The sequence below is a fragment of the Aegilops tauschii genome, chromosome 5 (assembly GCF_002575655.3).
Source record: "Aegilops tauschii subsp. strangulata cultivar AL8/78 chromosome 5, Aet v6.0, whole genome shotgun sequence".
Taxonomy (NCBI): Eukaryota; Viridiplantae; Streptophyta; class Magnoliopsida; order Poales; family Poaceae; genus Aegilops; species Aegilops tauschii.
Window position 1 is genome coordinate 72439012 of NC_053039.3, and position 72089 is coordinate 72511100.

Consider the following 72089-nt stretch of genomic DNA (forward strand, 5'->3'; position numbering starts at 1 on the left):
GTCGTTTTAACTTTGACAAGTTCAGGGTTTGTATAAGATTGACTTGTCAAAAGTACGGCGAGTCATTCCAGTCAACCTGGGCGGAGTGGCAGACTTAAAGGCAGGATAACCCGGGTTTTTTGGTGAATTCACCTGGCTTCCAAGCCTGGCTGCCAAGCCTATTACAAGGGTAATAAAAACTCTTGTCCGTTGAACAAAGAGCCCCCAAGTAATATTTCATTCCAGGCGTACAAGCCGGATGAATAGGGTAATCACAGCCATGCTCAATGAGCAGGAAGCCCCCAAGTATTTAGTAATCATGGCGTACAAGCCGGATCAAGAGGGTAGTCATAGCTATGCTCAATGAGCAAGAAGCCCCCAAGTGATGATATGAAGTGACAATAAAGACTCATTATTTTTGAAAAATGAAACGACAGAGGCCCTGAATTATCAGGGATGTCGGCTTTATTATATTCATCATAATATATACAGTGTCAAGATATGTACATCACAAGAGCCGGTGGCTCAAGTATAGTAAGGTCGAAGATGATCAATGTTCCACGGCCGGCTGCTACCTCTTAAGCATGCGTTGGTTTTTCTTGAAGAGGAAAGGGTGATGCAGCAAAGTAGCGTAAGTATTTCCCTCAATTTTTGAGAACCAAGGTATCAATCCAGTAGGAGACTACACGCAAATCGCCTAGTACCTGCACAAACAATCAAGAACCTTGCAACCAACACGATAAAGGGGTTGTCAATCCCTTCACGGCCACTTGCAAAAGTGAGATCTGATAAAGATAATAAGATAAATATTTTTGGTATTTTTGTTGTATAGACTGAAAAGTAAAGATTGCAAAATAAACGGCGACAGAAATAGCTAGTTGACGGGAAACTAATATGATGTAAAGTAGACCCGGGGCCATAGGTTTCACTAGTGGCTTCTCTCAAGATAGCATATATTACGGTGGGTGAACAAATTACTGCCGAGCAATTGATAGAAAAGCGCATAGTTATGAGAATATCTAGGCATGATCATGAACATAGGCATCACGTCCGCGTCAAGTAGACCGAAACGATTCTGCATCTACTACTATTACTCCACACATTGACCGCTGTCCAGCATGCATCTAGAGTATTAAGTTCATAAGAACAGAGTAACGCATTAGGCAAGATGACATGATGTAGAGGGATAAAATCAAGCAATATGATATAAACCCCATCTTTTTATCCTCGATGGCAATAATACAATACGTGTCGGTTCCCTTTCTATCACTGGGATCGAGCACCGCAAGATTGAACCCAAAGCTAAGCACTTCTCCCATTGCAAGAAAGATCAATCTAGTAGGCCAAACTAAACCGATAATTCGAAGAGACTTGCAAAGATATCAAATCATGCATATAAGAATTCAGAGAAGAATCAAATATTGTTCATAGATAATCTTGATCATAAACCCACAATTCATCGGATCTCGGCAAACACACTGCAAAACGTATTACATCGAATAGATCTCCAAGAACATCGAGGAGAACTTTGTATTGAGAACCAAAGAGAGAGAAGAAGCCATCTAGCTAATAACTATGGACCCAAATGTCTGTGGTAAACTACTCACACATCATCGGAGAGGCTATGGTGTTGATGTAGAAGCCCTCCGTGATCGAATCCCCCTCCGGCAGATCACTGGAAAAGGCCCCAAGATGGGATCTCACGGGTACAGAAGGTTGCGGTGGTGGAAAAGTGGTTTCGTGGCTCCCCTGGATGTTTTCAGGGTATAAGAGTATATATAGGCGAAAGAAGTAGGTCCGTGGAGCTACGAGGGGCCCACGAGGGTGGGAGGCGCGCCTACCCCCTTGGGCGCGCCCTCCTGCCTCGTGGCCGCCTCCTTGCTTCCTTGACTTCCACTCCAAGTCTCCTGGATTGCGTTTGTTCCAAGAAAGATCCTCGCAAAGGTTTCGTGCCGTTTGGATTCCGTTTGATATTCCTTTTCTGCGAAACACTGAAATAGGCAAAAAAACAACAATTTGCACTGGGCCTTCGGTTAATAGGTTAGTCCCAAAAATAATATAAGAGAGCATATTAAAGCCCATTAAACATCCAAAACAGATAATATAATAGCATGGAACAATAAAAAAATTATAGATACGTTGGAGACATATCAAGCATCCCCAAGCTTAATTCCTGCTCGTCCTCAAGTAGGTAAATGATAAAAACAGAATTTTTGATGTGGAATGCTACCTAACATAATTTTCAATGTAATTTTCTTTATTGTGGCATGAATGTTCAGATCCGAAAGATTCAAGACAAAAGTTTAATATTGACATAAAAATAATAATACTTCAAGCATACTAACTAAGCAATTATGTCTTCTCAAAATAACATGGCCAAAGAAAGCTCATCCCTACAGAATCATATAGTTAGGCTATGCTTCATTTTCGTCACACAAAATGCTCTCATCATGCACAACCCCGATGACAAGCCAAGCAATTGTTTCATACTTTAGTATTCTCAAACTTCTTCAACTTTCACGCAATACACGAGCGTGAGCCATGGACATAGCACTATGGGTGGAATAGAATATGATGATGGAGGTTGTGTGGAGAAGACAAAAAAAGAAAGTCTCACATCGACGCGGCTAATCAACGGGCTATGGAGATGCCCATCAATTGATGTCAATGCGAGGAGTAGGGATTGCCATGCAACGGATGCACTAGAGCTATAGATGTATGAAAGCTCAACAAAAGAAACTAAGTGGGTGTGCATCCAACTTGCTTGCTCACGAAGACCTAGGGCATTTGAGGAAGCCATTGTTGGAATATACAAGCCAAGTTCTATAATGAAAAATTCCCACTAGTATATGAAAGTGACAATATAAGAAACTCTCTATCATGAAGATCATGGTGCTACTTTGAAGCACAAGTGTGGAAAAAAGGATAGTAACATTGTCCCTTCTCTCTTTTTCTCTCACTTTTTTGGGCCTTCTCTTTTTTTGGCCTTTCTCTTTTTTTCCTCACACGGGACAATGCTCTAATAATGATGATCATCACACTTCTATTCATTTACAACTCGATACTAGAACAAAATATGACTCTATATGAGTGCCTCCGGCGGTGTACCGGGATGGGCAATGAATCAAGAGTGACATGTATGAAAAATTATGCATGGTGGCCTTGCCACAAATACGATGTCAACTACATGATCATGCAAGGCAATATGACAATGATGAAGCGTGTCATAATAATGTATGAAAAATTATGCATGGTGGCCTTGCCACAAATACGATGTCAACTACATGATCAAGCAAGGCAATATGACAATGATGAAGCGTGTCATAATAAACGAAACGGTGGAAAGTTGCATGGCAATATATCTCGGAATGGCTATGGAAATGCCATAATAGGTAGGTATGGTGGCTGTTTTGAGGAAGATATAAGGAGGTTTATGTGTGATAGAGCATATCATATCACGGGGTTTGGATGCACCGGTGAAGTTTGCACCAACTCTCAAGGTGAGAAAGGGCAATGCACGGTACCGAAGAGGCTAGCAATGATGGAAGGGTGAGAGTGCGTATAATCCATGGACTCAACAGTAGTCATAAAGAACTCACATACTTATTGCAAAAATCTACAAGTCATCAAAATAAAGCACTACGTGCATGCTCCTAGGGGGATAGATTGGTAGGAAAAGACCATCGCTCGTCCCCGACCGCCACTCATAAGGAGGACAATCAAAGAACACCTCATGCTTCAAATTTGTCACACAACGTTTACCATACGTGCATGCTACGGGACTTGCAAACCTCAACACAAGTATTTCTCAAATTCACAATTACTCAACTAGCATGACTCTAATATTACCATCTTTATATCTCAAAACAATCATCAAGTATCAAACTTCTCATAGTATTCAATGCACTCTATATGGAAGTTTTTATTATACCCATCTTGGATGCCTATCATATTAGGACTAATTTTATAGCCAAAGGAAAGTACCATGATGTTCTAAAAGACTCTCAAAATAATATAAGTGAAGCATGAGAGATCAATAATTTCTATAAAATAAAACCACCACCGTGCTCTAAAAAGATATAAATGAAGCACTAGAGCAAAAATTATCTAGCTCAAAAGATATAAGTCAAGCACATAGAGTATTCTAATAAATTCCGATTCATGTGTGTCTCTCCAAAAGGTGTGTACAGCAAGGATGATTGTGGTAAACTAAAAAGCAAAGACTCAAATCATACAGGACGCCCCAAGCAAAACACATATCATGTGGTGAATAAAAATATAGCCTCAAGTAAAGTTACCGATAGACGAAGACGAAAGAGGGGATGCCTTCCGGGGCATCCCCAAGCTTAGGCTTTTGGTTGTCCTTGAATTTTACCTTGGGGTGCCTTGGGAATCCCCAAGCTTATGCTCTTTCCACTCCTTATTCCGAAATCCATCAAATCTTTACCCAAAAACTTGAAAACTTCACAACACAAAACTTAAACAGAAAATCTCATGAGCTCCGTTAGTGTAAGAAAACAAACCACCACTTTAAGGTACTGTAATGAACTCATTATTTATTTATATTGGTGTTAAAACTACTGTATTCCAACTTCTCTATGGTTCATACCCCCCGATACTAGCCATAGATTCATCAAAATAAGCAAACAACACACAAAAATAGAATCTGTCAAAACAGAACAGTCTGTAGTAATCTATATCAAACGTATACTTCTAGTACTGAAAAAATTCTGAAATAAATTGTTGGACATGAGGAATTTATCTATTGATCATCTGCAAAAAGAATCAACATAAAAGTACTCTCCAGTAAAAAATGGCAGCTAATCTCGTGAGCGCTAAAGTTTCTGTTTTTTACAGCAAGATCGCAAAGACTTCACCCATGTCTTCCGAAAGGTTGTACTTGGAACAAACACTAATTAAAACATAAAAACACATCTAAACAGAGGCTAGATAAATTATTTATTACTAAAAAGGAACAAAAATAAAGGAACAAAAATAAAATTGGGTTGCCTCCCAACAAGCGCTATCGTTTAACGCCCCTAGCTAGGCATTGAGATTTCAATGATGCTCACACGAAGACAAGAATTGAAGCACAAAGAGAGCATCATATAGCACGTGAAAAACACATCTAAGTCTAACATACTTCCTATGCATAGGCATTTTATAGGTAAACAAATTATCAAGGCAAGCAAAAACTAGCATATGCAAGGAAGCGGAAAGAAACAATAGCAATCTCAACATAAAGAGAGGTAGTTTAGTAACATGAAAATTTCTACAACCAAATTTTCCTCTCTCATAATAATTACATGTAGGATCATAAGCAAATTCAACAATATAGCTATCGCAAAATATATTCTTAACACGATCCACATGTATGCAAAGGTGACACTCTTCCAAAATAGTGGGATTAACATAAACTAAAGTCATGACCTCTCCTAACCCACTTTTATAAAAAACTTCATAAGATTGAACATTCTCCAAATATGTGGGATCTAAAGTTGACACTCTTCCAAACCCACTTTCAATATTATTGCAAACATTATTATCAATCTGATATTCATCATGAGGCTTAAATAAATTTTCAAGATCATAAGAAGAATCACCCAATCATGATCGTTGCAACAAGTAGAGGATATAGCAAAACTAGCATCCCCAAGCTTAGGGTTTTGCATATTATTAGCACAACTGACATTAATAGAATTTATGATACCATCATTGCAATCATGCTTTTCATTCAAAGATACCATGAATCACTTCATAAAGTACTTCATCACAATTTCCAGATTCACGGATTTCAAGCAAAACCTCGTAAAGATAATCTAGTGCACACAACTCACTAGCAATTGGTTCATCATAATTGGATCTCTAAAAAGATTAGCAAGGGGATGAGGATCCATATCAATAGATTTTTAGCAAGCGAATATGCAAGCACATAGAAGGCACATGGCAACACAAGCAAACGAAAAAGACGAACAGAAGAGGGGCGAAGAAAAGGCAAAGCTGAAGTGGGGGAGAGGAAAACGAGAGGCAAATGGCAAATAATGTAATGCGAGGGATAAGAGTTTGTGATGGGTACTTAGTATGTCTTGACTTGTGCACATCTCCCCGGCAATGGCGCCAGAAATCCTTCTTGCTACCTCTTGAGCATGCGTTGGTTTTCCCTTGAAGAGGAAAGGGTGATGCAGCAAAGTAGCGTAAGTATTTCCCGCAGTTTTTGAGAACCAAGGTATCAATCCAGTAGGAGACTACACGCAAATCGCCTAGTACCTGCACAAACAATCAAGAACCTTACAACCAACGCGATAAAGGGGTTGTCAATTCCTTCACGGCCACTTGCAAAAGTGAGATCTGATAAAGATAATAAGATAAATATTTTTGGTATTTTTGTTGTATAGATTGAAAAGTAAAGATTGCAAAATAAACGGCGACAGAAATAGCTAGTTGACGGGAAACTAATATGATGTAAAGTAGACCGGGGGCCATAGGTTTCACTAGTGGCTTCTCTCAAGATAGCATATATTACGATGGGTGAACAAATTACTGCCGAGCAATTGATAGAAAAGCACATAGTTATGAGAATATCTAGGCATGATCATGAACATAGGCATCACGTCCGTGTCAAGTAGACCGAAACGATTCTGCATCTACTACTATTACTCCACACATCGACCGCTATCCAGCATGCATCTAGAGTATTAAGTTCATAAGAACAGAGTAACACATTAGGCAAGATGACATGATGTAGAGGGATAAACTCAAGCAATATGATATAAACCCCATCTTGTTATCCTCGATGGCAACAATACAATACGTGCCTTGCTGCCCCTACTATCACTGGGAAAGGACACCGCAAGATTGAACCCAAAGCTAAGCACTTCTCCCAATGCAAGAAAGATCAATCTAGTAGGCCAAACTAAACTGATAATTCGAAGAGACTTGCAAAGATAGCAAATCATGCATATAAGAATTCAGAGAAGAATCAAATATTGTTCATAGATAATCTTGATCATAAACCCACAATTCATCGGATCTCGGCAAACACACCGCAAAAAGTATTACATCGAATAGATCTTCAATAACATCGAGGAGAACTTTGTATTGAGAACCAAAAAGAGAGAAGAAGCCATCTAGCTAATAACTATGGACCCAAAGTGTTGGGGAACGTAGTAGTTTCAAAAAAATTCCTACGAACACGCAAGATCATGGTGATGCATAGCAACGAGAGGGGAGAGTGTGTCCATTTACCCTCGTAGACCGAAAGCGGAAGCGTTAGAACAACGCGGTTGATGTAGTCGTACGTCTTCACGATCCGACCGATCCAAGTACCAAATCGGAGAAATGCGTCTTCATAGGATACCCAAAGGAGACTGTTGGGTACACCTTCTAATCACAGATCCAAAGGCAAAATATTCGTTGCTAAGAATGAAACCAAAGTTGTCATTTGTTAAAGTTTGGAGTTGCGATGCTTATGTGAAAAGGTTGACAAATGACAACTTTGGTTTCTTGCCAAAGGAGACTTTGGTTTCACATAAGCATCCAAGTTTTCACATAAGCATTGCAACTCCAAACTTTAACAAATGACAACTTTGGTTTCTTGCCAAACCACGGTTCATATAGTGTCGTCTTAACGGATTTAGATGGTGCCCTATTTAACGTGAATGCATCTATCTCTAATGCATAACCCCAAAACGATAATGGTAAATCGGTAAGAGACATCATAGATTGCACCATATCTAATAAAGTACGGTTACGATGTTCGGACACACCATTATGCTGTGGTGTTCCAGGTTGCGTGAGTTGCGAAACTATTCCGCATTGTTTCAAATGAAGACCAAACTCGTAACTCAAATATTCTCCTCCACAATCAGATCGTAGAAACTTTATTTTCTTGTTACGATGATTTTCCACTTCACTATGAAATTATTTGAACTTTTCAAATGTTTCAGATTTATGTTTCATCAAGTAGATATACCCATATCTGCTCAAATCATGTGTGAAGGTCAGAAAATAACGATACCTGCTGCGGGCCTCAACACTCATCGGACTGCATACATCAGTATGTATTATTTCCAACAAGTCTGTTGCTCGCTCCATTGTTCCGGAGAACGGAGTCTTAGTCATCTTGCCCATGAGGCATGGTTCGCAAGCATCAACTGATTCATAATCAAGTGATTCCAAAAGCCCATCAGCATGGATTTTCTTCATGCGCTTTACACCAATATGACCTAAACGGCAGTGCCACAAATAAGTTGCACTATCATTATTAACTTTGCGTCTTTTGGCTTCAATATTATGAATATGCGTATCACTGCAATCGAGATCCAACAAACCATTTTCATTGGGTGTATGACCATAGAAGGTTTTATTCATGTAAACAGAACAACAATTATTCTCTAACTTAAATGAATAACCGTATTGCAATAAACATGATCAAATCATATTCATGCTCAACGCAAACACCAAATAACATTTATTTAGGTTCAACACTAATCTCGAAAGTATAGAGAGTGTGCGATGATGATCATATCAATCTTGGAACTACTTCCAACACACATCGTCACTTCACCCTTAACTAGTTTTTGTTCATTCTGCAACTCCTGTTTCGAGTTACTAATTTTTAGCAACCGAACAAGTATCAAATACCCAGGGGCTACTATAAACACTAGTAAGGTACACATCAATAACCTGTATATCAAATATACCCTTGTTCACTTTGCCATCCTTCTTATCCACCAAATATTCAGGGCATTTCCGCTTCGAGTGACCAGTTCCTTTGCAGTAGAAGCACTTAGTCTCGGACTTAGGTCCAGACTTGGGCTTCTTCACTTGAGCAGCAACTTGCTTGCCGTTCTTCTTGAAGTTCCCCTTCTTCCCTTTGCCCCTTTTCTTGAAACTAGTGGTCTTGTCAACCATCAACACTTGATGTTTTTCTTGATTTCTACCTTCGCCGATTTTAGCATCGCGAAGAGCTTGGGAATTGTTTTCGTCATCCCTTGCATATTATAGTTCATCACGAAGTTCTATTAACTTGGTGATAGTGACTAGAGAACTTTGTCAATTACTATCTTATCTGGAAGATTAACTCCCACTTGATTAAAGCAATTGTAGTACCCAGACAATCTGAGCACATGCTCACTGGTTGAGCTATTCTCCTCCATCTTCTAGCTATAGAACTTGTTGGAGACTTCATATCTCTCAACTCGGGTAATTGCTTGAAATATTAACTTCAACTCCTGGAACATCTCATATGGTCCATGACGTTCAAAAGGTCTTTGAAGTCCCGATTCTAAGCCGTTAAGCATGGTGCACTAAACTATCAAGTAGTCATCATATTGAGCTAGCCAAACGTTAATAATGTCTGCATCTGCTCCTGCAATAGGTCTGTCACCTAGCGGTGCATCAAGGACATAATTCTTCTGTGCAGCGATGAGGATAAACCTCAAATCACGGACCCAGTCCGCATCATTGCTACTATCATCTTTCAACTTAGTTTTCTCTAGGAACATATATAAAACATAGGGAAGCAACAACGCGAGCTATTGATCTACAACATTATTTGCAAAATACTATCAGGACTAAGTTCATGATAAATTAAAGTTCAATTAATCATATTACTTAAGAACTCCCACTTAGATAGACATCCCTCTAATCATCTAAGTGATCACGTGATCCAAATCAACTAAACCATGTCGGATCATCACGTGAGATGGAGTAGTTTTCAATGGTGAACATCACTATGTTGATCATATCTACTATATGATTCATGCTCGACCTTTCGGTCTCCGGTGTTCCAAGGCCATATCTGCATATGCTAGGCTCGTCAAGTTTAACCCGAGTATTCCTGCGTGTGCAAAACTGGCTTGCACCCGTTGTAGATGAACGTTGAGCTTATCACACCCGATCATCATGTGGTGTCTCGGCACGACGAACTTTGGCAACGGTGCATACTCAGAGAGAACACTTTTACCTTCAAATTTAGTGAGAGATCATCTTATATTGCTACCGTCAATCAAAGCAGAATAAGATGCATAAAGGATAAACATCACATGCAATCAATATATGTGACATGATATGGCCATCATCATCTTGTGCCTTTGATCTCCATCTCCAAAGCATCGTCATGATCTCCATCGTCACCAGCATGACACCATGATCTCCATCATCTTGATCTATATCAATGTGTCGTCACATGGTCGTCTCGCCAACTATTGCTCTTGCAACTATTGCTATTGCATAGCGATAAAGTAAAGCAATTATTTGGCGCTTGCGTCTTATGCAATAAAGAGACAACCATAAGGCTTCTGCCAGTTGCCGATAACTCCGTTACAAAACATGATCATCTCATACAATAAATATATCATCATGCCTTGACCATATCACATCACAACATGCCCTGCAAAAACAAGTTAGACGTCCTTTACTTTGTTGTTGCAAGTTTTACGTGGCTGCTACGGGCTGAGCAAGAACCGTTCTTACCTACGCATCAAAACCACAACGATATTTTGTCAAGTTAGTGATGTTTTAACCTTCACAAGGACCGGGCGTAGCCACACTTGGTTCAACTAAAGTTGGAGAAACTGACACCCGCCGGCCACCTGTGTGTAAAGCACATCGGTAGAACCAGTCTCGCGTAAGCGTACGCGTAATGTCGGTCCGAGCCACTTCATCCAACAATACCGCCGAACCAAAGTATGACATGCTGGTAAGCAGTATGACTTGTATCGCCCACAACTCACTTGTGTTCTACTCGTGCATATAACATCTACGCATAAACCTGGCTCGGATGCCACTGTTGGGGAACGTAGTAATTTCAAAAAAAATCCTACGAACACGCAAGATCATGGTGATGCATAGCAACGAGAGGGGAGAGTGTGTCAACATACCCTCGTAGACCAAAAGCGGAAGCGTTAGAAAAATGCGGTTGACGTAGTCGTACGTCTTCATGATCCGACCGATCCAAGTACCAAACGCACGGCACCTCCGAGTTCAGCACACGTTCAGCTCGATGATGTCGCACGAACTCCGATCCAGCAGAGCTTCGAGGGAGAGTTCCGTTAGCACGACGGCGTGATGACGATGATGATGATGCTACCGACGCAGGGCTTCGCCTAAGCACCGCTACGATATGACCGAGGTGGATTATGGTGGAGGGGGGCACCGCACACGGCTAAAAGATCAATGATCAATTGTTGTGTCTATGGGGTGCCCCCTGGCCACGTATATAAAGGATGGATGGAGGAGGAGGCCAGCCCTCATAGGGCGCGCCCAAGTGTGGAGTCCTACTAGGACTCCCTAGTCCTAGTAGGATTCCACCTCCCACATGGAATAGGAAAAAGGGAAGGGAGAAGGAGAAGGAAGGAAGGGGGCACCCCCCCTCCCTAGTCCAATTCGGACCTGTCCATGGGGAGGGGTGCGGCCACCCTTTGGGGCCTTTCTCTCCTTTCCCGTATGGCCCATTAAGGCCCAATACGAATTCCCGTAGCTCTCCGGTACTCCGAAAAATACCCGAATCACTTGGAACCTTTCTGATGTCCGAATATAGTCGTCCAATATATCGATCTTTACGTCTCGACCATTTCGAGACTCCTCGTCATGTCCCCGGTCTCATATGGGACTCTGAACTACCTTCGGTACATCAAAACACATAAACTCATAATACAAATCGTCACCGAACGTTAAGCGTGCGGACCCTACGGGTTCGAGAACTATGTAGACATGACCGAGACACGTCTCCGATCAATAACCAATAGCGGAACCTGGATGCTCATATTGGCTCCTACATATTCTACGAAGATCTTTATCGGTCAAACCGCATAACAACATACGTTGTTCCCTTTGTCATCGGTATGTTACTTGCTCGAGATTCGATCGTCGGTATCTCAATACCTAGTTCAATCTCGTTACCGGCAAGTCTCTTTACTCGTTCCGTAATACATCATCCCACAACTAACTCATTAGTTACAATGCTTGCAAGGCTTATAGTGATGTGCATTACCGAGAGGGCCCAGAGATACCTCTCCGACAATCGGAGTGACAAATCCTAATCTCGATCTATGCCAACTCAACAAGTACCATCGGAGACACCTGTAGAGCACCTTTATAATCACCCAGTTACGTTGTGACGTTTGGTAGCACACAAAGTGTTCCTTCGGTATTCAGGAGTTGCATAATCTCATAGTCATAGGAACATGTATAAGTCATGAAGAAAGCAATAGCAATATACTAAACGATCAAATGCTAAGCTAACTGAATGGGTCAAGTCAATCACATCATTCTCTAATGATGTGATCCCGTTAATCAAATGACAACTCATGTCTATGGCTAGGATACTTAACCATCTTTGATTCAACGAGCTAGTCAAGTAGAGGCATAATAGTGACACTCTCTTTGTCTATGTATTCACACATGTACTAAGTTTCCGGTTAATACAATTCTAGCATGAATAATAAACATTTATCATGAAATAAGGAAATAAATAATAACTTTATTATTGCCTCTAGGGCATATTTCCTTCACGAAGGTCTGTGGTAAACTACTCACAAATCATCGGAGAGGCTATGGTGTTGATGTAGAAGCCCTCCATGATCAAATCCCCCTCCGGCAGATCACCGGAAAAGGCCCCAAGATGGGATCTCACGGGTACAAAAGGTTGTGGCGGTGGAAAAGTGGTTTCGTGGCTCCCCTGGATGTTTTCGGGGTATAAGAGTATATATATATATGCGAAAGAAGTAGGTCGGTGGAGCTACGAGGGGCCCACGAGGGTGGGGGCGCGCCTACCCCCCCCCCCCGGCGCGCCCTCCTGCCTCATGGCCGCCTCGTTGCTTCCTTGACTTCCACTCCAAGTCTCCTGGATTGCATTTTTTCCAAGAAAGATCCTCGCGAAGGTTTCGTTCCGTTTGGATTCCGTTTGATATTCCTTTTTTGCGAAACACTAAAATAGGCAAAAAAACAGCAATTTGCACTGGGCCTTCGGTTAATAGGTTAGTCCCAAAAATAATATAAAAGAGCATATTATAGCCCATTAAACATCCAAAACAGATAATATAATAGCATGGAACAATCAAAAATTATAGATACGTTGGAGACGTATCACCGGCGGGTCTCTTCCTCCGGTGTGCGTGAGTCCCTGTGGCCTCGAACATCGATTAGGTAGTATGACCCGTTGTTCAGATTTTTACTGACCACAAAAGGCCCTTGCCATGGTGGGGATAGTTTATGCATATCAGTCTGATCCTGGATAAGCTGGAGCACCAAGTCGCCTTCTTGAAAGGTTCTGGTTTTAAGCCAGCGGCTGTGATAACGACGCAAATCTTGCTGGTAAATCGCCGAACGAGCCGCCGCAAGGTCACGCTCCTCATCCAACAGGTCAAGTGCATCCTGGCATGCTTTTTCATTATCAGCTTCAATATAAGCCGCCACACGGGGTGAATCGTGATGCATGTCAATAGGGAGAACCGCCTCAACTCCGTAAACCATGAAGAAGGGCGTGTAACCCCTAGATCTATTGGGGGTAGTGTTGATACTCCATAACACTAAGGGTAACTCCTCCACCCAACAACCCGGCGTCCTTTGCAAAGGGACCATAAGCCGGGGCTTGATGCCTCGCAAAATCTCGCTCAGCTTGACCATTGGACTGGGGTGAGCCACTGAGGATACATCAAGTCGAATATGCTCTCGTTGACAAAATTCTTTCATAGCACCCTTGGACAGATTAGTACCATTATCAGTTATAATGCTGTGGGGAAAGCCAAAACGGAAAATCACCTTTTTGATGAATTGAACCGCCGTCGCCGCGTCACACTTACTAACCGGCATTGGTACGATCTGATGAGTGCGGGATGGCTGAGACCCGGCGCACCCAATGGGTTGTTGACTCGCCCTCTTCTTGGACACAGGAGCCCAAATCCACAATTGACATAGGCTGCTTGCACGTGTCTTTAAAATTCTGGATAAATCGGGCTTTTAATTCGGCCCATGATCCAATGGACTTGGCTGGCAACCCTTTCAACCAAGTACGAGCCGTTCCATCCAACATCATAGTGAAATATTTAGCACATGCAGCATCGCCAACATCCAACAGCTCCATTGCCATCTCATAACCTTCAACCCAAGCTTCAGGGGGCTGATCTGCTGTGTAGTTAGGCACCTTATGAGGGCCCTTGAAATCCTTGGGAAAGCGTGCGTTACGTAGAGCCGACACTAAACATGGTACACCCAAGGTTCTGGAGGTCACGCCTGTCTCCACCGAAGTTGTCAGATAACCCGGAGAATGTTGATAAGCCACTTGCTGAGCCGCCAGCTCAGCCTCCCAACGTGCTCTGCGCTGATCCACCAAAGCCTGAGCATTAGCACCATTACGCGCCGGGTCATGTCCACGAGGCTGGTTACGGCGCCTGTCACTGCTTGAGATTGCTGGTGAATCGATGTGCCTGCTATAACTCCGACTCGGGCGAGGGGTTGAGTGAATCCTCTCATGACTGTAAGAATATGCCTCCTGTTGGACCAATGCTGTCTGAAGAAGTTCTCTAGCCCTCCGCGTTTCAATCGCAGCTGGAGACTCACCTTCAACTGGGAGAGCCGCCAATCGTGTCGCCGCAGCGATCATATTATCCAACGGGTTAGAATAATGACCCAGCGGCGTCGGCACATACTGCGGCAGGGTAGTATTCAAACGAGGTGGATCTGTCGTGCGCGGCTGAGCCAGTGCTCCAGCCCCAAGCGTTGCCACCACCCGGTTTACCTCCGGCAGGTTACTGGTCCCCGCTCCAGGCATATTGAAGAGGTTTCTCGCATCATAAACCGGGGGCAAATGACTCTGGTGCCTCCTCCTCATGATCTCGTTTGAAGTGTTCTGATCCAATGTGAGCCGGAAGGAATCCGCTTGAATCCGCTGTGCCTGGGCGTCCAAAACAGCCCGCTCCGCAGTCATCCTAGCGTCCTCAGCTGCCAGCTCTTCCTTGGCTTGAGTTATCTCCTCTCACAGCTTAGCCACATCTACCTTAATTATGTTGTTCCGGGTTGTCCGTGGTTACCTCTATCCCCATCAAAGTCGCCAGAGCCTCCAACAGCTCTGTTAAAACTTGAGCCGGCGGGCGCGTTGAGCCGCCAGCACCAGCCGCTGCCGCAGTCGCTGAATCAGAGGTTATAGCCACGGCAACCATTGAACCAAGCACCGACTGTGTACCGGCCATGAAGATTGCCACCCTATTCGGTGGCTCATAGGGGTCCAGAATACTGTCACCATCGGAACAGCCCCCGAGCCGGCCGTCTTGCAGCTGATACATTGAATTAGTCTCGCCTGTGGATGATTCACCATCGGAATAGATGGTCGTCTCACCGCCGGACACAGATCCGTCTTCAGGTTCCGCCCCATGGATGAAACCAACAAAGGCACGCTTCATGGCGGGTTGAATCCGGGCGGGTCGTGCACGCTGAGCCGTCTCGATGATGTCGGTGCAGATGTCTGGCTCAGGGCCCGGTTCACCGATCTTGCCGATGAAGACGTGGATTCCGCCAAAAGGGACCCGACACTCGTACTCGATTGAGCCGGCCTCGGGGGCCCAGCCTGCATCATCGATGTAGAGCTTGCCGCAGTGACTCTTGGTCATCCGGCCCACAGCGTATCCCTTGATCCCTTCAAAGCTGCCCTTTAAGAACTTGAAACCACTGTGCGCTGGCCCCACGGTGGGCGCCAATTGTCATGGAATTGTCACGGTAGATGTCATAGCAGAAGCACTTAGTCGTGGAGCCATCGCAACTAGGTTAGCTTAGAGGGGTTAAACGGGACAAAGGACACAAGGAGTTTATACTGGTTCGGCCCCTTGCGGTGAAGGTAAAGGCCTAATCCAGTTTGAGGTGGTATTGCTTATGTTTCGATTACCAGGGAGCGAATACGCTTGACCTAGCTTTCGATCTGTTGTCTCTTGTCCTAAACCGCCGCCGGGTCGCCCCTTTATATACACAGGTTGATGCCCAGCGGCTCACGGAGTCCCGGCCGACTCATACACAACGTGTCCGGCTCGGTGACTAACTATACATGCCTTATAATATAAGTCATACATATATGACAGTTTACACCTGTTGGGCCTTAAGTCGCCTTTGGGTTTTGGGCCTTCAATAAGCCTGCTTCGTGAACCGCCATCTTCAACATCTTTATGGGCTTTGTCATAACAAACCACCAGCGGTATAACCCGGCCCCTCCTGGGCGGGTCATACCCAATAGTTATATCCCCAACACCTAGAAAATTCAATTAATGAATAAAAAAGGTCAAACGAGCCCTGAATAATTTCAAAGTTTAGCGTGAATCTCTCGTTGTTCCGTGTCATGTGTAGAAGAAAATACGAGGCTATAAGAGGGAGTGATTATCGTTTGGCCCACAAGGGGACACGTTTCCCTATCAAAACCATGAGGGTTCTTGTGACAGGCTCCGGTTTGTAAGAGGTTTGTAATAAAGCTTGGCCCAAATTGGCAATGTTTTTACCACGGCATATATGTGCCATGACGTGACACCATGCCACCTTTGATGACTTTCTGGTGAGTTTTGGATTTATGGGGACTTAAAAACTAAGATTCGAAATGTTTGAGGACGAGCCAGGACACCGGTACGGTTGTAATTCGTTCCCATTCCTGGCATGGGACCTAAACATGCACCCAAGGACACATGTATAATTTTCTAGCCATTTTGGTGAACTGGAGCATGTATTTGTAGTTCAGATTTGAATTATGGACATTAAATGCCTTGGAAACTCAATTAGTGTATAAAAAGGCCAAACGAACCCTGAATAAGTTTAAATTTCGGCACGGATATCATGTCGTTCCATGTTGCCCATGGAAGAAAATACAAGGTGAAAAGAGGCAGTGATTACGTTTCGCCCACAAGGGGAACACGTTTCCCTATCGGAACCACGAGGCTTCTTTGAGAGAAGCTCTGCTTTTTGTAAGAGGTTTGTAATAAAGCTTGGCCCAAACTGGACAATGTTTTTACCACGACATATATGTGCCATGACGTGACACCATGCCACCTTTGATGACTTTCTGGTGAGTTTAGGATTTCGGGGATTTAAAAACCGAGATTCCAAATGTTTGAGGATGAGCCAGGATGCGGGTACGGTTGTAATTTGTTCCCATTCCTGGCATGGGACCTAAACATGCACCCAAGGACACATGTATAAATTTTCTAGCCATTTTAGTGAACTGGAGCATGTATTTGAGGTTCAGATTTGAATTATGGACATTAAATGCCTAGGAAACTCAATTAGTATATAAAAAGGCCAAACGAACCCTGAATAAGTTTAAATTTCAGCATGGATATCCTGTCGTTCCATGTTGTCCGTAGAAGAAAATACAAGGCGAAAAGAGGCAGTGATTATGTTTCGCCCACAAGGGGGACACGTTTCCCTATCGGAACCACGAGGCTTCTTTGAGAGAAGCTCCGGTTTGTAAGAGGCTTGTAATAAAACTTGCGCCACAATGGACAAAAAAAATCCTCGACATATAATTGCCATGTCGTGACACCAGGCCAGGTTTCACGATTTTCGGCTTAGTTTTGGATTTATGGGGATTTAAAAACCGAGATTCTTCTCACGAAATGTTTTCAAATAGCACATGGTTCACTCACGAAAGGCAATATTCAATGAAAACTTCGTGGAAACCATATTTTAAAGTTTCATAAAAATATGAAAAAAAATGTGGGATGTTAAGAAGGTGATGTTTTATTGCGACACAAAATTTCAAGTTGAAAAACATTACGAGATGTGAGCTATGAAAAAGATAAATTCAGCCCTGAAGAGTGACATTACTATTCGGCACTATTCAATGCTGATTTTGTCTTTTTCATAGCTCACATCTCGTAATGTGTTTCAACTTGAAATTTTGTGTGGCAATAAAACATCATCCTCTTAACATCCCACATTTTTTTCAAAAAAAAAATTAAACTTCAACACATTTTTTCTCGTGGTTTTCACCGGTTTCCACCGAATGTTGGTTTCCGTATGATATTCTTCCCCCCTGCTGTGTGCGCGGTCTAAGTCGTGCGTTCTGATTGGCCAGAACCCAAACCCCACGGTTCATACGTGTGCACCGTTGGATGCTCCCATATCGAACGGCAACCCTGAGCCCTTTTGACAACACATGCAGTACATGGGTAAGCACTGTGTGCATGCGTCGTGCTAGCTCACGCTTCCTTCTCTACTAGGTTTTCAAAACAGGCTACCGTTTCTCGCCACTCCTCTCATCGGTTTCCCGCCTCTTCTCCCATCATTTTCCCGCTACCAGTGTCAGTGCTCATTGAAGGCTAGCGGCGACACACCGGCCATGTAAAATATCCCACACAGTTTCTAAAAGCACAAATGTGTGTGATAGGAGGGAGTAGGTCCCATAGGGTGACCAGTGTGAAACGCCTTAATGGCAAGGAGGCAATTCTTATCAGCAAGAGCCGACTTCCCATCCGCTAGCCTAGTCGAATAGAACGCAGAAGTTAAGCATGCTCGGGCTGGAGTAGTCCAAGGATGGGTGACCCGGTGGGAAGTTGCATATCTCAAGCTTCATTTAAATGCCATCACACGGTCATTATAGAGATATATTATATCTCTGTAGTGACCTATCATGGCAATTATATAAACCTTGGGATCCTTGTTTTGCTAATTTGTAGACTATGTTTTTATGGGTTATTTTTTGCTCTAAAAAATTAAAGAATGATTGACTGGAGTTGTCTATTTTAAGATTCATGGAATTGTGCATTGTAAAGGTAAAAACAAAAAGTGACAATTCATTTAGAAAAAAAAGTTTGGGCAATTAAGATATGGAAGATTCTAGAGAACAAAGGAGAAGTGCTTGTGTTTTGAGGTTTGTGCATTATGCTTAAGTTCAACCATGGAGTCTTCTAGATTGTACATGTGGCAGAATCTGGTGGAATGTAGATGATATCCAACGGCCAGTAGTGCTCGGATTTTCCATCTCTGTACCGTCGGATTGGCTTCATCCAACGACCAACTTTCAAAGTTATTCGCACACTATATAGCTGTATAGATGTGTGTGTGTGTGTGTGTGTGTGTGTATATATATATATATATATATGTTGGAGATATGCCCTAGAGGCAATCATGTATGATGATATTTCCTATGTGTTTATAAATAAAGATAGCCCTTGGACATTATCAATGATGTGTATCAGCAAGTACATGACTTGTTTGTGGGACTATGCATTGTATGATGACTGTCCTAAAAGGTCCCTAGTCGAAAGGGCTGTGTGGACGCGCAACCAACTAGACTAGCATATGACACGGTCGATGGCTTGGTCTCACTAGCCATGGAGCATTGGATGCTAACCGGATAATATGGACTTGGAAGGATCTGGTCGGTTTCGACGTAGTCGGATCCGAGTCGAGATAAGGTTCGAGTCGGACAGACCCAACTATGAGACACAGCGATATGTCATCTGTGAGTCTCTAGTACAACATACGTTCTATGTCCTAAGACCTGAGCTGGCACATGTACTCGGGATGGTGAGAGACTTGCTTTGGGCCGACCAAACGCTACTCCATGACTGGGTAGTTACAAAGGTAGGTTTCGGGCTTGTCCAGACCCATGCTGCGAGACATGGTCAAGCAAGATGGGATTTGCCCCTCCAATCAGGAGAGATGTACTCTGGGCCCCTCGTGTGATTCGACCAGGATAAGCATGGCCATGCGACAAGGATTATGAGATAATCCAGTTTATGGTCGGCATCACTAGAACGAGAAAGATGTCGGGCTAGCACAAGGATGACAGACTCGCCTTGAGCCCGACAACATATATCATGTGGCAAAAGGAATGGAAGTATGATGTACACGTTCGCCTAACCAGCTTCATAGTTTGCTTGGTGTTTGGCATGTCTTGCTAGAGGCCACTACCAACTGTGCAGTTCCACTACAAGACATATGTCAACTTGCGACCATCACTATTGGTCGCTGAATGGTCATTGTTTTTCATTTGCGACATATTTGCGACCAAAAACAGAAGGTCAAAAGCTGGCCGTCGTAAACTGAAATTAACGACCTTCTTTGTGATATGTAAAAGGTCGTTGGTTCCACGACCAAAATTTTGGTCACTGGTAGCCTCCCCAGGCCACGTAGGATCCAGCGTGGCAAGCTGACGTGGATAAGAATCAGCCCGGTCCAATTGGGTGTCTATATGGGCCGAGCCCATTAATTTAGCCATTTATTATTTGGCCGAGCCCAATAATACATCCCATTTATTATTTTGTTTTCCTGATAATTTAGGTCAACCACATGGGCCAAGCCCAACAATTGGGCCTTCAATTTGGCTTTGACGTTGCCTTTTGGGCTAGAGTTTCATATTTTACTTTTTTCAAGAGAAGGGTCCACTAGTCTGATGGGTCCCAGTTGTCAGGTTCTAATAAGTGGTGATACGTCTCCAACGTATCTATAATTTTTGATTGCTCCATGCAATATTATCTTCTGTTTTGGACATTATTGGGCTTTATTATTCACTTTTATATTATTTTTGGGACTAACCTATTAACCGGAGGCCCAGCCCAGAATTGTTGTTTTTGCCTATTTCAGAGTTTCGCAGAAAAAGAATATCAAACGGAGTCCAAACGGAATGAAACCTTCGGGAACGTGATTTTCGGAATGAACATGATCCAGGAGACTTGGACTCTACGTCAAGGAAGCTTCCAGGAAGCCACGAGGTAGGGGCCGCGCCTACCCCCCCCCCCCCCAGGCGCGCCCTCCACCCTCGTGGGGCCCACGTTGCTCCACCGACGTACTCCTTCCTCCTATATATACCCACGTACCCCCAAACGATCAGAGACGGAGCCAAAAACCTAATTCCACCGCCGCAACCTTCTGTACCCACGAGATCCCATCTTGGGGCCTGTTCCGGAGCTCCGCCGGAAGGGGCATCAATCACGGAGGGCTTCTACATCAACACCATAGCCTCTCCGATGAAGTGTGAGTAGTTTACCTCAGACCTTCGGGTCCATAGTTATTAGCTAGATGGCTTCTTCTCTCATTTTGGATCTCAATACAATGTTCTCCCCCTCTCTCGTGGAGATCTATTCGATGTAATCTTCTATTGCGGTGTGTTTGTTGAGACCGATGAATTGTGGGTTTATGATCAAGTTTATCTATGAACAATATTTGAATCTTCTGAATTCTTTTATGTATGATTGGTTATCTTTGCAAGTCTCTTCGAATTATCAGTTTGGTTTGGCCTACTAGATTGATCTTTCTTGCAATGGGAGAAGTGCTTAGCTTTGGGTTCAATCTTGCGGTGTCCTTTCCCAGTGACAGTAGGGGCAGCAAGGCACGTATTGTATTGTTGCTATCGAGGATAACAAGATGGGGTTTTTATCATATTGCATGAATTTATCCCTCTACATCATGTCATCTTTCTTAAGGCGTTACTCTGTTCTTATGAACTTAATACTCTAGATGCATGCTGGATAGCGGTCAATGTGTGGAGTAATAGTAGTAGATGCAGGCAGGAGTCGGTCTACTTGTCTCGGACGTGATGCCTATATACATGATCATACCTAGATATTCTCATAACTATGCTCAATTCTGTCAATTGCTCAACAGTAATTTGTTCACCCACCGTAAAATACTTATGCTCTTGAGAGAAGCCACTAGTGAAACCTATGGCCCCCGGGTCTATCTTCCATCATATTAATCTTCCAACACTTAGTTATTTCCGTTGCTTTTTATTTTGCTTTTATTTTACTTTGCATCTTTATCATAAAAATAACAAAAATATTATCTTATCATATCTATCAGATCTCACTCTCGTAAGTGATCGTGTAGGGATTGACAACCCCTTATCGCGTTGGTTGTGAGGATTTATTTGTTTGTGTAGGTGCGAGGGACTCGCGCATAGCCTCCTACTGGATTGATACCTTGGTTCTCCAAAACTGAGGGAAATACTTACGCTACTTTGCTGCATCACCCTTTCCTCTTCAAGGGAAAACCAACGCAGTGCTCAAGAGGTAGCAAGAAGGATTTCTGGCACCGTTGTCGGGGAGGTCTACGCAAAAGTCAACATACCAAGTACCCATCACAAACCCTTATCTCCCGCATTACATTATTTGCCATTTGCCTCTCGTTTTCCTCTCCCCCACTTCACCCTTGTCGTTTTATTCGCTTTCTCTTTTTTGTTCGCCTCTTTTCCGTTTGCTTGTCGTTATGGCTAGTCCTTTATCTTCTCCGTTGTCTCCCGAAAATGAGGTTCTCAATTTTAAACAAAGGGAGGGAGAAAATTTCAAAGACGCTTGGTATAGAATTTGCAATGCTCAAAATAGATCTACCAGGAAGCAATCTACTTCCGTTCTTCTCCACAATTTTTATGTAGGCGCTAATCCTTGGTATAGATATATTCTTGATACCATTACCGGAGGGAATTTCTTGGGTAGCCATACTTTTGATTCTTATAATGCTATGATAGATTTATTTGGCTCACCGCCTCTTTTGGTTAATGGAACTATGTTAACTTTGGAGCATGTAATGGAAAGACTTGAAATTATTGAAAAATAAAGTTGAGACTGTAGAGTTAATCGAAAATTTGGATACAAAGATCCACAACAAAATTACCCAATATGGATCCAAAGTAGGAGTCACTTTGAAAAATATTAAGGAGAAGGAACCCATAGTTAATGAAAGAATAAACCAGGATTCCACTAGAATCGATAAACTTGAGGGTATCATTACCAACTTGCGAACCGCTTTTTCTTCCGTAAAGAATACTCCAAGTCCTCCAGCTAAAATTTCCAAGATTATGTATGTTCCTAAAAATAAGGGTGAATCCTCTAGTAAGGAAACTGCGGATCTCAAATCTATAAGTATTCATCCCAATCTTTTCGCTATCATTAAGGAACCATTTGCTACAAATGAATTTTTCGATCTTGTGCCTAAAAGTTTGATAGTTAATAAAAAGAAAGAAATTCCTAAGGATGATAGATGTCTCATTGAAGAATTGCCTACCAAAGATGGCAATACCTAGATCTATCCTTGCTTTTATGCCTAGCTAGGGGCTTTAAACGATAGCGCTTGTTGGGAGGCAACCCAATTTTATTTTTATTTTTTGCCTTTTGCTTCTGTTTAGGAATAAATATTTGTTCTAGCCTCTGGTTAGATGTGTTTTTATGTTTTAATTAGTGTTTTTTCCAAGTTAAACCTATAGGATCTTCTTGGATGATAGTTATTTGATCTTGCTGTAATTTTCAGAAAATTCTGTTCATGAAAATAATTGTTAAAAATCACCAGAACTTGATAAAATATTGATTCCAATTGCTGCTGACCAATAAACAAATTTTCTAGGTCGTCCTATTTTTGCTTATGTTTTGGAGTTCCATAAGTTTGCGTTAGTTACAGATTACTACAGACTGTTCTGTTTTTGACAGATTCTGTTTTTCGTGTGTTGTTTGCTTATTTTGATGAATCTATGGCTAATAAAATAGTTTATAAACCATAGAGAATTTGTAATACAGTAGGTTTAACACCAATATAAATAAAGAATGAGTTCATTATAGTACCTTGAAGTGGTCTTTTGTTTTCTTTCGCTAACGGAGCTCACGAGATTTTCTGCTGAGTTTTGTGTTGTGAAGTTTTCAAGTTTTGGGTGAAAGATTTGATGGATTATGGAACAAGGAGTGGCAAGAGCCTAAGCTTGGGGATGCCCATGGCACCCTCAAGATAATCTAAGGACACCAAAAAGCCAAAGCTTGGGGATGCCCCGGAAGGCATCCCCTCTTTCGTCTACTTCTATCGGTAACTTTATTTGGAGCTATATTTTTATTCACCACATGATATGTGTTTTGCTTGGAGCGTCTTGCATGATTTGAGTCTTTGCTTTTTAGTTTACCATAATCATCCTTGCTGTACACACCTTTTGAGAGAGACACACATGATTCAGAAATTATTAGAATACTCTATGTGCTTCACTTATATCTTTTGAGTTATATAGTTTTTGCTCTAGTACTTCACTTATATCTTTTAGAGCACGGTGGTGGATTTGTTTTATAGAAACTTTTGATCTCTCATGCTTCACTTAGATTATTTTGAGAGTCTTAAATAGCATGGTAATTTGCTTAAATAATCCTAATATGCTAGGTATTCAAGATTAGTAAAAACTTTCTTATGAGTGTTTTGAATACTAAGAGAAGTTTGATGCTTGATGATTGTTTTGAGACATGGAGGTAGTGATATTAAAGTTGTGCTAGTTGAGTAGTTGTGAATTTGAGAAATACTTGTGTTGAAGTTTGCAAGTCCCGTAGCATGCACGTATTGTAAACGTTATGTAACAAATTTGAAACATGAGGTGTTCTTTGATTGTCCTCCTTATGAGTGGCGGTCGGGGACGAGCAATGGTCTTCTCCTAGCAATCTATCCCCCTAGGAGCATGCGCGTAGTGCTTTGTTTTTGATGACTTGTAGATTTTTGTAATAAGTATGTGAGTTCTTTATGACTAATGTTGAGTCCATGGATTATACGCACTCTCACCTTTTCATCATTGCTAGCCTTTTTGAATACTAAGAGAAGTTTGATGCTTGATGATTGTTTTGAGACATGGAGGTAGTGATATTAAAGTTGTGCTAGTTGAGTAGTTGTGAATTTGAGAAATATTTGTGTTGAAGTTTGCAAGTCCCGTAGCATGCATGTATTGTAAATGTTATGTAACAAATTTGAAACATGAGGTGTTCTTTGATTGTCCTCCTTATGAGTGGCGGTCGGGGACGAGCGATGGTCTTTTCCTACCAATCTATCTGTAACACCCTGAGGATCATGCTACAGTAACTCTCTGTGATTAAGCTAATCATGTTGCTAAACAGGGCATGATCACATTTGGAATCACATTTCTTTTCAAACTCCTAATTCAAACTTCAATTAAAATTAAAGTGGAAAATAAAAGTTTTCAAAAATTTAAACAAAAATGTTCGGTGGGTGCCAAATAATACACTGGTAATTATGGTGGAGAAAACACATTTTTATAAAATACCTAAATACTTTTAAATGAAATAAAACAGAAAAGAAAATAAATAAATAAAAAGAAAATACAACAGAAAACAGAACAGGCAAAGAAAAAAGAAAAAAAGGAGAAGGCCCTCCCCCCCCCCACTGGACCCCTGGCCCGACTGGGCCGACCCCCGGCCCAGCCCACCTCTCCCACTCGCCCCCCTTCCCTGTTCCCCCAACCGGGGTCGGAACAGGGGCAGTCCCCGCCGCACCCCCTCGCCGGCGACGGGGAGGATAAGGGCGCCAGCTCCCCCCGCCTCCTCGGACCCCTCTCCCACTCACCCCCGCTCACCTCTCGGCCCCTGCGCCTCTCTCTTCCCCCCCCCCCCCGAGATCCGCGCCGCTCTCTCCTTCCCCACGCCCGACGCGGTCGCCGCCGTTCCCGTCGTTCACACGGCCACCGTGCCCACCTCGCCGCCCCACGTTGTCTCCAAGGACCGCCGTCGTCCGCTGCTTCGTCTGGTGCAGCCCGTTGGAGATCGGAGCCCCTACAACGAGCACACCGAGCTCGTCCTCAACTTCGGACGCCGGCGACCCCCTTCTTCCCCGGCGCCGACCTGCTGCTCCTAAGCCTCTCACCGGCCTCCGTGTGCCGCGCGGTGAGCCTCTCCCCCCTCCTCCCCTGTCCTTTCTCTCTCGCGCACCCCCTAGCTTCTTCCCCACGCGCGCCCGAACGCCGCGCCGCGGAGCTCGCCGCCGGCGGGTCTCCGGTGACCATTTGGTCATGGGCGTAGGCCCGTTAGCTCGACTGCATCGTGCCGCACCCGCCTAGCTAGTTAGTTCGGCCGCTCGCGCGCTCTAACGCCGCACCCGCCCCAGCCCGAAGCACCTCGCCGCCGGCGAGCTCGTAGCGCTCGCCCCCGCCCGTTCCAGCCACTCCGGCCACCACCGTTGGACGCGCGGCGCCGAGCCGCGTCGAACGCGCCCAGCCACGACCCTGCAGACCCCCTGTGCGCGAAACCCGCGCCCCTCCCGAGCCGCGCCGCCGCGTTTGGCTCGTCGAAGTTGCTCCGGCGCCAGCCGCCGACGTGGCTGGCCTGGGGCCACCCCAGTGCCACTGCCAGTGGGCCCCGTGGGCCCCATTGACTGGGTCAACCCAGTCAACGTGCTGACTGGGCAGGCCCAGCCACTGACATGCGGGCCCCGCCGCAAAATTAAAAAAAGAAATGAAAAATGTTTTTATAATTAAAACTAATTAATTAACTTAATCACTCACTGACAGGTGGGCCCAGTAGTTAATTAACTAAAAATTAATTAGTTTAATCTTCTGTTAGCCCACTGTCTATGACAGATGGGGCCCACTGGTCAGTTTGACCTGGTCAGTCGCTCTGTTGACCTGCTGACGTCAGCATTGCCTCATGCTGACGTCATAATTCATTTTTGCTTAATTCAAATAATTCCAGAAATTCAAATAAACTTTGAAAATTCATATCTTTTAAACCGTAACTCGGATGAAAATGTTTTCTATATGAAAGTTGCTCAGAACGACGAGACGAATCCGAATACGCAGTCCGTTCGTCCACCACACCTCCCTAACCTATCGAACTAGCAACTTTCCCCCTCCGGTCCGTCTGTCCGAAAACGCGAAACATTGGGAATACTTCCCGGATGTTCCCCCCCTTCGCCGGTACCACCTACTGTCGCGTTAGGGCACACCTAGCACCGCTCATTTTCATGTCACGCATCATCATGCTTATGTTTGCATTGTATTTACTGTTTCTTCCCCCCTCTTCTCTCCGGTAGACTACGAGACCGACACTGCTGCTGCCCAGTTCGACTACGGAGTCGACGACTCCTCCTACTTGCCAGAGCAACCAGGCAAGCCCCCCCCTTGATCACCAGATATCGCCTACTCTTCTCTATTCTGCTTGCATTAGAGTAGTGTAGCATGTTACTGCTTTCGATATCCTATCCTGATGCATAGCCTATCCTTGCTACTACTGTTGTTACCTTTACCTGCAATCCTACATGCTTAGTATAGGATGCTAGATTTCCATCAATGGCCCTACATTCTTGTCCGTCTGCTCTGCTATACTATCGGGCCGTGATCACCTGGGCGTGATCACGGGTATATACTTATATACTATATACATGACACATGAGATGACTAAAGTCGGGTCGGCTCGTAGGAGTACCCGCGAGTGGATCTTTGTGGCGGAGCGACAGGGCAGGTTGAGACTGCCTAGGTGAGAGGTGGGCCTGGCCCTGGTCGGCGTTCGCGGTTACTTAACACGCTTAACGAGATCTTGGTATTTGATCTGAGTCTGGCCATTTGGTCTATACGCACTAACCATCTACGTGGGAGTAGTTATGTGTATCCCGACGTCGTGGTATCAGCCGAAGCTCTTTTGACGTCAGCAACTGAGTGGCGCGCGCCGCATTGGACCGTAAGCTCGCGCTTGTATTAAGGGGGCTAGGTCTGCTTCCGGCCGCGTACGCAACGTGCAGGTGTGCATAGGGCGATGGGCCCAGACCCCTGCGCGCATAGGTTTAGACCGGCGTGCTGACCTCTCTGTTGAGCCTAGGTGGGGCTGCGACGTGTTGATCTTACGAGGCCGGGCATGACCCAGAAAAGTGTGTCCGGCCAACTGGGATCGAGCGTGTTGGGTTATGTGGTGCACCCCTGCAGGGAAGTTTATCTATTCGAATAGCCGTGTCCCTCGGTAAAAGGACAACCCGGAGTTGTACCTTGACCTTATGACAACTAGAACTGGATACTGAATAAAATACACCCTTCCAAGTGCCAGATACAACCCGGTGATCGCTCTCTAACAGGGCGACGAGGAGGGGATCGCCGGGTAGGATTATGCTATGCGATGCTACTTGGAGGACTTCAATCTACTCTCTTCTACCTGCTGCAAGATGGAGATGGCCAGAAGTGTAGTCTTCGACAGGACTAGCTATCCCCCTTTTATTCTGGCATTCTGCAGTTCAGTCCACTGATATGCCCCTTTACACATATACCCATGCATATGTAGTATAGCTCCTTGCTTGCGAGTACTTTGGATGAGTACTCACGGTTGCTTCTCTCCCTCTTTCCCCCTTTCCTATCTATCTGGTTGTCGCAACCAGATGTTGGAGTCCAGGAGCCAGACGCCACCGTCGACGACGACACCTACGACACTGGAGGTGCCTACTACTACGTGCAGGCCGCTGACGACGATCAGGAGTAGTTAGGAGGATCCCAGGCAGGAGGCCTGCGCCTCGTTCGATCTGTACCCCAGTTTGTGCTAGCCTTCTTAAGGCAAACTTGTTTAACTTATGTCTGTACTCAGATATTGTTGCTTCCGCCGACTCGTCTGTGATCGAGCACTTGTATTCGAGCCCTCGAGGCCCCTGGCTTGTATTATGATGCTTGTATGACTTTTTTATGTTTTAGAGTTGTGTTGTGATATCTTCCCGTGAGTCCCTGATCTTGGTCGTACACATTTGCGTGCATGATTAGTGTACGGTCAAATCGGGGGCGTCACAAGTTGGTATCAGAGCCGACTGCCTGTAGGAATCCACCCTTCCACACTCCTTGGCCGAAGTCGAGTCTAGACATTACAAAACTTTTACTAACATGGCTGTGTGTCTTACGGGCCCACGTCGCCATTGGGTGGTACTAGGATCTTTTACTCCTCGACCTTTACTCTGGGACTCTGAACTCTCTTCTACTCAGGTTAAACGAATTTACTAACTCTAACACTAGGATCCCGTGACCGTATTCACCCCAAAGTTGGATAAGCCATAGTTGTTTCTTAGAATAGTATTTTGAACAATTCACGCACTGTCATTTGACTCCTTTGAAACGTCTTTGCTTTCAGATGGAACCCTCGAGGCAGGTCGTGCGCCACACGACGGCCATTGGTGCCTCGGGATCACCTGCGGTGCTAGCTGAGATGATGACCTATCTGGGTTATCGCTGGCACCCTGAGTACACCGTCTACGAGGAGTACCAGGACTTTAACCAGGAGCAGTACCGTGCCATCGTCCACCTCTACTCTTGGGAGTACGACTCCACTACTGTGCTGCACACCGCACATGGTGTTGGTGTGACCATCGATATGGCTGTCCACGATGCTGCCTATGCTGCTCTGACACGTCTTCGTGGAGAGTATCAGGAGTTGGACACCTCCCCTTTCAGGCACATTGCTATCGCGTCTGATGTTGGTGCGGAGGGATACTATACTGCTGCCTACTCCACTGTCACCCGAGATCCCTTCTACCATCAGCACCTTGTTCTGCATGCTGATGGGCTGGATCGAGCTAACCGAGCTCTTCGCCATGAGATGTACACCACCCGTCAGCACCTTTACCGTGCTCTGACGCTGCTGCACCCCTTTGTCCGATCTAGACAGGTACCGCGTACTGCGATCTACCCAGCCAGGACCGTGATGCCCCACGGTGTCGGTTGGCCAGAGGTGGGAGGCTACTCTCCCGCACTTGTCCCTCTTCTGCCACCTGAGCGTCGGGCTCTACACCTGAGTATCCGCGGCCCCCAGTCTGCTGACGTCGAGGGCTATCCGTTGCCTCACTACCAGCTGTCGGGCTACGATTACCTCCACAGTACCTCTTGGGACTGATGTAGGCTTGCTTGTAGTATTAGTTGCAGTCGCCGCGAGCCTGTGTGCCGCCTATGATGTTTTAGTCTATGTACTGAACTCTATGCATGACCCCTTTTGTAAGTTATGCCGACTACTATGTAGTAGCTATCGTGCTCCTTTCGTTATGCATGTTTCATCATGAATGATTCTTGTCTTTGCAAATATTTCTCAGTGCTAAACTACCCCTGTTATATATTAGCAGGATAGTTAGACCAGGTGGTCGTGGTCGTGGTGGCGATGCCCCACCACCACCTGAGTACATGGCTGGTATGATCCAACAGTTTGAACTGAACCGCCAGTTCATGGAAAATATGATGGCTCAGTTTCCTCGCCCCAATATGAACCAGCAGCCAGCCCAAGTGACTCTTCAAGATTTCATACGCCTCAACCCAACCATCTACCGCAGCTCAACTCAGCCTCTGGATGCTGATGACTGGCTCCGTGACATCACCTATGAGATGGAGTTTGCCGATGTAGCCCCTGCCAGCTATGTCACCTTTGCTTCCTTCTTCTTGAAGGGACCCGCAGCTCAATGGTGGGACAGCCACAGGCGTACTCTGCCAGCTGGAACAATCATCACGTGGCCAGACTTCCAAGCAGCTTTCCGTGCCCGCTTTATTCCTCAGGGAGTCATGGACCGGAAGAAGTGTGAGTTCCGCAACCTCACCCAAGGCAACAAAACTGTCGAAGCTTATCAGCGGGAGTTTCTGGACTTGTCCCGCTATGCTGAAGAAGACATTGCAACTGATGCACGCAGACAGGAGAAGTTCCGTGATGGCCTTCAAGCTGACATCAAGCTCGCACTTCTAGTGCATGACTTTGCTGATTTCACCACCTTGGTGAACAAGGCCATCAATGTCGAAACAGGTCTGCAGGAATACCAGAGCTCTCACAGACGCAACCGTGACACGGGCTCATCTTCGGGCTCGCCCGCACAGAAGCGTAAGATATGGATCCCGAACAGCATGTACCGTCCAAATGCATCTGCCCCAAGGCAGACCTATGCTGCACCTCGTCTGCCTCCACCACCCTCTAGGCAGTCAAGACTTCCAGCTCCACTAGCCCAAGCTCCTGTTCCCACTCCCAATAATGGTCTGTGCTACAAGTGTGGACAACCAGGTCACCGTGCCAGGGACTGCCATCAGAATCAGAATCAACTTGCCCTCCCAGCAACTGGCCGTGGTAACAATCAGCCCCGCAACAACAATGCTAAGTCTTATGGTCGTGCTCATGCCAACCACGTTGATCTCAACGAAGCTCAAGACCAGCCTGCTACTGTGATGGGTACACTCCTCGTAAATTCAGTACCAGCATCCGTTTTATTTGATACAGGTGCATCGCATTCATTCATGTCAGAAGATTTTGCATACAAGCACGACGTTAAATGTGAGGAGATGAACACCTCTGTATTGGTCAAAACCCCCGTGGGACAGTGTCAAACCTCCTTGGTTGGCATCGATGTCCCCGTGGAAATCGAAGGGCTGGAATTCTATGCCTCTCCCATTATCCTGAAGTCGTCTAACATCGACCTCATTTTGGGTATGGATTGGTTGAAAGCGCATACTGCTTCTATAGTTTGCGCCACTAAGACCGTCCATCTGCTACACCCTTCAGATGAAATAGTTGCTTACCAAGCTCATCTGGTGCAAAATGCCGAGGCAAGGCTCTATGCATTGAATGCATTGAATGCTGCACCACTCGAGGGCATTGAAAACATTCCCGTCGTGCGTGAATTCCTCGACGTCTTCCCTGAAGAACTTCCAGGGATTCCCCCTGCTAGAGCTGTCGAATTCATCATCGACTTGAAACCAGGCACCACTCCTATAGCCAAGCGACCCTACAAAATGCCGCTGCATGAACTCCTTGAGCTTAAGGAGGAAATCGACAAATCTCTTCGCAAAGGATTCATTCGCCCAAGTTGCTCTCCTTGGGGAGCACCTTCTCTCTTTGTCAAGAAGAAGGATGGGACTAACCGATTGGTTCAAGACTACCGTCCTATAAACCAAGCTACCATTCAGAATAAATACCCCCTTCCTCGGATCAATGATCTGTATGATCAACTGGCGGGTTCGTCAGTGTTCTCTAAGCTCGACTTGAGGTTGGGCTACCACCAGATCCGTGTTCGAGAAGAGGATATCCCAAAGACCGCCTTTGTGACTCGCTATGGTTCATACGAGTACACCGTCATGTCTTTCGGTTTAACCAATGCTCCAGCCACCTTCTCTCGTCTGATGAACTATATATTCATGGATTACCTCGACAAGTTCGTCGTGGTTTATCTGGATGATATCCTGGTATTTTCCAAGAACGAAGAAGAACATGCCGAACATCTTCGACTTGTGCTGGAAAAGCTACGAGAGCATCAACTATATGCCAAGTTCTCCAAATGTGAATTCTGGCTACCGGAAGTAACCTATCTTGGTCATGTCATCTCTAAGGATGGTATTGCCGTCAACCCCGAGCGAGTTCAGGCTATTCTTGATTGGACTCCTCCCAAGAACGTTAAGCAAGTCAGAAGTTTTCTCGGTCTCGCCAGCTATTGCCGTCGATTTGTCGAGAACTTCTCTAAGATCGCCAGGCCTCTGACTAACCTGTTGCATAAGGGTGTCAAGTTCCAATGGACAGACAAATGTCAGGAAAGTTTCCAGGCACTCAAAGACAAGTTGACTTCTGCTCCAGTTCTAGCTCCACCTGATACTAAGAAGGACTTTGTCATTTACTGCGACGCTTCCCGTCAAGGATTAGGCTGTGTCCTAATGCAAGACCGCAAAGTGATTGCTTATGCCTCTCGGCAATTGCGCCCTCACGAAGAGAACTACCCAGTTCACGACCTCGAACTTGCTGCTGTCATTCATGCGCTGAAGCAATGGCGACATTACCTTCTCGGTAATCGTTGCGAGATCTTCACTGACCACCAAAGTCTGAAGTATCTGTTTACTCAGCCAGATCTGAACCTCCGTCAGCAGAGATGGATGGAGCTTGTTGCAGACTTTGACTTGGGTATTTCCTATACGCCAGGCAAGGCTAATGTAATGGCTGATGCCTTGAGCCGCAAGTCTTACTGCAACCACCTCCAGGTTCACAAAGTTCAGCCCTCGCTTGTTGAAGAATTCAGGAAGCTGAACCTCCATATTGTTCCTCCGGGTGCACTCGCTCCCCCTCCTAAGGAGTTTGGCAAGGTGAACCTCCACGTTGTTACCCAGGGTTCCCTCAATACCCTAGTTGCTAAACCAGATCTCGTGGATAGCATCAAAAGGCTACAGAAGTATGACTCTGAAGCCCACAAGATTAAGCGCTACCTCGCAGAAGGAAAGCCCTCATTCTTCACCATTGCTAAAGATGGCACCTTATACTTCAAGGGCCGCCTAGTGGTGCCATGTGCAGAGAAAAACCTGGATATGACACAGGAAGTTATGAAAGAAGCTCATGATACGCCTCTATGTATCCACCCTGGTAGTACAAAGATGTACCAAGACATCCGTCAGAGATTCTGGTGGTCTAATATGAAGCAAGCCATTGCTCGTTATGTTGTTGAGTGTGACGTTTGCCGTCGTATCAAAGCAGAACATCAAAGGCCTGCTGGAACTCTGCAACCTGTCTCTATTCCTGAATGGAAATGGGACCATGTTGAGATGGACTTCGTCACTGGATTTCCCAAATCACAGAAAGGTAATGATGCTATTCTTGTCGTCATTGACCGACTTTCCAAAGTTGCACATTTTCTGGCAGTCAAAGAAACGATCACTGCTAGCCAGTTGGCAACGCTCTATATGTCCAGGATTGTTTCACTCCACGGTATTCCATTGGTTATTAGCTCAGACCGTGGCAGCTTATTCACTTCAAGATTCTGGGCAAGTTTCCAGGAAGCTATGGGAACTCATCTGTCATTCAGTACTGCGTTTCATCCTCAATCGCAAGGACAAGTTGAACGCGTCAACCAAGTTCTCGAAGATATGCTTCGAGCTTGTGTTATTTCCTTCGGCAAGAAATGGGAGGAATCTCTCCCGTATGTTGAGTTCTCTTATAATAATAGCTATCAAGCTAGTCTGAAGATGGCCCCTTCGAAGTGTTATATGGACGAAAGTGCCGAACCCCTCTGAACTGGTCAGAAACTGGGAACTTATCCAAGATGCCGAAGAACAAGTCCGCATTATTCGCGAGAATCTCAAGACTGCTCAGTCACGTCAGAAGAGTCAGTATGACCGTCATCATAAGGACATGGTCTATCAACCTGGCGAAAAGGCTTATCTTCGAGTCACACCTATGAAGGGTGCTCACCGCTTCGGAATCAAGGGCAAACTAGCTCCTCGCTATATTGGCCCATTCACTATTCTCGAAAGGCGTGGAAAAGTGGCATACCAACTGGAGCTACCGCCGAACCTTTCTCAGGTTCACGATGTGTTCCATGTGTTACAGCGCCGCCGTTGCTTCAAGGATCCAATCCGAGCTGTGGATCATGAAATGCTCGAATTGCAGCAAGACCTCTCCTATAAGGAGCATCCGGTCCGCATTCTCGACCAAGCTGAACGCCGCACACGTCAGAAGGCGATCAAGTTTCTCAAAGTCCAGTGGTCGCACCATTCTGAAGATGAGGCCACTTGGGAACGAGAGGATCGTCTGCGCGAAGAATACCCCGCACTGTTTCCTTCTACCTCCTAAATCTCGGGACGAGATTTCTTGTAGTGGAGGAGATTTGTAACACCCTGAGGATCATGCTACAGTAACTCCCTGTGATTAAGCTAATCATGTTGCTAAACAGGGCATGATCACATTTGGAATCACATTTCTTTTCAAACTCCTAATTCAAACTTCAATTAAAATTAAAGTGGAAAATAAAAGTTTTCAAAAATTTAAACAAAAATGTTCGGTGGGTGCCAAATAATACACTGGTAATTATGGTGGAGAAAACACATTTTTATAAAAATACCTAAATACTTTTAAATGAAATAAAACAGAAAAGAAAATAAATAAATAAAAAGAAAATACAACAGAAAACAGAACAGGCAAAGAAAAAAGAAAAAAAAGGAGAAGGCCCTCCCCCCCCACTGGACCCCTGGCCCGACTGGCCCGACCCCCGGCCCAGCCCACCTCTCCCACTCGCCCCCCTTCCCTGTTCCCCCGACCGGGGTCGGAACAGGGGCAGTCCCCGCCGCACCCCCTCGCCGGCGACGGGGAGGATAAGGGCGCCAGCTCCCCCCGCCTCCTCGGGCCCCTCTCCCACTCACCCCCGCTCACCTCTCGGCCCCTGTGCCTCTCTCTCCCCCTCCCCCCAGATCCGCGCCGCTCTCTCCTTCCCCACGCCCGACGCGGTCGCCGCCTTTCCCGTCGTTCACACGGCCACCGTGCCCACCTCGCCGCCCCACGTTGTCTCCAAGGACCGCCGTCGTCCGCTGCTTCGTCTGGTGCAGCCCGTTGGAGATCGGAGCCCCTACAACGAGCACACCGAGCTCGTCTTCAACTTCAGACGCCGGCGACCCCCTTCTTCCCCGGCGCCGACCTGCTGCTCCTAAGCCTCTCACCGGCCTCCGTGTGCCGCGCGGTGAGCCTCTCCCCCCTCCTCCCCTGTCCTTTCTCTCTCGCGCGCCCCTAGCTTCTTCCCCACGCGCGCCCGAACGCCGCGCCGCGGAGCTCGCCGCCGGCGGGTCTCCGGTGACCATTTGGTCATGGGCGTAGGCCCGTTAGCTCGACCGCATCGTGCCGCACCCGCCTAGCTAGTTAGTTCGGCCGCTCGCGCGCTCTAACGCCGCACCCGCCCCAGCCCGAAGCACCTCGCCGCCGGCGAGCTCGTAGCGCTCGCCCCCGCCCGTTCCAGCCACTCCGGCCACCACCGTTGGACGCGCGGCGCCGAGCCGCGTCGAACGCGCCCAGCCACGACCCCGCAGACCCCCTGTGCGCGAAACCCGCGCCCCTCCCGAGCCGCGCCGCCGCATTTGGCTCGTCGGAGTTGCTCCGGCGCTGGCCGCCGACGTGGCTGGCCTGGGGCCACCCCAGTGCCACTGCCAGTGGGCCCCGTGGGCCCCGTTGACTGGGTCAACCCAGTCAACGTGCTGACTGGGCAGGCCCAGCCACTGACATGCGGGCCCCGCCGCAAAATTAAAAAAAAAAGAAAAGAAAAATGTTTTTATAATTAAAACTAATTAATTAACTTAATCACTCACTGACAGGTGGGCCCAGTAGTTAATTAACTAAAAATTAATTAGTTTAATCTTCTATTAGCCCACTGTGTATGACAGATGGGGCCCACTGGTCAGTTTGACCTGGTCAGTCGCTCTGTTGACCTGCTGACGTCAGCATTGCCTCATGCTGACGTCATAATTCATTTTTGCTTAATTCAAATAATTCCAGAAATTCAAATAAACTTTGAAAATTCATATCTTTTAAACCGTAACTCGGATGAAAATGTTTTCTATATGAAAGTTGCTCAGAACGACGAGACGAATCCGAATACGCAGTCCGTTCGTCCACCACACCTCCCTAACCTATCGAACTAGCAACTTTCCCCCTCCGGTCCGTCTGTCCGAAAACACGAAACATCGGGAATACTTCCCTGATGTTCCCCCCCTTCGCCGGTACCACCTACTGTCGCGTTAGGGCACACCTAGCACCGCTCATTTTCATGTCACGCATCGTCATGCTTATGTTTGCATTGTATTTACTGTTTCTTCCCCCCTCTTCTCTCCGGTAGACTACGAGACCGACACTGCTGCTGCCCAGTTCGACTACGGAGTCGACGACTCCTCCTACTTGCCAGAGCAACCAGGCAAGCCCCCCCCCCCTTGATCACCAGATATCGCCTACTCTTCTCTATTCTGCTTGCATTAGAGTAGTGTAGCATGTTACTGCTTTTGATATCCTATCCTGATGCATAGCCTATCCTTGCTACTACTGTTGTTACCTTTACCTGCAATCCTACATGCTTAGTATAGGATGCTAAATTTCCATCAGTGGCCCTACATTCTTGTCCGTCTGCTCTGCTATACTATCGGGCCGTGATCACCTGGGCGTGATCACGGGTATATACTTATATACTATATACATGACACATGAGATGACTAAAGTCGGGTCGGCTCGTAGGAGTACCCGCGAGTGGATCTTTGTGGCGGAGCGACAGGGCAGGTTGAGACTGCCTAGGTGAGAGGTGGGCCTGGCCCTGGTCGGCGTTCGCGGTTACTTAACACGCTTAACGAGATCTTGGTATTTGATCTGAGTCTGGCCATTTGGTCTATACGCACTAACCATCTACGTGGGAGTAGTTATGGGTATCCCGACGTCGTGGTATCAGCCGAAGCTCTTTTGACGTCAGCAACTGAGTGGCGCGCGCCGCATTGGACTGTAAGCTCGCGCTTGTATTAAGGGGGCTAGGTCTGCTTCCGGCCGCGTACGCAACGTGCAGGTGTGCATAGGGCGATGGGCCCAGACCCCTGCGCGCATAGGTTTAGACCGGCGTGCTGACCTCTCTGTTGAGCCTAGGTGGGGCTGCGACGTGTTGATCTTACGAGGCCGGGCATGACCCAGAAAAGTGTGTCCGGCCAACTGGGATCGAGCGTGTTGGGTTATGTGGTGCACCCCTGCAGGGAAGTTTATCTATTCGAATAGCCGTGTCCCTCGGTAAAAGGACGACCCGGAGTTGTACCTTGACCTTATGACAACTAGAACTGGATACTGAATAAAATACACCCTTCCAAGTGCCAGATACAACCCGGTGATCGCTCTCTAACAGGGCGACGAGGAGGGGATCGCCGGGTAGGATTATGCTATGCGATGCTACTTGGAGGACTTCAATCTACTCTCTTCTACCTGCTGCAAGATGGAGATGGCCAGAAGCGTAGTCTTCGACAGGACTAGCTATCCCCCTTTTATTCTGGCATTCTGCAGTTCAGTCCACTGATATGCCCCTTTACACATATACCCATGCATATGTAGTATAGCTCCTTGCTTGCGAGTACTTTGGATGAGTACTCACAGTTGCTTCTCTCCCTCTTTCCCCCTTTCCTATCTATCTGGTTGTCGCAACCAGATGTTGGAGTCCAGGAGCCAGACGCCACCGTCGACGACGACACCTACGACACTGGAGGTGCCTACTACTACGTGCAGGCCGCTGACGACGATCAGGAGTAGTTAGGAGGATCCCAGGCAGGAGGCCTGCGCCTCGTTCGATCTGTACCCCAGTTTGTGCTAGCCTTCTTAAGGCAAACTTGTTTAACTTATGTCTGTACTCAGATATTGTTGCTTCCGCCGACTCGTCTGTGATCGAGCACTTGTATTCGAGCCCTCGAGGCCCCTGGCTTGTATTATGATGCTTGTATGACTTTTTTATGTTTTAGAGTTGTGTTGTGATATCTTCCCGTGAGTCACTGATCTTGGTCGTACACATTTGCGTGCATGATTAGTGTACGGTCAAATCGGGGGCGTCACACTATCCCCCTAGGAGCATGCGCGTAGTGCTTGGTTCTTGATGACTTGTAGATTTTTGCAATAAGTATGTGAGTTCTTTATGACTAATGTTGAGTCCATGGATTATACGCACTCTCACCTTTTCATCATTGCTAGCCTTTTTGAATACTAAGAGAAGTTTGATGCTTGATGATTGTTTTGAGACATGGAGGTAGTGATATTAAAGTTGTGCTAGTTGAGTAGTTGTGAATTTGAGAAATACTTGTGTTGAAGTTTGCAAGTCCCGTAGCATGCATGTATTGTAAATGTTATGTAACAAATTTGAAACATGAGGTGTTCTTTGATTGTCCTCCTTATGAGTGGCGGTCGGGGAAGAGCGATGGTCTTTTCCTATCAATCTATCCCCCTAGGAGCATGCGCGTAGTGCTTTGTTTTTGATGACTTGTAGATTTTTGCAATAAGTATGTGAGTTCTTTATGACTAATGTTGAGTCCATGGATTATACGCACTCTCACCTTTTCATCATTGCTAGCCTCTTCGGTACCGTGCATTGCCCTTTCTCACATTGAGAGTTGGTGCAAACTTCGCCGGTGCATCCAAACCCCGTGATATGATACGCTCTTTCACACATAAACCTCATTATATATTCCTCAAAACAGCCACCATACCTACCTATTATGGCATTTCCATAGCCATTCCGAGATATATTGCCATGCAACTTTCCACCATTCCGTTTATCATGACACGTTCATCATTGTCATATTGCTTAGCATGATCATGTAGTTGACATAGTATTTGTGGCAAAACCACCGCTCATAATTCTTTCATACATGTCACTCTTGGTTCATTGCATATCCCGGTACACCGCCGGAGGCATTCATATAGAGTCATACCTTGTTCTAGTATCGAGTTGTAATCTTTGAGTTGTAAATAAATAGAAGTGTGATGATCATCATTTAATAGATAATTGTCCAAAAAAAGAAAGGCCAAATAAAAAAAGCCCAAAAAAGAGAAATAAAAGGGACAATGCTATTATCCTTTTACCACACTTGTGCTTCAAAGTAGCACCATAATCTTCATAATAGAGAGTCTCTCGTTTTGTCACTTTCATATACTAGTGGGAATTTTTCATTATAGAACTTGGCTTGTATATTCCAACAATGGGCCTCCTCAAGTGCCCTAGGTCTTCGTGAGCAAGTAAGTTGGATGCACACCCACTTAATTTCTTTTGTTGAGCTTTCATATATTTATAGCTCTAGTGCATCCGTTGCATGGCAATCCCTATTCCTTGCATTAACATCAATCGATGGGCATCTCCATAGCTCATTGATTAGCCTCGTTGATGTGAGACTTTCTTCTTTTTTGTCTTCTCCACATAACCCCCATCATTATACTCTATTCCACTCATAGTGCTATATCCATGGCTCACGCTCATGTATTATGCGAAGGTTTATAAAGTTTGAAATTACTAAAGTATGAAACAATTGCTTGGCTTGTCATCGGGGTTGTGCATGATGAGAGCATTCTTGTGTGACGAAAATGGAGCATGACCAAACTATATGATTTTGTAGGGATGAACTTTCTTTGGCCATATTTGAGGACATAATTGCTTAGTTAGTATGCTTGAAGTATTATTATTTTTATGTCAATATTGAACTTTTATCTTGAATCTTTCGGATCTGAATATTCATACCACAATTAAGAAGAATTACATTGAAATTATGCCAAGTAGCATTCCACATCAAAAATTCTGTTTTTATCATTTACCTACTCGAGGACGAGCAGGAATTAAGTTTGGGGATGCTTGATACGTCTCCAACGTATCTATAATTTTTTATTGCTCCATGCTATATTATCTTCTGTTTTGGACATTATTGGGCTTTATTATACACTTTTATATTATTTTTGGGACTAACCTATTAACCGGAGGCCCAGCCCAGAATTGTTGTTTTTTGCCTATTTCAGAGTTTCGCAGAAAAAGAATATCAAACGGAGTCCAAACGGAATGAAACCTTCGGGAACGTGATTTTCGGAACGAACATGATCCAGGGGACTTGGACCCTACGTCAAGGAAGCTTCCAGGAAGCCACGAGGTAGGGGCATGCCTACCCCCCAGGCGCGCCCTCCACCCTCGTGGGCCCCATGTTGCTCCACTGACGTACTCCTTCCTCCTATATATACCTACGTACCCCCAAACGATCAGAGACGGAGCCAAAAACCTAATTCCACCGCCGCAACCTTCTGTACCCACGAGATCCCATCTTGGGGCCTGTTCCGGAGCTCCGTCGGAAGGGGCATCGATCACGGAGGGCTTCTACATCAACACCATAGCCTCTCCGATAAAGTGTGAGTAGTTTCCCTCAGACCTTCGGGTCCATAGTTATTAGCTAGATGGCTTCTTCTCTCATTTTGGATCTCAATACAATGTTCTCCCCATCTCTTGTGGAGATCTATTCGATGTAATCTTCTATTGCGGTGTGTTTGTTGAGACCGATGAATTGTGGGTTTATGATCAAATTTATCTATGAACAATATTTGAATCTTCTGAATTCTTTTATGTATGATTGGTTATCTTTGCAAGTCTCTTCAAATTATCAGTTTGGTTTGGCCTACTAGATTGATCTTTCTTGCAATGGGAGAAGTGCTTAGCTTTGGGTTTAATCTTGCGGTGTCTTTTCCCAGTGACAGTAGGGGCAGCAAGGCACGTATTGTATTGTTGGCATCGAGGATAACAAGATGGGGTTTTTATCATATTGCATGAATTTATCCCTCTACATCATGTCATCTTGCTTAAGGCGTTACTCTGTTTTTTATCAACTTAATACTCTAGATGCATGCTGAATAGCGGTCGATGTCTGGAGTAATAGTAGTAGATGCAGGCAGGAGTCGGTCTACTTGTCTCGAACGTGATGCCTATATACATGATCATATCTAGATATTCTATAACTATGCTTAATTCTGTCAATTGCTCAACAGTAATTTGTTCACCCACCGTAAAATACTTATGCTCTTAAGAGAAGCCACTAGTGAAACCTATGGCCCCCGGGTCTATCTTCCATCATATTAATCTTCCAACACTTAGTTATTTCCGTTGCTTTTTATTTTACTTTTATTTTACTTTGCATCTTTATCATAAAATACCAAAAATATTATCTTATCATATCTATCAGATCTCACTCTCGTAAGTGACCGTGTAGGGATTGACAACCCCTTATCGCGTTGGTTGCAAGGATTTATTTGTTTGTGTAGGTGCAAGAGACTCGCACGTAGCCCCCTACTGGATTGATACCTTGGTTCTCAAAAACCGAGGAAAATATTTACGCTACTTTGCTGCATCACCCTTTCCTCTTCAAGGGAAAACCAAGGCAATCCTCAAGAGGTAGCAAATGGTTCCTCAGATTTCAATGATCCAATAAATAAATAACCAATATTTATACAATGCTTCAAACAAAGCATAACTAAATATCATGAAAACATGGTTCAAATCATGAATACAATCAAAAAGAGCCAAACCTGGCACATTGCGATCAAACATGGTTCACATCAGGTTTACAATCAGAAATAGTTCGCATCAGGTAACACAACTATAGAATAAAAAAATAACTAGCTATCGACGTATAACTAGCTCCAATAAGCTAGAAGTCTATGATCCAATGAGCTAGAAGTCTATGATTCTCCCGACTTCTTCGTCTTGGAGCCCACGATGAAACATGAATGAAGTACAACATCTGCAAGTTATCAAACAATATGGTTAGGAGCAAAATAAAGGCAAATCTAAAAGCACATTAACTTGTAGGCAGTCTGTGTGCATAAATAAAGTAAAACAAGCAAAATGAGGCATAGAAATCAGTGGATACAAGTAGTAAATATCAGCAACAAGTAAATACTACTCCAATCACATCAGGTTTACAATCCTATAAATGCGACATTTTTATCATTTAAGCATATAAGGACAAAGTAAACAGCATTTCGATGTTTGAAACAAAGAACCAGAATTTAAATGTTTGAACAGCAAAAAAAATCATTCCAGTAGATAATATCCGGTTTAAATTAACCCCTTTAACACTAATATTATGCAACATCAAAGAAGTATACATACTGATCAGGTTTAATTAGCACATAGAAGCCAAATACTAGTAAATGATGCTTAGTACACAAAGACATGATTCAGATAAGTAGACAAGAAAATGGCTATCAGTGCATAAATAGCACATGATTTGTATGCATAACTCCTGTGTTCAAGAACTTGATTAGCAAGCAGTACCCTAAAGAAGGTAGCAAGCAAACATTTTACTTCTGAAGATAGGAAACCCATATCAGCACCTTCATCGTGACCGCAAGCTTGACTTGGGTATGCATACTGCAAAGACAAAGGGCATTTGATTAGGCGAAGGAAAACAGCAGTTTAAATCAGCTAATTATATTCTGTAGCACATAATTCAAGATCATGCAAATGCACTATAGACACTGAAAACAGAAAAGATACCCACATTGTCATATATAGTTGTGCTAGGGAATTTTAAAAACATAATCAAATGCAAGTAGGAAGAACACCAAGATTGGTTTCTGTACGAAGATAAACTACAACCAAAGGAAGGGTAATAGATGAAGAAAAAATCCTGACATACAAAGGTAAGCTCAGGACACAGAATAAAATGAGTGGAACTTCAGTACAGCCTATAAATTGTCATGTTCACAATATTAAAAGTAAGCTCAGCAATAAGCATAAAAGTTTTGTTTGGCACCACCACATCAGAAGACACCTTTATTCTTCACTATTATCAGAACACGCCTAAATAATGATGTACTTATTTCCTACAGAGCACGAAGCTGAGCTTGTAGCTAGTAAAACGTGGGGCATAAAACAGAAACTAGACACCATGATTGTTCTAGGCATAAAACTGGTTGTAATAAAATTTGAAGTGATAGGCCTATAGAAGTATCAACATCTCTCTCCACAGACATCCCCAAATAATCAGCAGGCAATATGGAGGAGGGGGGGTTTCCCCTGCTTCAATCCTGAATTAGCCATGAATAATCCTGAATTTAAAGTGATCCAGGTATCACAATGCATATGCATCATTTCGTGTCTGGTATTCTCACATTGAAAAGACAAGAAGTAGAAAATGTGGCTCAAGATACAAATCAAAAGGTTGTCAAAAATGACAAGAAAGACCTGGCATCCAACAAACCAGCTAAACCTATAGCTCATGATGAGCTAACTTAAATAAAGACACATAAATCAAAAGAAAAGATCAGCATTACGATTCAGGAAAAGGATGGAAGGCAACAATCAATATAATTTTGCCTTTTCATTTTATTGAAGTTTCATCTTCTGAAATTGTATCCACCCACATTAGTACAGTGTATATAAGCTAGGATTTTGACATTTTGTCGTCCATGATTGAGATGCACCATAAGCCAGGTGAACATGTAGATCTAGACATACCAGCTGAACCATACGTGCAGAAATCGATGGCGAGAAAAGATACTCATTATGATTCAGGACAAAGATGTGAAGCTGCAGTTCCATGTATACATCATGTGAATATCCACTGATTCCAACCAACACGCTAGTGGATCTGAGGGGAGGAGGGAACGAGCATTCGGACGTAACCTGGAGGGCAGTGGAGTCATGGACAAGCTTGGAGCCTTTGTAGATGAAGTAGCCGCCGACGACGGCCGGGGATGCCGCCCTAGTAGACCCGACTCTGCTTTCCCGAGCGTATTCTTACAGCCACTGCACCACCCGAGCCCTGAACCATCAGTAAGACACACAAAATGTCAGATCTGAGCCGTCTCTACTGTGGACAAACACGAGAAGAAGATGGAGGAGTGGAGCAATTTCAACAGAGCAAACGACTGGGAGCTCACCCTAGCCCTCTCCCTCAGCTTGGCAAAGGGCAAGAAAGTTGAGACCAGGCGGTGCAGCGGGCGTTCCGTCGAGCATCTGGGGCGCGCTCTGGTTGACGCTGGACACCTGAACCGGCACTGCGCTCGTCCCGGACCGGCGGCTGCAGGTTGCGGAGCCGTTGTACTCGAAGATCTGCGCGGGGGCGAGGGGAGCGGGCCGTCAGGCGGGCTGGGAAATCAATATCTTCCCCACCATGTTTGCATCAGTGGTTGTGGAGAGGAAGAACACCAGAGGTAGGTAGAAGAAGAAGAAGGTGAGGGGTCTGACCTGCTGCTGCACATCTTGTAGGCTCACCATGGCCATGGCCATGGGAGGAAGAGATGGGCTGCCTAGGGTTCAGGGCGCCGTCGAGGAGGTTGGACGCGGCGGACCTCCACGGTGACCGGAGAGGAGAAGAGGCGGGGCTCCAGCCGACGGCTACCTCGACCGCGGTGGCTCCTCCGCACTCACCGGAGAGGAGACGAGCAGCGGCATCTGGGGCGAGGAAGAAGGCCGGCGCGGGAGCAGCCATCTCTGTCGCCGGATTGGGGATCGCCGGAAGTGTAGGTGGTGGACCTGTCGATCTGGATCGAGGAGAGGGAGGCCGCGTGCTGGATCTTGCCGGAGGGGAGGGAGGGAGGAGCAGAGCGTTGGTATCTTGGAGCACGCTGGATCTTGCCAGGGGGGAGGGAGGAGTGCGAGGGGAGGGGTGGGTGGCGGCGAGGGGAGGGGAGGTGGGAGGGATCGGGGAGCGCTAGGGTTCGCTAGGGTGTGCGAGGGACGAGGGAGGAGTGCGGGCTGTGGCCTGCCTGTGGGTTGTTGGGCTAGGTGGGGTGAGAAGGTGAGGGGGAGCGCTGCCGTTGGATCCGGGTGGATCAGACGGTGCTCGATCCATGATCCGCGTGACATGCTTGTGAACCAATCGAAACAGAGTACATGTGTGCGACGTCCATGACCATATAAGTAGGCCGTAATCGGCTAAAAATAAAGTGCGGATCTCTTTGTCTAAGAGAACCAACTCTTTTGGCGTCGTCTTTCGGCAGTTCCTCTCCGCTGGTGACTTCTTGGTCGTCGGTGATGAGGAGGGTCATCGGATCCCGTCTGTGTGCATCATTTTAGCTTTAGGTTTTAGGGTCCTAGTAGCTTAGGTTTTTGGATCATTCGATGTCCCGACTTCGGGGGCGGGGGCGGCGATACTGAATAAAGAAGCTCTGGATTTTTATCCGGTAAGGCCACCAGCAAGGACCTCGGCACATAGAAGAGCAGGGCATCAAGGAGGTGGTCGTCATCGTCACCTTCCCGGTGACCGAAGACCCGTAGTCATACCCGCTGTTTTGACAACATTTTGAAAGAAATTCAAAAAAAATAAAAAATTGGAAAACCTTCGCATTGTGTCATTATATGTGACCAAGTTACCAGGAAAAATAATAAACTTGTAATATGGCAATTATTTTAAAAAAGTGTTCTCGGAAATGAGCTATCATGCGTGAAGATTCATGGCTTTCAAGCCAGATGATCAATCTTATGGTCACATTCATGGCATAGTTTGTTCAAATGATCTCATATTGTGCACAATGGTGCATCTTGGAATTCCAAACAATGTTGCCTAAGGGAGTTTTCATTTTCTTTGCACGGAAATTTCATTTTCCATTTTTTGAGTGCCTGAATTAGTTTTTTATTCTGAAGGACCTACCATATATTTGTTGCAAAATTGGACCAAATCAATTTTCTAAAATATTAGGCCATATTTAATGCACAATTGACCAAATTGTTGGGTGTCAAAAGCCTTGATCCACCTCTGGTAAAAAGACAAATTTCCATCGATTCAGTAGGAAGCGGGTCAAATTTGAACTACAGCTGCCTCATAGTTTGCTCTTTATTTTTTCCAAAAATCATTTATAGGTACATAAGTATCTATTTAATCAGAGAAACATCAAAAGTTTTCCAAGATTCAACCACTAGCTAGGAACGGTGAAGCCCGCCGTTTTGAGCGCATTTTGAAACGGGCATAAAAAATTCAAAAGAAAATAAAAAATTGGAAAACCTTCGCATTGTGTCATTATATGCGACCAAGTTGCCAAGAAAAATAATAAACTTGTAATACGGCAATTATTTTAAAAAAGTGTTCTCAGAAATGAGCTATCATGCGTGAAGATTCATGGCTTTCAAGCCAAATGATCAATCTTATGGCCACATTCATGGCATAGTTTGTTCAAACTATCTCATATTGTTCACAAGGGTGCATCTTGGAATTCCAAAAATGTTGCATAAGGGAGTTTTCATTTTTTTGCACGGAAATTTCATTTTCCATTTTTTGAGTGCCTGAAATGAGTTTTTTTATGAAGGACCTACCATACATTTGTGGCAAAATTTGACCAAATCAATTTTCTAAAATACTAGGACATATTTAATGCACAATTGACCAAATGGTTGGGTGTCAAAAGGCTTGATCCACCTCTTGTGAAAAAGACAAATTTCCGCCGATTTAGTAGGAAGCGGGTCAAATTTGAACTACAGTTGCCTCATAGTTTGCTCTTTATTTTCCAAAAATCATTTATAGGTGCATAAGTATCTATTTAATCAAAGAAACATCAAAAGTTTTCCAAGATTCGGCCACTAGCTAGGAACAGTCAAGCCCGCCGTTTTGACCGCATTTTGAAACGGGCATAAAAAATTCAAAAGAAAATAAAAAATTGGATAACCTTCGCATTGTGTCATTATATGTGACCGAGTTGCCAGGAAAAATAATAAACTTGTAATACGACAATTATTTTAAAAAAGTGTTCTCAGAAATGAGCTATCATGCGTGAAGATCAGAGGGCCACATTCATGGCATAGTTTGTTCAAATGATCTCATATTGTGCACAAGGGTGCATCTTGGAATTCCAAACAATGTTGCCTAAGGGAGTTTTTATTTTCTTTGCACGGAAATTTCATTTTCCATTTTTGAGTGCATGAAATGAGTTTTTTTGTGAATGACCTACCATATATTTGTTGCAAAATTGGACCAAATCAATTTTCTAAAATACTAGACCATATTTAATGCACAATTGACCAAATGGTTGGGTGTCAAAAGCCTTGATCCACCTCTGGTAAAAAGACAAATTTTCAACGATTCAGTAGGAAGCGGGTCAAATTTGAACTAAGCTGCCTCATAGTTTGCTCTTTATTTTTTCCAAAAATCATTTATAGGTACATAAATATCTATTTGATCAGAGAAATAACAAAAGTTTTCCAAGATTCAACCACTAGCTAGGAACGGTCAAGCCGCCGTTTTGACCGCATTTTGAAGCGGGCATAAAAAATTAAAAAAAATAAAAATTGGAAAACCTTCGCATTGTGTCATTATATGTGACCAAGTTGCGAGGAAAAATAAATAACTTGTAATACGGCAATTACTTTAAAAAAGTGTTCTCAGAAATGAGCTATCATGCGTGATGATTCATGGCTTTCAAGCCAAATGATCAATCTTATGGCCACATTCATGGCATAGTTTGTTCAAATGATCTCATATTGTGCACAAGGCTGCATCTTGGAACCCAAACAATGTGTCCTAGGGAAGTTTTCATTTTCTTTGCACGGAAATTTCATTTTCCATTTTTTTAGTGTGTGAAATGAGTTTTTCTTTATGAAGGACCTACCATATATTTGTTGCAAAATTGGACCGAACCAATTTTCTAAAATACTAGGCCATAATTAATGCACAATTGACCAAATGGTTGGGTGTCAAAAGCCTTGATCCACCTCTGGTGAAAAAGGCAAATTTCCGCCGATTCAATAGGAAGCGAGTCAAATTTGAACTACAGTTGCCTCATAGTTTGCTCTTTATTTTTTCCAAAAATCATTTATAGGTACATAAGAATCTATTTAATTAGAGAAACAACAAAAGTTTTCCAAGATTCAACCACTAGCTAGGAACGGTCAAGCCCGCCATTTTGACCGCATTTTGAAACGGGCATAAAAAATTCAAAAGAAAATAAAAATTGGAAACCTTCGCATTGTGTAATTATATGTGACCAAGTTGCCAGGAAAAATAATAAACTTGTAATACGGCAATTATTTCAAAAAAGTGTTCTCAGAAATGAGCTATCATGCGTGAAGATTCATGGCTTTCAAGCCAAATGATCAATCTTATGGCCACATTCATGGCATAGTTTGTTCAAATGATCTCATATTGTGCACAAGGGTGCATCTTGGAATTCCAAACAATGTTGCCTAAGGGAGTTTTCATTTTCTTTGCACAGAAATTTCATTTTTCATTTTCTGAGTGCCTGAAATGAGTTTTTTTTTGTGAAGGACCTACCATATATTTGTTGCAAAATTGGACCAAATCAATTTTATAAAATACTATGCCATATTTAATGCACAATTGACCAAATGGTTGGGTGTCAAAATCCTTGATCCACCTCTGGTAAAAAGACAAATTCCCGCCGATTTAGTAGGAAGCGGGTCAAATTTGAACTGCAGCTGCCTCATAGTTTGCTCTTTATTTTCTCCAAAAATCATTTATAGGTACATAAGTATCTATTTAATCAGAGAAACATCAAAAGTTTTCCAAGTTTCAACCACTAGCTAGGAACGGTCAAGCCCGCCGTTTTGACCGCATTTTGAAACGGGCATAAAAATTCATGGCATAGTTTGTTAAAATGATCTCATATAGAGCACAAGGGTGCATCTTGCAATGGCTAACAATGTTTCCTAAGGGAGTTTTTATTTTCTTTGGACAAAAAATCAATTTTCCATTTTTTAGTGCCCAAAATGAGGTTTTTTTTGTGAAGAACCTACCATATATTTGTTGCAAAATTGGACCAAATCAAATTTCTAAAATACTAGGCCATATTTAATGTACAATTAACAAATTGGTTGGGTGTAAAAAGTTTTTTATCCACCTCTCGTGAAAAACACAAATTTCCGCATATTCATTTTCCATTTTTCGAGTTTCCACAATGAGTTTTTTTTGTGAAAACCTAACAAATACTTTTTATAAAAAAACCTTCTCCATTTTCAAGAATATTAGACCACATTTTATGAACAAATTTGTGTACACTAGAAAAAAATATAGATATTAAACGGTTTTTAGTTACATCATTAACATTTTTAATAAATATTTTGATGTCTAATATTTTGAACACATGTCTAAATGTTTTAAGACACATTGTACATATTGTTTATATATGTTTAACTTTTTTCAAATACATGATTAACATATTTTCATATATGCGCAACAAAAAACATCTTTTCATACATACGTTTTAATGTCTATATTTGTTTTTACACATTGTACATTTTTGTATACATATAAAACATTGTTTATAGGGATAATTAGATTTATGCCCCTAGTTGTGTCCCACTCGTCTGTTTTACCCCTAATTCACAAAATTCACCGGTTCTGTCCAAGTCACTTTGCTCCTCTTATGCTTTTGCCCTTTGACCGTTTGACCGTCAGTTTGAAAACTTCATAACTAATTCATACTAAATCAGAAAAATGCAAATAAGATATCAAAATGTTCAGAAAAACATCACCTATATGTCAGTGTCATTTGCATTCATGAAAAAAGTGTTGGAAAGTGCACATCTGAGTTTCAGCTCTTTTGATACCACCATGAATAGTAAAATCTAAAAAAATTCAAAAAAAATATGGTGGCAAAGAACGACAAATGTTCTAAGTGCTTGCATAGTTTCATCAGGGAACGACATTCATGGAAGTCATGGCAAAAAATATCTATTTTGGAGTGCTGATTGTTTTTTTGCCGTGGCACCCACAAATGTTATTCCGTGATGAAACTTGGCAGGCACTTAAAACACTTGTCATTCTTTGCCACCAATTTTTTTTGAATTTTTTGAACTTTTTTAGATTTTACTATTCATGGTGGTAGCATAAGAGCTAAAACTGGGATGGGCACTTTCCAACACTTTTTCATGAATGCAAATGACACTCACATATAGGTGATGTTTTTCCGAACATTTTGGTATCTTATTTGCATTTTTATGATTTAGTATGAATTAGTTATGAAGTTTTCAAATTGACGGTCAAACGGTCAAAGGGCAAAAGCATAAAAGGAGCAAAGTGACTTGGACAGAACCGGTGAATTTTGGGAATTAGGGGCAAAACAGACGAGTGGGACACAACTAGGGGCATAAATCTAATTATCCCTTGTTTATATTGGTTAGAAAAATTTTAATACATGATTTTTTTTATTTTTCCCATTTTAGTTGGGCTGAATATATGTTTTTTTGAGTAATATGAGGGCATCCCACATTTCTTCTTGGATGGGCGGAGGCCTACATGGCACACAATTTTTTTTTTAAAAAGAAGGTGGCCTCGTTCCACCGAGGCCCAAGCCCACCTTGAGCGACACCTTAAGTACCAATGCATCCACGTTCACAACCTCATGACCATTTATATTGGTCGTAATCAGGTAGAAATAAGATCGTCGACCACTCTTGTCTGCTTTATGACCATTTGGTGTAAGGCAACTTCAGGGTTTGAGCCCTTCCAAGCGAAATGGTCGTGGATTTACGACTAATTCAGCCGGGGTCACTGAGAGAAGGTCACAAGTTGACATATTTCTTGTAGTGTTCGGAGGTGATCCGAACTGCGACCAAGCCGGCTTGAACCTAAGGGGTCGCGCGCTTAAGGGAAGGAACCTACGAGGCCGGATCCGAGGACACTGGTCGGATGTGATCCGAGCTGTATTTGGATTGTGGCCGAGTAGACTTATGGGCTTTAGGGTCCGTGCGAGGCCCAAGTGTTGAGCCCGCGACATACGCCTATATAAAGTGGAGGTGCCGCACACTCATGGGTGTTGATTGCTTCAGCGCTGTCACTAGGGTTTGCATGTGTTGCAAATAGACACCTCCACTCGCCGCCTGTTGTGTGATCGGACCTAGCAGTCCGCCGCACGACGTTCCTCCTGCACGCGCTGATACCGTTAGAGGCGGTGCACTTGCGCCGCTCCGGCGAGCCTGTACAAGGGATCCGACGACCGGCTGTTCGAGGGAGATCAGACGAGGAGGAGACGAACCACGCGGACGCGCTGCCCCAATTCTTCTCCCACTGCACAGCACTGTGTGTCTAGTGGTAACGAACTGTGATCCATCTCCCATAGCATGTTCCTGGTTGTTCTGCGCATAGGAAAATTTTAATTTGCAGTCGACGCACCCTACGGTAGAACCCAACAATATATATGTGTCCCATGCTAGACCAAATAAAGTTTGACCGCATGCGTGGGACGACCCCCCACCACCGCCGCCGCCTCGAAGTTGGGAAACTGACATCGTACGTATTGAACCAGGCTTGGAGTCGGGTACGGTGTTCGGTTTGTAATGTAGTTGGTGGCCCATCGAAGTTGTGCATTTGGGATTTAAACACATCACACACCACCGTACCCATACATATTTTTGGGTCGCATGAAGTGTATACGAGGTCTTCTGATCGACCACGTCTCCCTTGTGCGGTTTTTGTGATGACACGCATATCTGTGGGCTCCCTGAGTGTATATATACCATCCCTTTGACCGATAATGAGGGGTATGTGTTGGCCATGAATGGATTCCTCCTAGTTCGTGTTAGGACCGGTCGCCGTCACATGTCGCTCAACCAAAGCTCGAGCTCATGCGTTGTCAGGATTCCCTCCCACATACTTGGATTGCCGGGTTCGACCTACATCAATCCCTGTGTATCTCGTCCTTAACTACCTTGCCTTCATGGTTGTTGTCTGTATCGAGAGGTAGGCACCACATCTAAATTGTACATTATTCTATATTGAAAACACACATCACCCCTTCCCAACGTACATCATTTTGGGCCGCATGCAAGAGGTGCTGGTTTTGTGGTCCCTCTCGTGCGATTTTTATGATGGTTCAATCTATTGGCCCAAGCGGTTTATCGACAACAACAACTGACGTTTGACCAAATAATAGATTCATTGGGCCGTCTTATGGTAGGCCATGGTGACATGCATGTATGACCAAAGTATCGATCATTACGTGCATCCGCCCCGCTGACACGAAGTGGGAGGTGGTGGGCCAAGCATCCTAGCTAGGTATGACATTATGTCATTATATATATATCCAAGGGTGCTTTCGGGTTTGGGAGGCAGGTGCCACCAAAGTTATGCATTGTGTATTTAATGTTTTAAACATCCCCAATATTCCTACATATATTTGGCCACTTCTAGGTGGTTCTTGACTTCTGGCCCCACTCATCGATCTTCGACGACGCGCCCAACCGTGGGCCCGCGCGGTCAAAGTTGTGCATTGGAATTTTGAACATCACAGACCACCCTTTTCACTCATATATATTTGGGCCACATGCTGGTGTGGCTGTCTTCTGACCCTCTCTAACGTTATTTTTTGCTGTAAAGACTCTGATGACGCTCAATGGACACGGGTATAATATCTTAACCGTGTGCGATACAAGTGCACTGTGAATCACCACGCCTGCGCAAGCACGAGCAAATTAAGGTGGAGGTACTGGCTCAACCGTGTGCGATGCAAGTGCGCTGAAATCACCACGACCGCGCAAGCGCAAGCAAATTAAGGTGGAGGTACTGGCTCAACCGTGTGCGGTGCAAGTGCGCTGAAATCACCACGACCGCGCAAGCGCGAGCAAAGGGGTGGAGGTACTGGCTCAACCATGTGTGATGCAAGTGCACTGAAATCACCACGACCGCGCAAGCGCGAGCAAAGGGGTGGAGGTACTGGCTCAACCGTGTGATGCAAGTGCGCTGAAATCACCACGACCGCACAAGCGCGAGCAAATGGTGGAGGTACTGGCTCAACCGTGTGCGATGCAAGTGCACTGAAATCACCACGACCGCGCAAGCGCGAGCAAAGGGGGAGGTACTGGCTTAACCATGTGCGATGCAAGTGCGCTGTAAAACCACCACCTGTGCAAGCTAAAGGCGGGTAAGTTTATTTGGAAATTAGGACGAACCTTGTGCGATAGACCAGCTAGCTAGAAATATAAAAACAAACTAACCGCCTTGAGCGTTGCAAAAATTGGCGGTTCCGCGCCACTTTTCCTTATTATCATACACGCATATTGTTATTGGCCCGTGCGCGATCTTGGGCACTCCCGCCCCGCATCAATTCCTTTACCCAAATTTTAGTAGCTGCTGTACTTCAACCATCGCCCACACTCCTCCAGCACCGACCTTATAGTAAAATTGTAGTAGCCGAGGCATTTGAACGGTCGCCCTCCCTCGTCCACCACCATCTCCACCCACCATTACTAAAATTTTCAGTAGCCACGGCGTATCCTCAAACACCAACCCCCTCCCCCCTCGAACCCTAGCTCGCGGCCGCCGCCGCCGCCAACCCCTGCCGGTCTGCCCGTTCCTCCTAGCTTAGATAATAAAGTTCAGGTTACCCAGCAATTCCCATACCATCGCCCCACTCCCCTGAGTTTTTAGATGAGGCCTGCGGTGTCCCTCCCCCCCAGATCAAAATCCCCTGCTCCTAGAATGTCGTAGCCTAAGCTCGACCAGGTATCCCGGGGAGCCCGACGAGCATTCGGCCAAGAAGAGGTTTATCATGGCCTCTCCGGTGGACGTTGGCGAGGTGGCCGCCGTTTGTCCCGACCTGTTGATCCCGGAGCAATACGTTGCTACCTCTTGAGCACTGCGTTGGTTTTCCCTTGAATAGGAAAGGGTGATGCAGCAAAGTAGCGTAAGTATTTCCCTCAGTTTTTGAGAACCAAGGTATCAATCCAGTAGGAGGCCACGCACAAGTCCCTCGCACCTACACAAACAAATAAATCCTCGCAACCAACGCGATAAGGGGTTGTCAATCCCTACACGGTCACTTACGAGAGTGAGATCTGATAGATATGATAAGATAATATTTTTGGTACTTCTATGATAGAGATGCAAAGTAACGAAAGTAAAATAAAAACGGCGCCAGAAATAGCTTGTTGTCGGGAGATAAGGGTTTTTGATGGGTACTTGGTATGTTGACTTTTGCGTAGACTCCCCGGCAATGGCGCCAGAAATCCTTCTTGCTACCTCTTGAGCACTGCGTTGGTTTTCCCTTGAGGAAAGGGTGATGCAGCAAAGTAGCATAAGTATTCCCCTCAGTTTTTGAGAACCAAGGTATCAATCCAGTAGGAGGCCACGCACAAGTCCCTCGCACCTACACAAACAAATAAATCCTCGCAACCAATGCGATAAGGGGTTGTCAATCCTTACACGGTCACTTACGAGAGTGAGATCTGATAGATATGATAAGATAATATTTTTGATATTTTTATGATAGAGATGCAAAGTAAAGAAAGTAAAATAAAAACGGCGCCAGAAATAGCTTGTTGTCTGGAGATTAATATGGTGGAAAATAGACCCGGGGGCCATAGGTTTCACTAGTGGCTTCTCTCAAGAGCATAAGTATTACGGTGGGTGAACAAATTACTGTTGAGCAATTGACAGAATTGAGCATAGTTATGAGAATATCTAGGTATGATCATGTATATAGGCATCACGTCCGAGACAAGTAGACCAACTCCTTCCTGCATCTACTACTATTACTCCACACATCGACCGCTATTCAGCATGCATCTAGAGTATTAAGTTCATAAGAACAGAGTAACGCTTTAAGCAAGATGACATGATGTAGAGGGATAAACTCATGCAATATGATATAAACCCCATCTTGTTATCCTCGAGGGCAACAATACAATACGTGCCTTGCTGCCCCTACTGTCACTGGGAAAGGACACCGCAAGATTGAACCCAAAGGTAAGCACTTCTCCCATTGCAAGAAAGATCAATCTAGTAGGCCAAACCAAACTGATAATTCGAAGAGACTTTCAAAGATAACCAATCATACATAAAAGAATTCAGAGAAGATTCAAATATTGTTCATAGATAAACTTGATCATAAACCCACAATTCATCGGTCTCAACAAACACATCGCAAAAGAAGATTACATCGAATAGATCTCCACAAGAGAGGGGGAGAACATTTTATTGAGATCCAAAAAGAGAGAAGAAGCCATCTAGCTAATAACTATGGACCCGAAGGTCTGAGGTAAACTACTCACACATCATCGGAGAGGCTATGGTGTTGATGTAGAAGCCCTCCGTGATCGATGCCCCCTCCAGCGGAGCTCCGAAACAGGCCCCAAGATGGGATCTCATAGGTACAGAAGGTTGCGGCGGTGGAATTAGGTTTTTTGCTCCGTATCTGGTAGTTTGGGGGTACGTAGTGTTGGGGAACGTAGCAATAATTCAAAATTTTCCTACGTGTCACCAAGATCAATCTATGAGATGCTAGCAACGAGAGAGAGGGGGTGCATCTTCATACTCTTGAAGATCGCTAAGCGGAAGCGTTACAAGAACGCGGTTGATGGAGTCGTACTCGCGGCGATTCAAATCGCGGAAGATCCGATCTAGCGCCGAACGGACGGCGCCTCCGCGTTCAACACACGTACAGCCCGGGGACGTCTCCTCCTTCTTGATCCAGCAAGGAGAGAGGAGAAGTTGAGGGAGAACTCCAGCAGCACGATGGTGTGGTGGTGGTGGAGCTCGTGGTTCTCCAGCAGGGCTTCGCCAAGCACTATGTAGGAGGAGGAGGAGGTGTAGGAGGAGGGAGGGCTGCGCAGGGAAGAGGTGCGGCTGCCCTCCCACCCCTCCACTATATATAGGGGCAAGGGGAGAGGGGGAGGCACCCTAGGGTTTCCCCTAGGGGGCGGCGGCCAAGCAGATTGGATCTCTAGGGAAAATCCTAGGGAGACTTGCCCCCCAAGCCAAGCAGGTGGAGGCTTGCCTCCCAAGCCAGGTGGGGGCGCCCCACCTCCCCAAGTAAAGTGGGAAAGGGTGTGGGGGGCGCACCACCCCTTAGTGGGCTGGTTTGCCCCTTCCCCTTTGGCCCATGAGGCCCTCCAACACTTGCCGGGGCTCCCGAAACACCTTTCGGTCATGCTGGCCATAGCCTGGTACCCCCGGAACACTTCCGGACTCCAATACCCTTCGTCCAATATATCGATCTTCACCTCCGGACCATTCCAGAGCTCCTCGTCATGTCTGGGATCTCATCCGGGACTCCGAACAACCTTCGGTAACCACATACTATTTCCCATAACAACTCTAGCGTCACCGAACCTTAAGTGTGTAGACCCTACGGGTTCGGGAACCATGCAGACATGACCGAGACACCTCTCCGGCCAATAACCAATAGCGGGATCTGGATACCCATATTGGCTCCCACATGTTCCACGATGATCTCATCGGATGAACCACGATGTCGGGGATTCAATCAATCCCGTATTCAATTCCCTTTGTCTATTGGTATGTTACTTGCCCGAGATTCGATCGTCGGTATCCCCATACCTCGTTCAATCTCGTTACCGGCAAGTCTCTTTACTCGTTCCGTAACGCATGATCCTGTGGCTAACTCATTAGTCACATTGAGCTCATTATGATGATGCATTACCGAGTGGGCCCAGAGATACCTCTCCGTCATACGGAGTGACAAATCCCAGTCTCGATTCGTGCCAACCCAACAGACACTTTCGGAGATACCTGTAGTGCACCTTTATAGCCACCCAGTTACGTTGTGACGTTTGGTACACCCAAAGCATTCCTACGGTATCCGGGAGTTGCACAATCTCATGGTCTAAGGAAACGATACTTGACATTAGAAAAGCTCTTAGAACACGAACTACACGATCTTGTGCTATGCTTAGGATTGGGTCTTGTCCATCACATCATTCTCCTAATGATGTGATCCCGTTAGCAATGACATCAATGTCCATGGTCAGGAAACCATAACCATCTATTGATCAACGAGCTAGTCAACTAGAGGCTTACTAGGGACATGTTGTGGTCTATGTATTCACACATGTATTACGGTTTCCAGTTAATACAATTATAGCATGAACAATAGACAATTATCATGAACAACGAAATACAATAATAACCATTTTATTATTGCCTCTAGGGCATATTTCCAACAGTCTCCCACTTGCACTAGAGTCAATAATCTAGTTCACATCACTATGTGATTGTAATGAATCCAACACCCATGGGGTTTGTTCATATCTCGCTTGTGAGAGAGGTTATTAGTCTACGGGTCTGAACCTTTCAGATCCGTGTGTGCTTTACAAATCTCTATGTCATCTTGTAGATGCAGCTACCACGCGCTACTTGGAGCTATTCCAAATAACTGCTCTACTATACGAATCTGGTTTACTACTCAGAGTCATCCGGATTAGTGTCAAAGTTTGGATCGACGTAACCCCTTACGACGAACTCTTTTACCACCTCCATAATCGAGAAAATTCCTTAGTCCACTAGATACTAAGGATAAGTTCGACCGCTGTCATGTGATCCATTCCTGGATCACTCTTGTACCCCTTGACTAACTCATGGCAAGGCACACTTCAGGTGCGGTACACAGCATAGCATACTACAGAGCCTACGTCTAAAGCATAGGGGACGACCTTCGTCCTTTCTCTCTCTTCTGCCGTGGTCAGGTCTTGAGTCTTACTCAATACTCACACCTTATAACACAGCCAAAAACTCCTTCTTTGCCGATCTATTTTGAACTCCTTCAAAATCTTGTCACGGTATGTGTTCATTTGAAAGTACTATTAAGCGTTTTTGATCTGTCCTTATAGATCTTGATGCTCAATGTTCAAGTAGCTTAATCCAGGTTTTCCATCGAAAAACACTTTTCAAACAACCTTATATGCTTTCCAGAAATTCTACATCATTTCTGATCAACAATATGTTAACAACATATACTCATCAAAAATTCTATAGTGCTCCCACTCACTTCTTTGGAAATACAAGTTTCTCATAAACTTTGTATAAACCCAAAATCTTTGATCATCTCATCAAAGCGTACATTCCAACTCCGAGATGCTTACTTCAGTCCTTAGAAGGATTGCTGGAGCTTTGCATACTTGTTAGCATCTTTCAGGATTGACAAAACCTTCTGGTTGTATCACATACAACCTTTCCTCAAGTAAATCGTCGAGGAAACAATGTTTTGACATCCTATCTGCAAGATTTCATAAATAATGCAGCAACTGCTAATATAATTCCAACAAACTCTCAGCATCACTACGAGTGAGAAAATCTCATCGTAGTCAACTCCTTGAACTTGTCGGAAAACATCTTAACGACAAGTCGAGCTTTCTTAATGGTGATACTTACCATCATTATCTGTCTTCCCTTTTAAAATCCATCTGTACCCAACAGCCTTACGACCATCAAGTAGTTCTTTCAAAGTCTATACTTTGTTTTCATACATGGATCCTCTCGGATTTTATGGCCTCGAGCCATTCGTCGGAATCCGGGCCCACCATCGCTTCTCCACAGCTCATAGGTTCATCGTTGTCCAACAACATGACTTCCAAGACAGGATTACGTACCACTCTGAAGTAGTACGCATCCTTGTCGTCCTATGAGGTTTGGTAGTGACTTGATCCGAAGTTTCATGATCACTATTATAAGCTTCCACTTCAATTGGTATAGGTGCCACAGGAACAACTTCCTGTGCCCTGCTACACACTAGTTGAAGTGACGGTTCAATAACCTCATCAAGTCTCCACCATCCTGCCACTCAATTCTTTCGAGAGAAACTTTTCCTCGAGAAAGGACCTGTTTCTAGAAACAATCACCTTGCTTCCGGATCTGAAATAGGAGGTATACCCAACTGTTTTGGGTATTCTATGAAGATGCATTTATCCGCTTTGGGTTCGAGCTTATCAGCCTGAAACATTTTCACATAAGCGTCGCAGCCCCAAACTTTTAAGAAACGACAGCTTAGGTTTCTCTAAACCATAGTTCATATGGTGTCGTCTCAACGGAATTATGTGGTGCCCTATTTAAAGCGAATGCGGTTGTCTCTAATGCCTAACCCATAAACGATAGTGTAATTCGAAAAGAGACATCATGGTATGCACCATATCCAATAGGGTGCAGTTATGATGTTCGGACACACCATCACACTATGGTGTTCCAGCGGTATTAGTTGTGAAACAATTTCCACAATGTCTTAATTGTGTGCCAAACTCGTAACTCAGATATTCATCTCTATGATCATATCATAGACATTTTATCCTCTTGTCACGGCGATCTTCAACTTCACTCTGAAATTACTTGAACCTTTCAATAATTCAGACTTGTGTTTCATCAAGTAAACATACTTAGCATCTACTCAAATCATCTGTGAAGTAAGAGCATAATGATATTCACTGCGTGCCTTAGCACTCATTGGATTGCACACATCAAAATGTATTACTTCCAACAAGTTGCTCTCTTGTTCCATCTCACTGAAAACGAGGCCTTTTAGTCATCTTGCCCATGTGGTATGATTTGCATGTCTCAAGTGATTCAAAAGCAAGTGAGTCCAAATGATCCATCTGTATGGAGTTTCTTCATGCATATATACCAATAGACATGGTTCGCATGTCTCAATCTTTTCAAAAACGAGTGAGTCCAAAGATCCATCAACATGGAGCTTCTTCATGCATTTTATCCCAATATGACTCAAATAGCAGTGCCACAAGTATGTGGTACTATCATTACTATCTTATATATATCTTTTGGCATGCACATGTGTATCACTACGATCGAGATTCAATAAACCATTTATTTTAGGTGCAAGACCATTGAAGGTATTATTCAAATAAAAAGAGTAATCATTATTCTTCTTAAATGAACAACATAATCCAATCATGTCTGTGCTCAACGTAAACACCAAATAACAATTATTTAGGTTTAACACCAATCTCGATGGTAGAGGGAGCATGCGATGCTTGATCACATCAACCTTGGAAACACTTCCAACACATATCGTCATCTCACTTTTAGCTAGTCTCCGTTTATTCCGCAGCTTTTATTTCGAGTTACTAACACTTAGCAACCGAACCGGTATCTAATACCCTGGTGCTACTAGGAGTACTAGTAAAGTATACATTAATATAATGTATATCCAATATACTTCTGTCGACCTTACCAGCCTTCTCATCTACGAAGTATCTAGGGTAGTTCTTCTTCAGTGACCGTTCCCCTCATTTCAGAAGCACTTAGTCTCGGGTTTGGGTTCAACCTTGGCTTTCTTCACTAGAGCTGCAACTGATTTGCCGTTTCATGAAGTATCCCTTGTTGCCCGTGCCCTTCTTGAAACTAGTGGTTTTACTAACCATCAACAATTGATGCTCCTACTTGATTTCTACTTTCGTGGTGTCAAACATCGCGAGTTGCTCAAGGATCATCATGTCTATCCCTGATATGTTATAGTTCATCACGAAGCTCTAATAGCTTGGTGGCAGTGACTATGGAGAACCATCACTATCTCATCTGGAAGATTAACTCCCACTCGATTCAAGCGATTGTAGTACTTAGACAATCTGAGCACATGCTCAACGGTTGAGCTTTTCTCCCTTAGTTTGCAGGCTTAAGAAACTTGTCAGAGGTCTCATACCTCTTGACATGGGCACTAGTCTGAAATCCCAATTTCAGTCTTTGGAACATCTCATATGTTCTGCGACGTTTCAAAAACGTCTTCGGTGCCTCAATTCTATACCGTTTTAACATTACACACTGAACTATCACGTAGTCATCAAAACGTGTATGTCAGATGTTCGCAACATCCACAAACGACGCTCGAGGTTCAGCACACCGAGCGGTGCATTAAGGACATAAGCCTTCTGTGCAGCAATGAGGACAATCCTCAGTTTACGGACCCAGTCCGCATAATTGCTACTATCAACTTTCAACTAAATTTTCTCTAGGAACATATCTTAGTAGAACTAAAGCGTAAGCTACGACATAATTTGCAAAGACCTTTTGACTATGTTCATGATAATTAAGTTCATCTAATCAAATTTTTTTAATGAACTCCCACTCAGATAGACGTCCCTCTACTCATCTAAGTGATACATGATCCGAGTCAACTAGGCCGTGTCCGATCATCACGTGAGACGGACTAGTCATCATCGGTGAACATCTTCATGTTGATCGTATCTGCTATACGACTCATGTTCGACCTTTCGGTCTTCCGTGTTCCGAGGCCATGTCTGTACATGCTAGGCTCGTCAAGTCAACCTAAGTGTTTCGCATGTGTAAATCTGGCTTACACCCGTTGTATGTGAACGTTAGAATCTATCACACCCGATCACCACGTGGTGCTTCGAAACAACGAACCTTCGCAACGGTGCACAGTTAGGGGGAACACATCTCTTGAAATTTTAGTGAGGGATCATCTTATTTATGCTACCGTCGTTCTAAGCAAATAAGATGTAAACCTGACAAACATCACATGCAAATCATAAAGTGACATGATATGGCCAATATCATCTTGCGCCTTTGATCTCCATCTTTGAGGCGCGGCATGATCACCTTCGTCACCGGCATGACACCATGATCTCCATCATCGTGTCTTCGTGAAGTTGTCTCGCCAACTATTACTTCTACTACTATGGCTAACGGTTAGCAATAAAGTAAAGTAATTACATGGCATTTTTCATTGACACGCAGGTCATACAATAAATTAAGACAACTCCTATGGCTCCTGCCGGTTGTCATACTCATCGACATGCAAGTCGTGATTCCTATTACAAGAACATGATCAATTTCATACATCACATATATCATTCATCACATCCTTTTGGCCATATCACATCACATAGCATACCCTGCAAAAACAAGTTAGACGTCCTCTAATTGTTGTTGCATGTTTTACGTGGCTGCTATGGGTTTCTAGCAAGAACGTTTCTTACCTACGCAAAAGCCACAACGGTGATATGCCAATTTATATTTACCCTTCATAAGGACCCTCTTCATCGAATCCGATCCGACTAAAGTGGGAGAGACAGACACCCGCTAGCCACCTTATGCATCAAGTGTATGTCAGTCGGTCGAACCTATCTCACGTAAGTGTACGTGTAAGGTCGGTCCGGGCCGCTTCATCCCACAATGCCGCCGAATCAAGATAAGACTAGTAACGGCAAGAAAATTGAACAAATCATCACCCACAACTACTTTGTGTTCTACTCGTGCATAGAATCTACGCATAGACCTAGCTCTGATACCACTGTTGGGGAACGTAGCAATAATTCAAAATTTTCCTACATGTCACCAAGATCAATCTAGGAGATGCTAGCAACGAGAGAGAGGGAGTGCATCTTCATACCCTTGAAGATCGCTAAGCGGAAGCATTACAAGAATGTGGTTGATGGAGTCGTACTCGCGGCGATTCAAATCGCGGAAGATCCGATCTAGCGCCGAACGGACGGCGCCTCCGCGTTCAACACACGTACAGCCCGGGGACGTCTCCTCCTTCTTGATCCAGCAAGGGGAGAGGAGAATTTGAGGGAGAACTCCAGCAGCACGATGGTGTGGTGGTGGTGGAGCTCGTGGTTCTCCAGCAGGGCTTCGCCAAGCACTATGGAGGAGGAGGAGGAGGTGTAGGAGGAGGGAGGGCTGCGCCAGGGAAGAGGTGCGGCTGCCCTCCCACCCCTCCACTATATATAGGGGCAAGGGGAGAGGGGGAGGCGCCCTAGGGTTTCCCCTAGGGGGCGGCGGCCAAGCAGATTGGATCTCCCTAGGGAAAATTCTAGGGAGACTTGCCCCCCAAGCCAAGCAGGTGGAGGCTTGCCTCCCAAGCCAGGTGGAGGTGCCCCACCTCCCCAAGTAACGTGGGAAAGGGTGTGGGGGGCGCACCATCCCTTAGTGGGCTGGTTTGCCCATTCCCCTTTGGCCCATGAGGCCCTTCAACACTTGTCGGGGCTCCCGAAACACCTTTCGGTCATGCTGGCCATAGCCTGGTACCCCCGGAACACTTCCGGACTCCAATACCCTTCGTCCAATATATCGATCTTCACCTCCGGACCATTCCGGAGCTCCTCGTCATGTCCGGGATCTCATCCGGGACTCCGAACAACCTTCGGTAACCACATACTATTTCCCATAACAACTCTAGCGTCACCGAACCTTAAGTGTGTAGACCCTACGGGTTCGGGAACCATGCAGACATGACCGAGACACCTCTCCGGACAATAACCAATAGCGGGATCTGGATACCCATATTGGCTCCCACATGTTCCATGATGATCTCATCGGATGAACCACGATGTCGGGGATTCAATCAATCCCGTATTCAATTCCCTTTGTCTATCGGTATGTTACTTGCCCGAGATTCGATCGTCGGTATCCCCATACCTCGTTCAATCTCGTTACCGGCAAGTCTCTTTACTCGTTCCGTAACGCATGATCCTGTGGCTAACTCATTAGTCACATTGAGCTCATTATGATGATGCATTACCGAGTGGGCCCAGAGATACCTCTCCGTCATACGGAGTGACAAATCCCAGTCTCGATTCGTGCCAACCCAACAGACACTTTCGGAGATACCTGTAGTGCACCTTTATAGCCACCCAGTTACGTTGTGACGTTTGGTACACCCAAAGCATTCCTACGGTATCCGGGAGTTGCACAATCTCATGGTCTAAGGAAACGATACTTGACATTAGAAAAGCTCTTAGCAAACGAACTACACGATCTTGTGCTATGCTTAGGATTAGGTCTTGTCCATCACATCATTCTCCTAATGATGTGATCCCGTTATCAATGACATCCAATGTCCATGGTCAGGAAACCATAACCATCTATTGATCAACGAGCTAGTCAACTAGAGGCTTACTAGGGACATGTTGTGGTCTATGTATTCACACATGTATTACGGTTTCCAGTTAATACAATTATAGCATGAACAATAGACAATTATCATGAACAAGGAAATACAATAATAACCATTTTATTATTGCCTCTAGGGCATATTTCCAACACGTAGGTATATATAGGAGGAAGGAGTACGTCGGTGGAGCAACAGGGGGCCCACGAGGGTGGAGGGCGCGCCCAAGGGGGGTAGGCGCTCCCCCTACCTCGTGCCATCCTGGTTGATGTCTTGACGTAGGGTCCAAGTCCTTTGGATCACGTTCGTTCCGAAAATCACGTTCCCGAAGGTTTCATTCCGTTTGGACTCCGTTTGATATTCTTTTTCTGCGAAACTCTGAAATAGGCAAGAAACAGCAATTCTGGGCTGGGCCTTCGGTTAATAGGTTAGTCCGAAAATAATATAAAAGTGTATAATAAAGCCCAATAATGTCCAAAACAGAATATAATATAGCATGGAGCAATCAAAAATTATAGATACATTGGAGACGTATCACACGTCGCCGCGGAAGCCGGCGAAGACGTTGACTACGTTGCCATGCTAAAGGCTTCATGTCAGCGGGCTAGCGTATTACTGTATCTCGGGAAAGCTGGCTACAACATCAAGCTCGTCCACAGCGACGGCTTTACGCGGGCGCCATGTCACAGGTTAAGTGGTCCATCCCCAACCCCTCTGGTTCAACCGCCGTCGATCTCTTCGACGACCCTGCCGCTGATCTCCTCTGCCAAGCGGTCAAGGATTTGCAAGCTTTATACGCCATCGAGCCCATTTTGTCATTTCTGAAGGACACGTTCTACGGCGGCAGCTTGGGATCCTCAATTGCCAAGTCAGATCTCATCGACCACGACCACGAGGAGGGCACCCACTAAGGTTCTTCCAAGGTGAAACAGCCCATCTACGACATCAGAGGGCGCACCATGGGTCTGTGCTCTTCCAACCGGAAGGATCCCGTCCATGAAATGTGAGGCAACATTCTATCAGCAAATCTTACCTTTTTCTAGCTTGCCAAGCCGTACCCTTTGTTGTAGTAGCATTTGCCGTGTGGTGCTTTAACTGTGCCGTGTTTAATTATTTCAGTTATGCAAAAATGTATTGTTCAATAGGGCTATGTGATATTTAAGTATGAATTGTCCACTTTAGTTTCATGAATGGCTATATTTGGTTGTTTATAGTGAGTAGATGCCTTGTTTATCTGTATTTGGTTGTTAGGTTGGTTGGGGTGAGCATTTTCCAGCTATTGAGCAGATGCCTTGTTTATATCTATTTGGTTCTTAGTTTGGTTGTAGTGAGCATTTGTCCAGTTATCAAGCAGATGCCTTGTTTATCTGTATTTGGTTGTTAGGTTGGTTGCAGTGAGCATTTGTCTAGTTTTCAAGCATATGCCCTATTTATCTGTATTTGCTTGTTAGGTTGGTTGCAGTGAGACTCTGTCCAGTTTTCAATGGCTATATTTGGTTGTTATACTGGTCATTTATGCCTTGTTTATTTCAGTCATTCACAATGTGTTGTTCATTATGTGCAAGTCAGAACTGTGTCGCTCGACTACATCAATACCAGTTTGAACGGCTATATTTGGTTCCAGTCATTCCTGGTGTAGTTAACACATGCCCTTTATTTCAGTTTTACACATTTATCCAGTGTGATGTTTAAGCATTACCTACGTTCTATTCACACTGGTGCGCGTCGGTGCTATACAAACAGTTTTTAACCCTTTTCCGTGACGGCATTTGGAATCGTCGCCAAGTGAGTGTGGGCGATAGGGGGGTCCTTCCCACACGACCCAAAAACCGTCGGGGATAGGGAGCCTTGATGCATACAGTTGTCCCTATATAACCGCTTCCGATATCTCGAATATCCCAAACGCTTCATCCTTGCTACTCGTTTGTGCTCGCATTGCCATCGTAGTCGGATTTTTGTGGTTTTACCTAAAACCAGGCAGATTCCAGGCACGGGAGTATTATGATGCCTCGCACATCAAAAACAGTTCAGGATTATAAACCGTGTACGATAGGTAGACAATCACACACATTTAGTTTTCCCACACCGTATGTGATAGTGTCTGACATCACACACGCTTTGCAAACGGTAACTGTGTGCATGCTTGCACACTTTTCCTCTCTGTGAACCGTCTCGGATTATGGTGTATATCGCAAACGTTTGTGTTTTACCAACCGTGTGTGCCGTAATGACCCGCACAACGTAATTTCGCCCTAATTTAATTGCTACTATTTAAAATGGTACCTAATTTAAACTTGAAAGTAGGCTATAGATTTATTCATATCCATCAGGTTCAAACAACCAATGCATTATTCGATTCACAGGTACATATGATTAAGAATTACATAAGCACCAAATAAAGAATGATGAACCGGGGTTCTATACTTGTACTATTGATACGTCTCCAACGTATCTATAATTTATGAAGTATTCATGCTATTATATTATCCATCTCGGATGTTTAATGGGCTTTACTATGCACTTTTATATTATTTTTGGGACTAACCTATTGACCCAGAGCCCAGTGCCAGTTTCTGCTTTTCCCCTTCTTTCAGTGTTCCGTAGAAAAGGAATATCAAACGGAGTCCAAACGGAATGAAACCTTCGGAAAAGTTATTTTTGGAAAGAAAGCAATACGGGAGATTTGGAGTGCACGTCAGGGGATCAACGAGGAGAGCACGAGGCAGGGGGAGCGCCCACCCCCTGGGCGCGCCCTCCACCCTCGTGGGCCCCTCGTGGCTCCCCTTACCGACTTCTTTCTCCTATATATTCCCATATACCCTAAAACCTTCGGGGAACGGAATAGATTGGGAGTTCCGCCGCCGCAAGCCTCTGTAGCCACCAAAAACCAATCGGGACCCTGTTCCGGCACCCTGCCGGAGGGGGGAACCTTCACCGGTGGCCATCTTCATCATCCCGGCGCTCTCCATGACGAGGAGGGAGTAGTTCACCCTCGGGGCTGAGGGTATGTACCAGTAGCTATGTGTTTCACCTCTCTCTCTTGTGTTCTTGATTCGGCATGATCTTGATGTATCGCGAGCTTTGCTATTATAGTTGGATCTTATGATGTTTCTCCCCCTCTACTCTCTTGTAATGGATTGAGTTTTCCCTTTGAAGTTATCTTATCGGATTGAGTCTTTAAGGATTTGAGAACACTTGATGTATGTCTTGCATGGGATAACCGTGGTGACAATGGGTTATTCTATTGATTCACTTGATGTATGTTTTGGTGATCAACTTGCGGGTTCGGTGACCTTGGGAATCTATGCATAGGGGTTGGCACACGTTTTCGTCTTGACTCTCCGGTAGAAACTTTGGGGCACTCTTTGAAGTACTTTGTGTTGGTTGAATAGATGAATCTGAGATTGTGTGATGCATATCCTATAATCATACCCACGGATACTTGAGGTGACATTGGAGTATCTAGGTGACATTAGGGTTTTGGTTGATGTGTGTCTTAAGGTGTTATTTTACTACGAACTCTAGGGCTGTTTGTGACACTTATAGGAATAGCCCAATGGATTGATTGGAAAGAATAACTTTGAGGTGGTTTCGTACCCTACCATAATCTCTTCATTTGTTCTCCGCTATTAGTGACTTTGGAGTGACTCTTTGTTGCATGTTGAGGGATAGTTATATGATCCAATTATGTTATTATTGTTAAGAGAACTTGCACTAGTAAAAGTATGAACCCTAGGCCTTGTTTCTACACATTGCAATACCGTTTACGCTCACTTTTATCATTAGTTACTTTGCTGTTTTTATATTTCCAGATTACAAAAACCTATATCTACCATCCATATTGCACTTGTATCACCATCTCTTCGCCGAACTAATGCACCTATACAATTTACCATTGTATTGGGTGTGTTGGGGACACAAGAGACTCTTTGTTATTTGGTTGCAGGGTTGCTTGAGAGAGACCATCTTCATCCTACGCCTCCCACAGATTGATAAACCTTAGGTCATCCACTTGAGGGAAATTTGCTACTGTCCTACAAACCTCTGCACTTGGAGGCCCAACAACGTCTACAAGAAGAAGGCTGTGTAGTAGACATCAAGCTCTTGATTTTATTCAAAAAAATATTAAAATCAAATACTTGATTTTATTCGGAGTTTATTGCTATTTTATTTGCATTAGAAAAATTGCACGTTTTTCAAAATTGCGTTTTAGGGCCAAGAAAATGTTCATCTTGTTCTAAATATTTTATTTAGACGGTGAAAATTTATTTTGGTAATTTTAGTTTTTTATTTATTTTTCTAGGATTTATTTAAGTTTCGGCGAAATTATTTAAAAAAAAATCTTCCCTTCGCCGACTGGGCCGAAGCCCAGCCAGCCGGCCCAGCCCAGCCCAGCCGCGCCGTCCGCCTCGTCCCCGACGCGGAGACCGCCGCAGACGTGCGCCGAGTCCGACCGGGACTCCTCTCCCGCGCCGCCTTGCCACCTCCCCCAAGCTAGCCCCCTCCTTTATATATACTCCCCCCGGACCCCCTCACCACCACCCGAACCCCGCCGCCAGCGCCGCCGCCTCGCCCGCGTCGCTGCTGCCGTCGCCGCCCCGCCGCCTAGCCCGTGCCGCCGCTGCCGTCGCCGCGCCGCCGCCTAGCGCCGCGCCGCCGCCTGCCGTTGCCGCCCGCCGCCGCCGGCGCACCCCGCCGCCGCAGCCGCACCTCGCCAAAGCCGCCCCGCCTCGCCGGACCTCGCCGGAGGTATAAGCCGCCGTTGCCGCCGTTCGGTTTTATTTTAAAACCATTTCGTTTTTTTAGAAAACCCTAGGTTCGTTTTTTAGATCGGTTCGCCGATTTTCTCGGTTTAGTTTATTTAGCGGACGTTCATCCGTTTGTTCGTTTTAACGAACGGTGTTCACTCGTTAGCCGCAGACAGCGAACATTCGTTCGTTAGCCTGTTCATCAGTTTTTCTTTTTCTCGGATTTTTCATGATTATTTTCGATCGCGATTTCTGATCCGATTTTCGTTTCAGTTTATCTTTTCGCTCGTTTATCGGAATCAGGCGATTCAAGCGCCTAGATCTTCATCTCGAAACCCTCTTTCTGTTTAATCAACTTGAACAAGATTTTGGTACTGTAAAATTTGACTTTAGTTCAGATTAGTAAATGGATCTTGTTTCTTTCGTAGTTTGAGTTTCGTTGCTCCGTTTGATTTGATTCTTTTGGCAAACCGGAGTTCTTAAGTTGAACTTTCTGGTCAATTCTTTTTATTTGAGTTTTGCCTGTGCATCTTTGCATGAATGCTTATGTATGCTATTGTTTGTTTGCGATAGAATTCCCGGAGTGCGAAGCGTGCTACTACGAGTCCCTAGGTTTTGCGGATCGTCAGCAAGGCAAGTAACACATTGATCATACTCCTTTCATACCGAGCTTTTATGCATTAGTTCCAATCCTTAAACATTGCATGACTAGGATGTGATTAACTTGTGGGTATTGGGAAGTAGTTGATGAGGTAGAACCTATTGCCCTATTATATTCAAACCCTTGGGAGTTACTTCTACGTATTGCTTATATTGCTATGCTATGCTCGTAGACGTGGTTTGGGTGAGTGAATCCATGACAGATGTGAGATGATTTAATTAATGGTTCAACTTAAGGTGGCAACTTTAATACACATCTGGGTGGATTGCTTGTCGGGCACCTGGAGAATCCAGTGTTGTCCTAGGATATCCCGGAGTACCCGTGTGATAATCCTAAGGTCCGCCACCCAGGCTCAAAGGGAACTGAGATATTTTCATGCTAGAAACTTCCGTGTGCAGCCACAAGCTAATATGGGCTCTAGCATAGTTGAGTAGGTTGCATGAGCTCTTGAAGAGGTGGATCAGCAGGTAGAGGGATGTAGGTTGGTATGGTCTGCCCGGAGTAAAGAGTTAATGTTTCTGAAAGACTGTGTCTCGGTCATCCGTTTCTCAAACACCATGTAGTGCGAGAAATCCAACGGAGGAGATCGAGTCTTGTGGGGAAAAGTGCGCAAACCTCTGCAGAGTGTACAATCTAATCATGGTTAGCCATGTCCCCGATTATGGACATCTTGAGTATCTAGTACTTGAATTATCCTAAGTATCTCATCACTCTAAATTAATATTTTTGGGTTGATAATTACTTTTAATTGGGATTGAGTTGGAGGAACCTTCTCAATGATGTTTCAACGACCATGATAGTTAAAATAAAACTTATTCCTTTGTTGTAGGAAAAAAATTGGCTTTTCGCAAAACTATAACCATAGAGCTTTCAACCAGCCAAATATGCATGTAGTGATAGCATTATTCTGTTCTTGCTCTACTGTGTTATATTCACTACAAAAAAGACACATCCGTGCATTTTGGGCCGAACGAATTTTTTTCTGTCATACATATGACACTTCTATGACGATAATTGTAACAAAACCCGGTATCATCATAGATGTGGTGGGCTCCTACTTCTATGACAGAAAATCATGACAGGAAATGGGCTTTTCGTCCTGGGCGGGCCGGAGACGCAGCTGCATGACATTCTTTGGGCTGTCCATGACGGAAAAAACCGTGGTAGAAGCGAGGGCGAGGAAAATTTCGGGGAGTTCCCGGTTACGGTGGGAGGTCGGGGGCCGAGCGATGCACGTTTCTCTTGTACACGTGCGCGCATGTGTGCGAGGCGTTGGCTCTAACTGAACCCGAGCGAGACGTTGGGCTCTAACTGAACCCGAGCGATTGCACTGTAGGCTACGCGTTACTGAACCCGAGCGATCGATCCATGGCTGTTAACTGAACCCGATCGAGCGATTCCTTCGCTACTGCTGCTAATTGAAGCCGATCGATGCTGCCTCTGGGATGAACAGTGAGTGTTGCGGGAGGGGGGGTTGGATGAACAGTGAGCGGTGGCGTTGCCTCTGGATGAACAGGACCCCGTGGTGTGGTGGAGGGCTGGATGAACAGTAGACGGTGGAGGGGTGCCCGTGGAGGGGTGGTTGAACAGGACCCCATGGTGTGGAGGGCTGGATGAACAGTAGACGATGGAGGGGTGCCCGTGGAGGGGTGGTTGAACAATAGCCGGTGGAGTAGCGCACGGTGGAGGCTGGATGAACAGGAGCCCGTGGAGGCTGGAGGAGGTCGACGGTAGCCCGTGGAGGCTGGAGGAGGTCGACGGTGGAGATGAATAGTATCCCGTGGAGTCCCGTTTTGCGGTACGCCACACCACTCCCGATGAACAGGACCCCCGTTGCGACCATAGGAGGTCCGTTTCGTCCGTTTTGCGGTACGCCACACCCCTCCCGATCAACAGGACCCCCGTTTCGACCGTAGGAGGTCCGTTTCGTCCGTTTTGCGGTACGCCACACCCCTCCCGATCAACAGGACCCCTGTTTCGACTGTAGGAGGTCCGTTTCCTCCGTTTTGCGGTACGCCACACCCCTCCTGATCAACAGGATCCCCGTTTCGACTGTAGGAGGTCCGTTTCCTCCGTTTTGCGGTACGCCACACTCCTCCTGATCAACAGGACCCCCGTTTCGACCGTAGGAGGTCCGTTTCCTCCGTTTTGCGGTACGCCACACCCCTCCCCATGGACACGACGCATTCCGTTGCCTCCCCATGAACACGACGCATTCCGTTGCCTCCCCACGAACACGACGACGACGCTGTTTCTCGGTTCCGACCCAGCCATGTACACGAGCCCTGGCCGTACGTATGCGCGAGTAGGCGTTCGAGACCCCACCCGTATGTACACATACGTGGCCGTATTTTCTTTCTTGCACCCTGGCCACTGTACGTACGTGTACATGCTACGTGCGCGCCTCTACTACGACACGTACGCGCCTCTACTACGACATGTGCGGGCCTCTACATCCACCAGTATATATGTACGTACACGTTCGCGACCAGATTGACAACGCTACGTACGCTTCGACCAGGTGGGTCCCGACTGTCAGGCACTTCCTTGCCTGCGAAGATGTAGCTGGTGGGTCCCAGCAGTCAGTGGGGCGAATCGTTTTTTTGCCCGGACGCACTTCCTTGCGTGCGAAGATGTAGCTGGTGGGTCCCAGCAGTTAGGGGCAAACATTTTGTTGCGAAATACGGTGGCCCGTCTGGTGAGTCCCCGCTGTCAGGAGGAGGAATAATTATTTTGCACGTAATAAGGAGGCACTTGCTGCGGCCGTGGACCCAGCTGTCAGCCTCTCCACGTACAGTCCATGTTCGATGGAAGCCGTTCCTTGACCACGTTGACCACGCCGCGCTGAGAGCACCAGGGCGGTGGACGACGGTGAGGCCTAGGAAGGGGACGACGCAGAGCCGGGGAAGACACGGCAGTGGATGCCCACGCGTAGAGGAGTGCGAGGGTTCACTGGTTCGCTGTGGTGTGAGGGTGCCGTCGCTGCAGAATAACAGGGGGTGTGGGTGAGTAGAGGGATGGCCTGGCCAGCGGTGGGAGTAGTAGGGGGTGGTGAGGCCTCCGCCGCATCGCAGCCGACCACGGGAGGCAGGAGCACGAGGCACGACCGGCGCTGGTTTGGGCGGCTGGAGCAAGAAGACCAGAGGTTGAAGAAGCACTACGGCCGTTGGATGGACATTG

General features: G+C 45.1%; 1 protein-coding gene across 16 annotated transcripts; it reads right to left on the reverse strand.

The window, feature by feature from the left end:
- Nucleotides 1–41397: 41397 nt before the first annotated feature.
- Nucleotides 41398–44662, reverse strand: LOC109742822 (uncharacterized). 16 transcript variants are annotated; one of them, XR_012184147.1, is made up of 6 exons: nucleotides 44149–44622; nucleotides 43842–44013; nucleotides 43585–43723; nucleotides 43417–43488; nucleotides 42291–42327; nucleotides 41398–41695 (listed from the first exon to the last, which is right to left on the reverse strand). XR_012184147.1 is itself a non-coding variant. In XM_073499856.1 (4 exons), exons 1-4 carry the CDS (start codon nucleotides 44390–44392, stop codon nucleotides 41626–41628), a joined length of 519 nt encoding a protein of 172 aa, XP_073355957.1. In that variant the 5' UTR covers nucleotides 44393–44639; the 3' UTR covers nucleotides 41398–41625. The 16 variants fall into 16 exon arrangements, 3 of the variants coding, with proteins under 3 accessions (XP_073355957.1, XP_073355958.1, XP_073355959.1); XR_012184143.1 differs by having other exon boundaries at nucleotides 42232–42327; XR_002227946.4 differs by lacking the exon at nucleotides 43417–43488 and having other exon boundaries at nucleotides 42232–42327; nucleotides 44149–44662.
- Between the last annotated feature and the right edge of the window lie 27427 nt (nucleotides 44663–72089).

Excerpts from the sequence above, each read along its gene's own strand:
- LOC109742822 (XM_073499856.1), bottom strand. The coding sequence starts at position 44,392 with ATGGCTGCTCCCGCGCCGGCCTTCTTCCTCGCCCCAGATGCCGCTGCT. Across the intron at positions 43,724-44,148 it reads TACAAGATGTGCAGCAGCAG|GGCTCGGGTGGTGCAGTGGC; the intron begins GTCAGACCCCTC and ends CTGATGGTTCAG. Across the intron at positions 41,696-42,261 it reads TGGGTTTCCTATCTTCAGAA|ATGTTGTACTTCATTCATGT; the intron begins GTAAAATGTTTG and ends GATAACTTGCAG.